The following is a 72,089-nucleotide window of genomic DNA, read 5'->3' as shown; positions in this document are numbered from 1 at the left end:
CTTTCATCAGGCGTGAGAGACACCTCTCCCCACTGCAACTTCAGCTCTCCCAGCCCGTCTGATACCCTGGAATGCGAGCCACCACCCCGACACCCTTAGGAGTCCCACTTAGAAAGCCCCACATCTGAGCTAACTACACTTTGAATCAAAAGCAGATATCTGTTCATGAAAGTGAGGGCATCTTCCAGTCTCCCTACGGCTGGAGAGAAAGTAACAAGCAGAATTGCTCAAGAACAACAAGAGACATTAAAAGATTAAACCAAAAACAACTTTGGCAGAAGTGTCTGCTTAATTAAAACTAAATTCTAGCACTGGTAAAATATGTGTATCCCATTTAAAACAAACCCAACATAAAATACCCCTAATTCACACAAACAGTGAATTAGTAAGCAGTCGTTTGTATCATGCAATTTTTCTTGTCTTTGCAAAACTTTCATTCATTCATTTGTTTAACAAACATTCCTGAACACACACTGGGGTTGAAACAATAAATAAGACAGGCACAATGCCTGTCCGTAAGGAACTCTTGCCAGAGAGGGAGAGGCAGACATGCAAATAAGCAGTGGTGATAGTGTGTGACAAAGCACCCCATGAGAGCTCAACAGTAAGCATGGCTTTGGATTCAAAGTAAGAGCAGGATCCCAAAGGATCAGGGGAAGATCAGCGTGACGGGTGTCAAGGGAAAGAGCATGTCATGGGGGCAGAGATGATAAGTGGTATTCGGAAGAGGGAGCTGTAAGCGTCCAAGGCAGGTGTATTTGTCAGCATACGTGAGGTTAGGCCATAGTAACAAACATCTCCCATAGCTCAGGAGTTTGCAAGCAAAGTTGAATTCCTTGCTCATGCAAAGTCTGATGTGGTTCTGGGAACTCTCCAGGGCAACTTTCCTTCAAGTGGAGACTCAGCAATCAGAGATAAAGACCAGACCCAGAAGCTGCACCACCTGGACGCTCCATCTGTTAGCGCGTCGCATGTTGAAGATTAAAAACTTGGCCTGGTGGTGATGCATAACAATTCTGCCCCCAACTAGTCGTGCAGCCCACCTAACTTTGAGCAGTCATGGAAGGATGCTCCTTGCGTTTATTGGGAAGGAGAAAAGGACTGGGCATGGGTGAAGAGCAGGAATGCCTATCCCAGCAAGAAACACAGAGGCACAAACCACCCTATAGAGCCCAGGCCCTATGAGCAAGTAGTGTTGCTGTCTAGAGGATGTGGTGGAGAGATGTGACCGTTTGTGAGGCTGAGGACTCAGCACTTCCTGGGGGTTCTGGCTTGCCATGCCAAGGACCCCTGCCCCATTATCGGTACAGGGCCATCCTAAACTGTCTCACGGTGCACAACAAGACCTGGCCGGTGCTCAGGTCTGGAGGCAGGATGGGAATTACCTCTTGCCGAAATTAAGGTTCATCGGCATTTGAGAGGAAAAAACGTGCTAACTTATGTAGAAAATATTCCGGCTTCTTCCATCTCATCTTTATGTGTTCAATAATATTCAGACAAGAAGTGGTTCATGGACATTTGGTTCAGCTTCAAAGATGTTCCTGTAGGTAAGAAACGGAATGCTTGAAGGAGGTTCTGCTGTCAAAAGGCAATTACTCGTTAAGAGAGAGATTTCAGAGGTCATTGCGTTCCACAGCCCCACCTCCAAGCTCCCACAGATGAAGTTGGGAGGAGCTTGGTTCCTGAGAACCGCCTCGGCTCTAAACTGAGACACCCCACAGCCAAGGGGTCCCTCGGGGACAACCACTTTGGATACAGAGCTGTCGTTACTGTTGAGCCCCGACTTGCCAGGGGAGGCAGAGCTGTCCTGTCTGCGGGACCCTAGCAGCGTTGGGGGTGAAGTGGGGGTGCCGTCCATTGGGAAGCACGGCAGCTACGTCTGGGGTCCCAAAGGGAATGGCGTCACAGCGTCCTAGACGCAAGATCAACTGCACCCTTGATGTTCACCGGCTCCGGTACCATCGTATAGGGAATACCCTGCATTGCTAATTCCCAGATTGTGAATGCCCTGGGGTAGTGGTCTTGAGAGTTTTAATGGCAATGCTTATTCTCAATTTTCTGCCACAAGAATCAACTGAGCATCTTTCAAACTGAGGATTTAATGGGTGAAGGTTTGTACCAGGCATCAGTTTAAGCCCTTTGACAGAGGCTGTGGCTTACACCTCACTCTTACAGGGAAGGGAGTTCATTCCTGTATTCACTCATTCAAAATATTTTTGAGCCCCTGGACTCCGATCCAGACAGGAAGACATCGTGGAACATTCCACACTTTGCACCTCCAGTGTCCAATTTGTCTAGTGGGGTCCCAGCTGACCTCTGTCCCCAGCGTGAGGACAGGTGTTGGCTTTTCTCCACCCGTTCACTTTGCCTCTCCTGCCTCACCAAGTTCCCCAGCCCTGGATCCTCTCCTCTCTTGGGGCCCAAGTTTTCAGTCTCTTTTCTTCTCCAACCACATCTCAGGACACTACACATGGTCTCTCCCAGCCAGAGCTTTCCCACAGGGTGTTTCTCAAATCCATCCACCTTCTGCCATCTATTCCCTTTTGATATGTCTTTCCCCGAATGACCTCACCTACATGCCACTGAATCTCCAAAATAGAGCTGGTCCTGACGTCTCCCCAGAACTCCAGGCTCTCTGAAGTCCAGCGGCAGCAGCTGACGCCTCCAGATAATGTCCAGAGCACATTATTTTTTTCCCAGACCCCTAAACATCTGTTTCCTCCTGAATTCCTACTTAGCTCGAGATGCCACAGCTTCCCAAATGCCCACTCTAGACATTTCGGCACCGTCTTCTCTACACATGCGCCCACCTCTAGTGCATCTAATTGGTCTCTGGGTCCTGCACTGTCCATCAAAATCTCCTCCGTCCTCTCCATCTCGCTGCCTGTAAGTCCAAGTCAGAGACAACAGGCAAATCCTCCCAGGTCTCCCCTCTGTGGGCTTCTCTCTGCATATCATCTTCCACATGACTTCTAGACTAGAGTCCCTTCTATCAAACCAACACCTGGGGTCACGTCCCAGCTTAACAGTGTCTAGTGCCTTCCTGGTAGCTTTGACATTGCCTGTGCATCTGTCCCGTGTCCCAACTCCCCTCCTGGGTCCTTCCCGGTCCTCCCCACCACATGCCCTGTACTGAACAGCTGTGAGTTTCTCTCTTCTGCCAGCCACGTGCCCCTCCTCCATCATCCACCAGTCTGATTCCTTCCTCAAGATCTAGGTCAGATATACCTTTCTGGTGATGTCTGTCTGAACACCCCAAACAGGGGCTGCCAACGCCCCTGATGTGTCTCACAATCGTAGAACGCGCATGGTAGACGCTGCTTCTTCCTGTTGCTGTGACCAGCATCATTACTAGATGTGTTTAGTCGAGAGACATTGGTTGGCACCTGTTATGTGCCAGACACTGCGCCACATGCAGGGACCCGAAGGTGAGTCAGACGTGGCCCCGCTCTTGAGAACTGACTGCAGGGACGTGTTCTAACAGCGCGGGTCCTCCAATCTCACTTTTCTAGACGCCGAGTCTGTGAGCCGGAATCTGCCTTCTGAACACACTTAACCATAGAACACGGTTTGTAACAGTCCCCAGGTGTCCCTCCCTCTCTGGACAGCCGCCGCCGGGGCAGCTCACCACCAGCGCCACCGCACCCTGCGTGTCTTCCTAGGGGAAGTCAGGGGCCTCGTGGTGACTGTCGCCGCTTCCCTCCCTCCCCTCCCTCCCCCACCACGTGCATGGGGTTCCTGGGACTTTTCCTTTTGGGCTCTGCAGAAGTCGGGGGAGAAACATTTTCTTTACAAAGTTGACATGAATTTTTTTTTTTTTCCTGTATGCGGGCCTCTCACTGTTGTGGCCTCTCCCACTGCAGAGCACAGGCTCCAGACGCGCAGGCTCAGCGACCATGGCTCACGGGCCCAGCCACTCCGCGGCATGTGGGAACTTCGTGGACTGGGGCACGAACCCGTGTCCCCTGCATCGGCAGGCAGACTCTCAACCACCGCGCCACCAGGGAAGCCCGTAGAATGATAATTTGTTTCTAAGGTAAGCTGTCTCATTTACTATAACATTTCTCCTCCCCCTGAGCAGTTAGCTGTGCACTGTGCTATGTACCTTAAAACAGGACTTTGAGAGAATTTGTCACTTAGGACGGCTGTGTGTGTGTTGAGGGGAGAGGCTGAGGTCATGAGAGCACCTCTCATGACATCTGCGATGACAGAGTTCTAGAGTTCTCTCTTTGGTGTGAAGCGGGAGGGCTGCAGTGTAATTAGGCCACCGTCAAGCACTTAGCAACCTTGAGAAAAGCAAAGTGTCCAATTAAGTAGGCAAATTAGGTCTTCTGCTTTGCCAGGTAATTGTAATATTTGAAAAATAAAACCAAAAACCCTTTTTATAAAAACAGCATGAACTAGAGGCAGAAACATGGAGCTTGAGCGTTTGGAATTAGAGTGAGTGGTGTCCAAACTAGCTGCTTCACTTAACAGAGTGACTTAATTGAGTGAGCCCCAACTTCGTCATTTAAAAATTGTCATAGGCAAAACTCTAATTTGAAAAGATACATGCACCCCTATATTCATAGCAGCACTATTCACAGAGCCAGGACATGGAAATAACCTAACTGTCCATTGACAGAGGAATGAACAAAGAAGATGTGCTACATATATACAATGGAATACTACTCAGCCATAAAAAAGAATGAAATAATGCCATCTGCAGCAACATGGATAGACCTAGAGCTGATCATACTAAGTAAAGTAAGTCAGACAGAGAAAGACAAATATCATACAATATCACTTATATGTGGAATCTAAAATATGACACAAATAAACTTATCTACAAAGCAGAAACAGACTCACAGACGTAGAGAGCAGACTGTGGTTGCCAAGGGGGAGGGGGTGGGGAAGGGAAGGATTGGGAGTTAGGGATTAGCAGATGCAAACTATTATATATAGAATGGATAAACAACAAGGTCCTACTGTAGAGCACAGGGAACTATATTCGGTATCCTGGGATAAACCATAATGGAAAAGAATATGAAAATATATACATACATATGTACAGCATACGTGTTAATTTCTGCTGTACAGCAGAGTGATTCAATTATACATATATACATATATGTGTGTAACTGTGTATGTATATATGTATATATATGTATAACTGAAGCACTTTGCTGTACAGCAGAAATTAATACAACATTATAAATCAACTACACATCAGTAAAAAAAAATGTCATAGGATTGAAGATAGATCTCCTATCTTCTCTCTTAGGTGTTTAATCATCAAGAACAGAAATCTGGGGCTTTCCTGGTGGCGCAGTGGTTGAGAGTCCGCCTGCCGATGCAGGGGACGCGGGTTCGTGCCCCGGTCCGGGAAGATCCCACATGCCGCAGAGCGGCTGGGCCCGTGAGCCATGGCCGCTGAGCCTGCGCGTCCGGAGCCTGTGCTCCGCGACGGGAGAGGCCACAACAGTGAGAGGCCCGCGTACCGCAGGGAAAAAAAAAAAAAAGAACAGAAATGTGAAGTTGAGGAAGGAAACTCTCTGTCCAGGGTGCTGCCCGGCCTTTCCCTCCCAGCCACGCCCTTCCGTGCAGCCTGCTGGGTGTAAGCACGCACACTCCGCTTCCCTGGCCCTTCCCTTTGCAGACACTGCAGGGGCAGCACAATCTTACCGCGGCAGCAGGGTTTCCAAGCCTACTTTTATCCCTCCCTTTGACAGAGGTGTGTTTCTTTTCCTTTAATAGTATTCAAGATCACTAATTTTGAATAAATGATATTCTGTATAGAAAAAGTGACAAGTGTGAGCGATGGGCCGAGTGAGCAGGTGTTCCTGTCTGGGACTCAGGTGAGGTGGGTACCTCCTCATGTGCGGCCCCTCCCCCTGGTCCTCTGTTCACCTGTGTGCTGTCATCCCAGCTCACATCTGTATAGACTCACTCCTATTATGTTTGGCCCCTGACTTTCTGTCACATTCTCTAAGTGATGTAAAGAGAGCTACTGATTTTGGGTGATGACATTGTATCCCTTCCCTTTGCTAAACTTATTTCGTTTATTATAAATGCAAAGATAAAACAGCTGGTAAATATCGAATGTGCTAGGGAAAGACCAATAAAATGTGTCTCTCCCCACACAGCCAGTTAGGGTCCTGGGAATACTCACACAGCTTTCAGTGTCAGTCATGGCTTATGTCTGCATATATAAGAGCACACATGCAAACAAACATGCCAGATTGTTCTACAAAAAAAAAAAAAAATCAATGGTCAGATCCATCAAGGGTCTATCATGATCGGGGGCTGTTTTCTGAGTTTCCAGTCACCTTCCAAGTCTCCTGGTACCTTCACACAGACCACAGCACTCTCCTTGTCCGCTTAGGCTAATATATTTTCAGCCCAATTTCTATTTCTTGAATTCCAGTAAAATATTTTAACCATTACTCTATTAGGACCTTTATATATTTGTGTGTTTTTTGTGACATTCTATTGATACATAAATTTTTTATTAAATATATTAACACTCAGAATACTGCACACATCATAAAAGTATGGTGTGATGAATCTTCACAAGACCGACAATCTGTGTAACTTCAGCCAGGTCAAGAAACAGTCATCACCACATTTACAGAAGCCCCCCTCCAACCCGGAGTCCACTTCCTATCCCCACATTCTCCCACCCCAGGGGAACTCAAATCTGCCCTGTGACAGCAGGGTCCGCCTGCTTAGTTTGGGGCTCTGTACCACTAGACTCACACACTGTGTGTGTGTGTGTATGTGTGTGTGTGTGTGTGTGTGTTTGTGTGTGTGTTTGTGTGTGTGTTCGTGTGTGTGTGTGTTTGTCTTACCATCAGAATTAGGTTTGTGATATTTGCCCACGCTACCCACGCAGCTGCTAATTTGTCTGTTTTATTCGCCATACAGTATTCTGTTGTAATCCTTGCGACCACGGATGGGCATCTTGGTTGCCTTCAGTTCGGAGCTGTGGCCAATAATGCTGTCGTGAATACTACAACCCATACACTTTGTTAAACACGTGTATGCGTTTCTGTTGGACTCTTTTCTGGAACTGGAATTGCTCAGGTATATGGGGTTTTCAGCGTAGTAGGACCACCACACAGATTTCTAGAAGAGTCGTTCCAATTCACATTCCTCCCAGAAGCATACAAGGGTTCCAGTTGCTCTAGGTTTCCTCAAACCCTCTACTGTTTTAATTTTAACAATTAAATTTCTATTGAGTGTGCAGTGGTACAATATTGTTTCTTAAGTTTACTGAAGTACAATTTACACATTATAAAACACACTTATTCTAACTGAATAGTTGAATGAGTTTTGACAAATATACATTTCCATCACCTTTAAAAGGCCCAGATGCTCCTTCTGGTCAAGTTTCCCATCGCTGTGCTGAGTCAGGCCCTGACCCACCTCTGTCTCTGTAGCTTGTCTCACTGATCTAGAATTCCGTGTTAATATAAGTGCAGTTATGAAATATGGACTTTCTGTGTCTGGCTTCTTTTCACTGAAAATCATGTTTTGAGATTCACGCATGTTGTCATGTGAATCAGCATTTTATGCACTTTTATTGCTGAATATTATTCCATTGTATTATGAATATTCTGAAAACTGTTTAACCATTTTGTCCTTTTGGAAACATGGAGACTATTTCTGCTTTTATACTATTTGAGCCAGGCTGACATGGACATTAATGAACAGATCTCATTTGAGCTCAAGAGTTCTTTTCTCTCAGATAAATTCCCAGGAGTGGGATTGCTGGGTCAAACGGTGAGTGTTTACTTAACTTCATAAGAAATTACCAAGCTATTTTCCAAGCAGGCTGTAGAGTTGTTACTCTTCCAACCTCGGAAGTATAGATTTCCACTTCTTCCATGTTCGTACTTTACTTGGTATTGTCATTAAAAACATTTTAATTAGCCTTTTTAGTAGATGGATAATGGTAGTTCACTGTGGGTTTTGTTTTTAGTGGAGCTTTTTAAAGAGCAGTTTTAGATTCATAGCAAAAATTGAATGGAAAGTGTTTCTTGTGCTTTAAATTCTCATTTCTGATGACTGATGGTGTTATGTGTCTTCTATGTGTTGACTGGTCATCCAAATACCTTCTTTTGAGGAGTACCTGCATCTGCCTATTTTTAATAAGCTTACTATGGACTGAATATTTGTTTCTCCCCAAAATTTGTATGTTGAAGTCTAAATCCCCGATGTGACAGTGTTTGGAGGGGAGGCCTCAGGGACATGATGGGGTCATGAGTGGGGGGGGCGGCCTTGTGAGGGAGTTAGTGCCTTTATAAGGGGAGGATGGAACAAGAACTCTCTCTCTCCAGCTTGTGAGGTGAAGATGGGAGGATGCCACCTGTAAACCAGGAAGACCAGACCTGCTGACACCTGATTTCTGTCTTCCAGACTCCAGACCTGTGAGGAACGAATGTTCGTTCGTTAAGCCGCCCAGTCTGTGGCATTGTTACGGCTGCCTGAGCTGGCTAAGACATTGGTCTTCTCTTACATCTTTTTTACGTGCTGAACACAAGTTTGTTTCCGGTTACATGTATTGTAAATCTCCTCTCCCAGTCCATGGCTTATTTTTTCTTGTTTTCATGGTATTATTGGACCAAGGGTAGAACTTTTTTATTTTAATGAAGATCAACTTATCAATTCCTTTCACTTATGATTAAGAATGATTCAAGGCTCTCTGCTCTATTTTCTTCTAGGGGTTTTATATTTTTAACCTTTTACACTTTGGTCTACTCTGTTTCAAGCTAAATTTTGTGTTTGCAATGAGATAGGAGTCAGTTATTTATCTGTTATTTGCTTGATTTTATGCTCTTTTGGAGCAGGTCTAGAGTAGTTATTTTTAAGGTATGACTCTTCTCAGTCTCTAATGAGACCAGTAAGCGTTCAGTTCAGCCTCTTGGTCCTCACTTATTGGAGGCTGGATGCCCCTGTGAGCTTAGGACCTGCTCACACGCTGCCCTCAGCCACTGGACTTTGGCCAGGCTCACAGAATCTAACCCTGTGAGCCCTCAGTCTAGTGGTCAGTCAAGGACTCAAGGGGACCCCAGAGTGCATTTCTGGAGCTCTTTCTCTGAGAAACTCCCTCATGTGAGGACTTTGCCCTGTGAGTTCCAGCCACCTCGGCCTCCAGCATCCCTTTCCAAACTCTTGTTTATTGTTCATTGAATTCTGCTTTTTTCCATGTATGCTACCTTCTCATCCTGGAGCTCCAATTGTAGAAATTTGAGAACTTTACAGCATGCCTAATTTTGCTCTTCAACTCTGTATTTTCACTGAATCTTTCTCTCTGTGCTTCAGTTTGGATGTGCCCTGTTGACTTGGCTTCCATATACATTCTTTTGCCCTTTGAAATCTGCAGTTGAGATCTGCAGTTACACTCACCCAACAAATTCTTTATTTTAGTTAATATTTTTTCAGTCCTAGAATCTCTATTTAATTCACCTTTATAAATTCCCACTCTTTGGTGGTAGCATTGCCCAATCTCTCTCTCTCTCTCTCTCTCTCTCTCTCTCTCTCTTTTTGCATTGGAGTTAAAATTAGTATGAAGTTGTATTTTCCAAAATGTGTTTTCCACAAACTGGCCCCAAGAGATGCCTTGAAGGAGAAAAAAAGGTCTGTGGATGTATGAATCTAGGAAGTACTTTATAGGATCTCCCTCTTAGGAATCCAAAATGCCTATTAGCTATGGAAGGTTTTTCCACAGAGAAAACTATGTATTTATTTTTTAACACAGAGTTTCCAAAACTTCAGCACCCAGCATCTGTGGTCCTTCCTCCTGGACTGCGATATCAGGCCCTCCTGGGGAAAACACACCAAGGTTGTCTAGGATTGAAGAGTGAGCTGCGTCAAGGGGAAACCCCAGCACGGGAGTGTGGCTGCCTGGGGGTCCACATCCTCAGCAAGTCCTCCTAACTGTGCGTCTAAGCTGGTGGCAGGTAACCAAAGAGGCCCTCACATCCCTCTCATCTGGATGTCTGTGGGTATCTTTACAGCCGTCCACACCCCCTCCAGCCCCGTCACTGGCACCCCTTTCACTGCAACCCCTGGACGATTGAGGGGGCCTCCCAGTGGGGGCTGGTGAACAGAGGAAGTCCAGGCGGATCTCGGATAGCAGCACTGATGTCCCCCGTTTATCATCCTCCCCTTGCAATGGCCTCGCCCTCCCACGGTGTGGGGACTGGGCTCTAACTCTGTTTCCATTTACGCTCGTGCTCTGCTCCGGTGGTTCTATCCTCCGGCTCCCCGTCAGCGTGACCCAGGCAGCTACTGACCTGCGTTTCCACCAAGCGCCGTGGAACCCTCATCTCAGGCTCCTATTTTGCTCCTCAACAAACATGCAGTAAGATTCCTAAGAAACTTCAGAGTCGCAAATGTCCATGCACAGCAAGGCCTTCCATGGCCATGTGGGAGCTGGCCTGAGCCGAGGTGGACTGGATGCAGGGGTCGTCCAGGCTCGGGAAGGCCCCCTGGCCCCGTGGAACTTCCACAGCCTCTGCGACCAGTGAGGCTGCGACGCTCCAGGGCCCGCCCTCCTGGAGGGGATGTGTGGCCAGAGGCCTGGGGAGACAGGAGGCCTCTCCCGCCCCACCACCTGCTGCCCTCCGCCACCCCTCCCTCCTCCCCTCCTGTGTGCCCTCTGCCCAGCACTCTCCACACACCCCCAGCCCTCCCTCTGGACCCCTCCACCTCCTCTGTCAAGTCCCCGCTCTAGTGTCACCTCCACGAACAGGTCTGTCTCAGCTGCACTTGGAATCCCCCAGGGGCCCTAAAATGCCGCTGCCCGAGGCCCTTCCCCGAGATTCTGATGCAATTGTTCCAGGTGTGACTGAGCATCAGGATTTCCCAGCTTCCCAGGTGATGCTACTGGGTTGCCAAGGTCGAGAGCCACTGTCCCCCGGGAAATCTTCCTCGCTGCACCCTCTGTCCCCAGTAAGGGCTGGGGCCTCAAAGTCCTGTGTGTGCCTCTGGGATGGCCTTGATCAATCAGCCTTAAAGATGGAATCTTACCCAAGTGTGGGTCAGCCCCTCCCCAGCCCAGCCCAGGACCTGCACAAAATGTATGGGGATAGGAGAGGGGGTAGGGGGTACAGGAGAGGAAATAGTGGGGGGGCTTGGGCTTTTTGGGTCTTGGGCTGGGTTGTCTCCATTATACAACGTTTAGAATCCAAACCTCTTAAACCTTTTAAGGTTGAAAGAAACGTGAGCGTATAAGTTTATCTTTCTTTACTATTTTAAATATTACTCACATATTGCAAAAGAGTTAGAGCTTGTGTGTGTGTGTGTGTGTGTGTGTGTGTGTGTGTGACGCTCTGCACAGTGAACTTTCCTCATCTTCCTGTCTTGAAAACTGTCCCCTGACACTCAGGTAGCAAGCACCCCCCAGTTTCCAAAAAGGTGACCTTCTGACTCAAAGGGTGTTTTCCTGGAGTGAGAGGCAGCCTGCACAATGAGGGCAGCTTACAGGGTCTTGAGGTGAAAAGAAATGTCTTTTTTTTAGCCTCTGACAAGCATTTCCCCAAACCATAATAAATGGAGAAAAATGTTTCATCACAAAATAATTTTTAAATATACTAAGCTAGTTGCTAAATATGATTCCTGTAATTATTGGCATGGTCTTATTTGATATTATTAAAGCTGAATATTTTAAATGAGATTTTCTATCCCCTGAGCAGCCCAAAATACAGAGGTTTTTAAATAATTGAATTCCTCTCCATTTTGATTAAACCCTTAACCAAGATCACCGTATATGAATGGCAAAACAAAATTCCTTTTAAAATTATAGGTAACTTCAAAATTTCCGCCGATGACCTGACTTTAAACGTAATTTATTTACTTAAAAATGTAGATGGAGAGATGCTACCACAGTTGTGTAAGTGTCCGGGCGGCGCACCCACCCCTCACCATCATCTCTCGCCAGCTCTCCTGGATCTTGGGCTCCAGCCCACCAGCCTCCTGCAGCCCCTTTGCACGTGCTGTTCTGTCTGCATTTCTGCTCCCCACAAAGCATCCTTCCTACTGTCCCCTGCTCATCACGGGGCCCTCAGCCCACAGAGAGAACTTCCCGAGCCCAGCCCTCCCCCAGCCTCGCTCAGCCCCTGCCCCGTACTGCAAACCTCCCCTCTGAGCACTTACAGCACTGAGCCTCAGGGTGGCAGCTGCTCTGGGAAGTAGAGGTGCCCCACACCCAGGAGCAGGGGTTCCTGAACAGTGGGCAGGGCCCCTCTGCAGACCCAAAGGCTCCACCCATGGGTGGTCTACAGAGGGAGAGCTGGGCAGGCGGGGAGAACCCTGAGGCTGGGGAGAGAAAGGGTGTCAGGAAGGCAGGTGCCCTGCAGCTGGCATTCAGGTAGGAGAAGCGGGAGGGGCTGCTGAGGGGTGGACACTCCCTGCAGACCTGGGCACCGTGTGAACAGCCCTCTCTGCTCTGGCCCTGTCAGGGTGGTGAGGGGCAGGGTCTGAGATCCAGACATTTGAACTTGAACCCGGGCTCTGCCCTTGCCTATCCATGTGACCTCTGTGCCTGAGTGTGCCCTCCACACAGTGGACATGATGGAAACTTCCTGGCTTAGAAGTAATACATGTAATCTCCCCACTTGGTTCTGCTGGGTCACTGTTGGGCACTGCACCAGGGAACAGGGGGTGGTCATAACTGTCCCAGCAGGGTGTCCAGCAGAGGAGGGGTCACAGGGCCACCCTCATCTCCATCTAGGTCTTCGCCTCCCACCCCACCCCGTCCACATACCCTATCTCTTACCTATCTGCCTCCCCTCTGACCTGTCCGGAGGCCGTCAGCCCGCCCACGGCCATAACTCTCCCCATCCCTGCACTGAGTGGACCCTGGCCGCCAGCCCCCAGATCCCCCTTTGCCCACTCCACACCCTCACTAGTGCTTCCCTGTGCTGGAAACCAGCCCCACTAGGACTTTCTCCCTGTGGTCTGGGTGCCACACGTGACAGGCAATGTCACCAGGGACCCTCCAGGAGCAGCTGGCTCCGTGACCACCTGAGCAGCTCCCCGCATGCACAGCTGGGCCACCACGTTACCGTGAACTTGGAGAAGCCGTCCAACCAGCACCCACCTTCAAGAGCTGGCTCTCAGTAACCCAATAGCCCAATATCGGTCCATTTTCTCTATGGACTTTCTGGAAGCAGATAATGCTGTCACCAGCGCCAACTCCTTTTACACTCTCCAAAGTGAATGACTATTGGTAAAGGCAAAAACAAAAACAAAACCAAATTAAGTCTCTTTTACTGCTGTATTAGTTTTCTGTCGCTACTGCAGCAGATCACCACAGACATGGGGGCTTAACTAGCACAGACGCACCTCCCACAGTCTGTAGGTCAGCTGTCCAGCACGGGTCTGGCTGGGCTGAAATCCAGGCTCCAGGGGAGAATCTGTCCCCTTGTCGTTCCACCTTCCAGAGGCACCTGTGTCCCTGGGTTGTGGCCCTCCTCCATCTCCAAAGCTAGCACTGTCACGTCTCCTGACCCTGCTCTGGGGTCACGTCCACCTCCCGCTTTTAAGGACGCTTGTGATGACATTGGGCCCATCTGGATGATCCAGGATAATCTCCGTGTTTCAAGGTCTGCTGATTAGTAGCCTTACTTCCCCTTTGCCAGGTAAGCTAGCATATTCGCAGGTTCCTGGGATTTGGACAGGAACATCTTTGGGCGTATGTGTGGAGGACATATTAGTCTGCCTATCACAACTCTTAACTGCTGAAAAGAAGTGACAAAATAATATGTCTATATGACAGTAGAATGCTTAATATTTCTTTTGCAACCTTTCTAAATAAAAGAAAATAAATAGAAATAGTTAGACAATCATTTTTAAGAATTTTTTTTTTACTGCACGTGAAAAGAAAAGGATAAAAAAAAAAACTCCGTCTAAGACAGGACGAAGTCATCTGTCCAGATCTTCGGTGTCAGTCAGTAGCTCTTTGTTTACTTAGGGTCTAAGAGACTTTGAACAGCCATAAACATTTCATAGGGAATGACCCACGATAGCTCCTGGTCTTAAGCTCATCAATGAAGTGGATCAGACTGTTTCCAAAAGTCTCTGTTCCCAATCGTGTTCTTACCAGTATTACAACGAAATGTCATCCCCAAATTCCAGGAGTGAGGAAGAGTGTGTGTGGGGTTGAGGCGGGGGCAGTCAGGGAGACAGAATGACCAGCCATCCTGGTTTGCTGGGACTGAGGGTTTCCTGGGATGGTCCCAGGAACACTGGGACAATTGCTCACCCTGGCTCGGATGGGAGATGCCTACACAAAGCAGAGAACTAGGTGCCAGGAAGCAGAAGGGGACGCTCTCAACTCCTACAAAGTGGGAACATGAGTTTACCAAATGCTAGCTACTCATCCCACCTCCTAGGGGCCTCACAATAACCCATGAGCGGGGAAACTGAGCTCAGACTCACACATCTGTAACATGGCAAAGCTTAGGGCTCAACCCCAGGCCTGTCTGGCCCCAAAGTCCACACCTTAATCTCCACACCCAGTGGCTCACGTCAAAAACTGTCGGGTACTGATCTCCCGTTCTACCCTCCAACCTCCAGTGAAGTGGCTGTTAACATGGCTATTGACAGGGCTTCCCTGGTGGCGCAGTGGTTGAGAGTCCGCCTGCCGATGCAGGAGACGCGGGTTCGTGCCCCGGTCTGGGAGGATCCCACATGCTGCGGAGCGGCTGGGCCCGTGAGCCATGGTCGCTGAGCCTGTGCGTCCGGAGTCTGTGCTCCGCAACACGAGAGGCCACAGCAATGAGAGGCCCGCGTACCGAAAAAAAAAACAAACATGGCTGTTGGCAACCTGTTTCCTACCAGAAATTATTTGCGTCCTACATTTTTTTTTCCAGATTCAGAGCTGGAGTCTGCAATTACACAGCTCTGCAGACTTGGAGTTGAGCCACCAGAAATCGGGCGCTGGGGAACTTCATCCGGGTCTGCCTCACATTCTAAGACCTTCGCTACAGATATTGGATACCTGAGGCTCAAACGGTATCCTGCTGAAAAATAAGCAAGTTTAGTAAAAGGTGTATTGGATTTAAGGGGAAAGAGTCAGATGTAAATAATCACAAAGGGGAAAGAAAGGCGCATACATTGAAAGTTTAGAATAATGTATAACTATCCAAAGATTTTGAAAAATTCATTTTATCTGTGTAATAATCTCCAAGGTAAAAGGGGCGAAGGATAACAGCCTCCAGTTGAATTACTGCCTTATGTTGTTCATAACCAGCTGCTTTCAGGATCCATCCAGCCCGCATGCTTTTCTATTCTGTGAAATTCTTCTTCTTTTCAAACTTGCGTGGCAGGAAGACTCCTGTCCTACCTCACAGACCACATGGAACAGGTGATCGGAGATTTTTAATTGGTGAGCCTTCGGCTGGGGAACTGCATTATCTCTCTAACTGTGGGACTATCAGTAAGACGTTCAAACTCCTGCTAGAAGTAAGAAGTGAAATACCTCTCAGTGGAAGGTCCTGCCTAACAGCTGTGCTTCAGTGGCTAGTTTCTGGACCAGGTGCTCTGACGGGGGACCTCAGCCAGCGGGGGACCTCACCCAGCGGGGGACCCGGCGTCCTGAGCAGCGGGTGGACAGCTCAGCTTCTCCCCAGCTGTGGCTGCAACACAGCCTATGGTATTAACCTCATCCCAGCAGCTCACGAGTATTTCTCTTTCCTTCTGCTGACAGTTTAAAAAGCCCAGGTGTATATACACAGACACACATACACACCTGGACACACAGAGTGTGTTCTCAAAGACACAAGTCCCAGCAAAACAGATGAATTCGTGTCAAATATGATTTTTGACCCATACATAAAAATAAAGCCTTGTCTTATACTTGTCTTTTTCTTTCAAATTATAAAAAGCGTGTGGCTCTCTTTGCTATGAGCATATTAAAACTTTTTTTTAAAAAAAAGATCCTATTTTACTAGACTCGCAGAAGTCTTAAAAGATTCTTGCCAAGGGGTTTAGATTTGCAGATTAATTTAATCGACGGTGTGTTCCTCCTGGCATGATACAGCTTATTTACGAGTAAAAAAAAGCCAGAAACGTGTCCTTCGTTCCTACCAAAAATGACTGGTTTCATCATTGATTTGTATCAGAGGTCCCCTTTCACTCTGCACATCTGTGGAGCAGACAGAACTTGTGACCTGGGAACAGTTGTCAAAATCTGTTTTTAAACAGTCGAGCACCTAGCCAGAGTGCTGGGAGAGGCCCCCTGCGGGCAGACCCCGTCCGTGGCCCCTGTACCTCAGTCACCCCTTCATCCGCCTGCCCATTTCCGAATCTCTGACACAAGCCCTGAGAACAAACACGGGGGTGTGCCATGTCCCTCTTTAGCTATTTATTTTTACGCCAGCTTCTGTCGACCGTCCTCAGCGGCAGTGAGCCCAGTCCTGGGCGGGCTCCCACTCTGCTGTCTGCCTTTTGTTGATGGAAAGAGCTCCCTGGGGTCAGTGCGGCGACACCCTGTTTCTGGGGCTTCCAACTCCCTCTTCACCTACTTGGTCCCAAGCTCCTCTCATTCCTCCATCAGCGGCCTCTCCCTCCAGGCCTGAGAAAAGGGCCCTAAGACAGTCAGGAGCAAAGACACTCCCCGTGCACCTTCCGCAGCTTATCCCACGGGCCCTCGTCTTCTCAGCCTCCCCTGGACCATCCCTCTTCATCCACTCTGTCCCGAAAAGATGCCGACATCTGTGCCCATCAAAATCAGTGCCGTCTAACCCCCTGAGCTCTGACATTTTCAGCAGCTAGAAACCAGGACCACCACTAACTGAAAGAGCATCGCTGTGTGATTGCGGAAAGGGTCCCTTTCTCAACGCACATGAATGGTGTGTGCTCTGATGTGGCACCGTGACATCACAGGGAGGTCATGGGATGCTCCCCAGGGTCATACACTTTAAAATGATGCTTCTGTACGGGCTTCTCTGCTTAAGCCGCGGCGTCGTAATAGTCTAGCACTAACAGAGCCGGCTGCGTCCGTGAAAAAGAAGGTTTGGAGTACATTTCACGGCATCCACGTTGCCCTATTTCTCACGTGGTTCACACACGAGTTTTCTCAGTAGTTAAAGTGCTTTCTAGAATTAGTTTGGCAGGTTGTCTGATGAATCTGGTCAGGGTGTTGGAGATTCTTCCAGAAGCTACGAGGCCCCATAAAATTGCAGTTTTCTGTGGTTTTGGCAAGCCCCTAACTCCTATCTCCCAAATACTGGCATAAGACGGAGGGCTCGTTTTTGAGAAGGTAGATCTAGCGGGTGTAGACATCCAGTACGTGCTTACTGATCTGGGTGTGAGTCCACTTCTCCATCACCACCAGGGTCCTGTGGCTCTTCTCAGACTCCCAGGGGCTTAGAGACAGACAATGTTCCTGGTCTTTGATTTACAGTCACTCAGCAGCCCCACACATGCCGTGTGCTATGGGCGTAGGTGCACGGCACATGGACACACCATGGTTTGCCAAAAATATTTTCCTTGTTGAAAACTGAGTACAGGCAACGACGCAGCAGAGCCAGGCCACCTGCTCTCCCTCCCCATGTCCCCAAGGTCTCCAGGTGCAGAGCTAGCAGACTGGGATCAATTAGAAATTGTGATTGAAGCTGAATGTAATTAATTATTTAATTTAAGTGATTCGGGTTTTAATTATACTAAAATTGCCTCGTACACCCAGGGCATTTGGAAGGATCCCCAACGAAAGGCATACAGGTAAGAATCAGCCCCTGCACGCACCTGCTTCTCCTTTGCGTTACACCTCTTACTGCATTCGAACGTGGACCACTCAGCTGCACTTAGGAACAAACATGTGACCTGCGCTCATGGCCCCTCACTCCCTGGCTTCTGAGGGAACGTGGGTGCTGGAGCCCGAAGCTCTTCAGCCGTCAGTGAGTGGAACTACGTGAGGCAGAGTCAGTCTGATTGCACTGTCCTTGGTACAGAGACGGCAGAGGCAGCACCCTTTCCATCTGTGCATCTGAGGTTTCAGTTGCTGTAGGTAAACTGCCACTGTGTCCTCTTCAAGCCAAAGCTTAATCCGAGCTCCAAGCGGTCAGTTGTGTGTCCTACACTTACCTGGGCTGCTCTGGGGAAGAGCCATTGATTAGTTGATGTTAATTCCCATGAGATTAATTTCTGGCACATATTTGGAAGTTTCTGGAAAATAGGACATTTGTTCTGTCCTATTTTTAAGAACCAAAAAATTGCTTCTTATTCCTCAGAGGGATCTCAGACATGGTCACATGAATTGGGCCATTGCACAGCCTGGATTTGCTCCAGTGTCATTGGAGAGCAAGTGTCACCAGGAACCAGTGTCCCCCAGGCTCTCCGAGGGTCTCCATGGCTTCGTCACCCACTGCGTGCAATATCAGACCTTCCTCGTGGACGGGGCCCTCTGCGGCATCCTCCCCTCCACATCAGCACTGCCAACTGCCAGGTAACGTTGCTGAGCCATTACTGGTTACAGCAGTCACCTCTCTGGCCATTGGCCTCTCAGGACTTCATTCTGACATAGCAGGGTCAGTAGTAGCCAAGGGGAGAGCAGAGAGGCACCGTGCCCGGAACATGTGCCCACACAAGGGAACTCTGGATGTGGGTCCCAGTGCCTGGCCCTGGGCTGCCTCTTGTCCCCGGAGGTAGCTCAGATGGGCAGCACTCTCTCCGTCTCAGCACACAGAATGCTGACCTTGGTTCCCCCCCACCCCAGCTGGTGCACTCACTCCATCATCCTGCCTGCAGCTTTCCGAAGCATGTGAGACCCGTCGAAGAGCCAGCCTGGCCTCATAACTTCATCTTGGTCCCTTTTAATCCGCTCCTTTCTACCCGCCTGGACTTCGGACCACCTGCTTGTCCTTGGCTCTTCTGGCCTCAACCCCCAGAATCTGTGCTCCAGGGACGATGGTTTGCAGAAGGTGCCCTCCGGGCTCTCAGGAGCACAGGGCCTGTCACCTGGGCTCCGGGGTTAGTAAGTGACTAAACACCCATTTCCCGGGAATGGCGATGCCGTGGCTGCCTCCCCGGTGTGGGAATGGAAGCAGGTGATAGATGCTAATACTCTGAAAAATCCGAGAGTCTTAGTGTTTTGCATTCTGTATCAAATTCCCTACCATCCCCAAAGTACCTTCAAGAGTGTTGTACCAGTAGATGGAAAATCGAATTGCTCGTATGCTAAAATATCAGAACGCTCAGCTGTAAAAACTCGGAGCGTAGTCTGATGCCCAAGTGCCCTCACTCACAGATGCGAGCCTTTAATTCCTCTTAAAGCCACAGAGACATCTATTAGCCGACTGAAGCGTTAACTAGGTGTCCAAACCAGAGGAACCGGGCGACTGTCGTCCAGCTCATGTTTCCAAATTCCTAACATTAGTCAGAGCTTCCTAGGTTAAAAAAAAATTGCTCAAAAACAATGTCGATGCAATGTATTTCTATTCGGGTTTTGTTCTCTCCAGCAGGATGCTTAGCTGTGCAGGGGGGCAAATGGGCATCATCTCAATCGTGTTTGCTGATTCAGCCTTATGGGAAAGCGACCTTCATAAATAATAATTACCAACTTTGGTGATCTTCTTGCATTCTAATAAATTACATGAAACAAGGGACAGGATGCATCGATTTGTATTTCAAGCCGTATCTTAGAACATCGGCCCCCGCTAGCGCTACCCTCAGGCTCCTGAGCTCAGCCCCGTGTCTGTGACACATCTAATTCATGGAGCTCCTTTCACGACGTGAAATGAGACCATTAACGCCGTGACTCACATCTTGCAGACCACTTTCTACAACGTGCAGAAGCATGAATGTGGCTGCCCAAAGGTTTGAGACAATGGCACTGACAGGCATGCGTACCCTTTAAAGTGATCGGAAGATATGTCAGACTCTCTAAATCTCAGGATACTCGCTGAGAAATGAGTTTTGCAGCCCCACAAATAATAGCGCTCACGGAAAATTGTCCGTTCTTTGTCTGAGTTCATTTTCAGGAAGCTGAGATCCCAGACCCGATGCAGTTTCTCTCCTCAATAAAGCAATATGCCAGCAAATTATAGACAATAAGTCTGATTGAACTGGCATTATTCGTAAGCACACTGAGTGGTAAAAAAGGAAATGTTCGGAAGCTGATGGTGCTAACTGTCAGCTTGGGTGTCGTGCCTCGGACGGCCTGCTGAGCTAGTTCCCCGGAAGCCGGCGGCATGGCACTGGGGGATCCATGCCGCGGGGACCCCGGCGCGGCGGCTCTGGCCTCTCAGGGAGGCCTCCTGGCTCGCCGCCTGCGCAGGTCAGCTCTGCAAGCCCGGGTCCTGTCACTGGGGCGTCTCTGTGGATCCGTTTTGATTCCTTTCAAACGCTGCCACACATTTGAGAACTCTGCCGGGCAAAGCACAGATGTGCCTTGGTCCCTGGGTCGTCTCCATTTTGAGGGTCTAAAGTGGGGTGTCTGTGAACCTCTGCTGTGCCCTTGCGTGTGCGTCCCGCCTGCTCTGCCACCCGCGTGAGCTGTCGGACTCCACTATCTGGCCTGTTCCCTTTGGGCGCACGTGAAACCAAGGCTGCGTCTGGGGCTGTCGTGGGGGCATCAAAGCCTGTCCCGCCACGAGGGCAGCGCCGAGCCCCTGGCACCACGGTGTCCGTCTCTGCCTTGTAACCAGTCTGTGCGGAGCTGCTTTGTTACCCCCAAGAGTCACAGCTGCAGGGACAGCCCGTCTTTTCCCTCCGAGGGGACGTCCCCCTGCATCCACCCCGCGCCCCGGCTCTGAGCACCGTGCTCTTCCTGACACAGGGCTCACTGGGCTCTGAGGAGTCGTCAGGAACCAGCTGGAGAACGGAGACCAGCCCAAGCCCGGTACGTCACAGCTTGTTTAGCCAAAAGCCCCCCTTTTAAGCCACTGCTTTCTGCAGAATGGGGGCCGCGTGCACGGGAGCAGCGTGGGAGCTACGACGGAGGCCTGAGGGGAGAGATGAGAGCGATGGGAACAGCAGGGGAAGGCTCTGGGTGTTCGACTTTTTTCACAATGAGCCTTCAGTGCTCTGAAATTGGAGATTTAGTAACTGAACGTTGCACGTGGAAGTGATTTTAGCGTGTGAAAGACAGAAGTGAAGAGTTGACCCCTTTAGGACGTTAGGCTGTGTCCCCTCGGCTGCCCCCTTCCTGCTGGGAGCTGACTGTGGAGCATCTGGTGTCTGTGTGTGGCGGCCCGGAGCTCGAGCTCAGGGGGCATGTCTGCAGGTCCTCGGGGTATTTCTAACCCAGTGCTCTTGGCTTCTGAAGCCAGAGCGGCCCTTTTTGTGAAACACAGACACACACTTGCAGTAACTCTTGGTGCGGCGTGAACCCAGGTCATAGCTCCTCCCCACGGTCCGAGGGCCGCCCCTGCGCATCGGGCCTGGGCCTCCCCGACCCTCTGCTTCCCGGCCCTCCTCAGGTTCTGTCTCAAGATGGGCTGTGCGGGCCCTGACCTCCCGGCCTGGACCCTCCCTCTCCCTACGCCTGCAAACTTCCCATCTCACCCACCACCCACCTTTAAAATCTCAGCTCAGCCACTACTTCTGGAAGTCCTCCCTGGCTCCACCTCTGTGCCAGCCTGGGGAAGTGTCCCTCCATGGAGTACTGACACCCTGTCCCAGCCCACTGCCCTCGCTGTTTTAACCCTGTCTGTGTGCTTGTTTCCTGAGGCTGCTACAACAACCGACCACAAGCTGAGCGGCTGAACACAACAGATCGATCGTGTCACAGCTCTGAGCACCAGAAGCCCAAGGGCAGTTCACGGCAGGGCTGAGCTCTTTCTGGAGGCTTTTTTTTTTCTCTTTTCCAGCTTCCAGAGGCCCCTGCATTCCTTGGCTCGTGGACCCATTCTCCACTTTCAAAGCCAGCTGTGCAGCATCTCCAAAGCCCTCTCTGACCTCGCACGGCATCGCCTTCTCTGACCGCCCCTCCTGCCTCCCTCCTATAAGGACCCTTGTGATGACGATGGACCCTGCAGGTGCTCCTGGATAATCTCTCCGACTCAAGATCTTTAACCGAATCACATCTGCGAAGCCCCCTTCTCTGTGTAAAGGGACATTTTCACAGGTTCCAGGGATGTGGATGTGGACATCTTTGTCGGGGGCAGGGGGCATTAGTCAGCCTACCACAGTGCACCTCATCACCTTGTAAGCTCTGAAGAGCAAGAACTGTGCTATCTCGCATTCACTCTGTTGTGACCCTGGCGTGTGGCACAGGGCCTGGCTGGGGAGGTGCAAAAACGTATGTTGAATTAAGTAAGTTAATGGGTGGATGAATGGTTGGGTGGAGGATTGGGTGGGTGGGTAGATAGGTGGGTAGATGGGTGGATGAATGGTTGGGTGGATGAATGGTTGGGTGGAGGATTGGGTGGGTGGGTACATAGATGGGTGGGTAGATAGATGAGTGGATGAACTTCCATGAGATCCAGAGCTCACCCAGGAGCCTCAAAACCAGCCTTAGTACAAAACAGCTCAGCAGGGACCCATTTTGGTTTGGAGCGGCTCAGTCCAGGTACCTGCTATTTTCGGGCCATATCTAAGTGGACCTGAAATGCTGGCTCCACATCCCCAACTCTCAGCCTTACCCCAGAGAAGTCCCCGTTCTCCATGACCCAATACACTTACAGAGTTAATGCCAGTTTACATGGATTTATATGACCATCCTTCTGGAAGCTGAGCTGGGCAGGGTCCAAGCCAAGGACACCCATCATAGCAAGCGGCAGAAAACCCACTGCTGGACAGACAAAAGCATATGTCACTGCAGATGTTCCCTAACACACACACTAAGCTGTGTGACAGCCATTTAACCTGAAAAAACCCCAAGAGCTTGTACCTAATGCAAGTTTAAATCTCAAACCAGGCTAGTCTAATTCAGTTACTACTATCTAATATTTTTAACATGAAAAGAGGTAACGTTAAAAGGAATGAAAGAAGAAGTTCAGTCCCTGGTATTCCGGAACAGGCAATCTGCTACTCATTCAGTGAGACTCAGTGCACAGAAAGCAGTCTGGTTCTCAAAGTGCTCCCAGCGAAGGTCACAGACCCCAAACTCAGGGTTCCACGTGCAAAGACATTTTGGAGGAAGGAAATCACAACACAGATTCATCAGATAGTCCACTTTGCCGGCACCAGTGCTATAAAATTCCCCCTCCTGGCTGTCTTGACAAAAGCCAAGCAGTTGGGTCTGATGAGAGCCTAACTTGCCTTGTGCCTCGGCGTGCAGCTGAGGTCCAGGGAGGCTCAGCCCCTGTTCCCACGGGAAGGAAGCCAGCAGCCTCAGGGCTATGCCTTTGACACATGTCCCAAGTCATATACAAATTGAACTAATAAATTCCAGGGTGAGATTTTTGAAAGCAGGAGTTTGCCTCTCTGCATCTGAATCACTTAACAATTGTTTGTGACCCAGAATATAACTGACAAATTTCCCCCCAAGAAGTTAAAATTAACTTGAGTTCTGTGTCTGTTGACCTTCTTCTCTTCAAGCTCTCAGTCCTTTAGATGGGTCCTGTCATCTGGCCATATTACCCAGGGGAGGTCTGTTCCCATGAATGTCTAGTGCCCTAAAGATAATATTTGGGTATAAATCCTCCATTCCTACCACTACAGCGGACATGGTTAAAATGTAAACAACATTCTAATAATATGAAAGAGACTACAGAGAGGTCTACCGAGAGAGAGATGCTTCCACAGTGAGCTTGATCTAATTTATTAGACGCTGCTTATCTTTGTCTTCCACAAATAACACAACAAACCAACAGCACAGAGAGATCACCTGCACAGCCCAGGGAGGGGGCTGGAGGGACAACTTGTCACAACCTAAGTCACCAACGCAGTGACCTCATCTTAAATTAACGTTCACATTTAAGAGAAGTCATGTTATCTTAATGATGTTGCTCATTTTTCCTGGATGATAGCTTGGGGAAGGCTGTCCTGAGAGACCTTAGGGATGGCATCCTGGGACACTCTCTGACTATTGAACTGTCTGCTGGGATGTGGCAGGTCGGGAGACGAGCGTGCCTGCGAGATTCTTCATAGCCAGCATTTAAAGGACACCAGCTTGGGTCTAAGCTATGTGTGACCTTGCATGTGGCATCTTAGCCTCTACTAGGGGGAAGGAAGTCAGCCAGCCATGGAAGCAGAAATGCCATTTTCAGAGAATGCCCTGGTTAGTGAGGCCCTGAGCTTTCTGGGGCTTGAACTCCTTGCAAGGCCCTGGGCAAGAATCTGTCCTTACAACCGCTTGACCGCAAGTCTAACTTTTGTAGGATGTGTGCTCACCGAATCCCTGATCTTTTGTGTCTGCATGTATCCTTGCTACATACTTGTAAATCTTTTGCTTTCTTGGGTGCGTTTGCCATGGAAATTTTTTTTTAAAGTTTATCAGGTGTGTTGCACAAGTAGAAAAGACTTAGCACTATAGTGTACTTTTTTTTTTTTTTTCATTTTTGCAACTCTGGTCCATGCCCTGGGGTGCTAAGGTCAGAGTCAAGGAGGTGGGTGGAACTCTCAGAGTTGGATGGTGACGATGGACTTGCTGTGTTGACTCCGTTTTGTGTTTATGTTTTGAATGACTGTGTTTAAAATCTCTGAAAGTGAACCAGGAGATGCAGCTGAAATTAAGAACATAAAGATGCAGTTACAGTTTCCACATATGAAACATTCAATAATATTGTGCAGAATGTCACATATGGTGGATTAAATGAAAATATTTCTGCTGAGCTCATGGTAAGGGTCAGGATAAATGCCAGCTCACCCTTCCCAGCACCCACTCTCCTCATTCTCCACCCATCTCCTGATTATTTATTTGCACTGCTTTTTCTAGGAAAGCGTTAATCCTAAAGTTCCAGGTGAGTTCTAAGTTCACAAGAGTCTTGAGGACAGAGCTAAACAGCTTATCACAGCCCTAAGCCCACCCCTCCACATGCAGCTCTGAATTTCGAACTCAGTGACGCCCCCTTGCTTGAAGGAGGGTGCATTCTGTTAGGGCTCGTGTAGCAAGCAAAGAGTAATAGGCATAAGGGTTCGCTCCCTAAACGTTTCTCATGCATCATGTCATGTAATCCTTACAGTAACCTAAAAGCTAAACTCTGTTATTACCCCCACTTTACAGGTGAGGAACCTAGAGGCAGAGAGGACAGAAGTAACTTGCCCCAGGATATCCTGCTAACACAGGGTGGACCTGAGCTCTACTGTGCATACTCTCAACCACAAGGATATGGTGCTGCCCTCACGAAACGAGTGGCACCCAGTCCCCACTTCCTGCTGTGTCCCTCCTGGTCCGCGACAGGAAGCTGGCACCCCCAGGCACCTGCTCCTGGGTGGGCGTGGCTTCCCATGGGTAACGGGTCGTCTCCAAGCCATGGCGTGGTGACTGCTGAGCCCAGCTTAAGCATATGGCTCAGTGGGAAGCTAAGGTCCAGCTGGTTCTTGAAGCTTCACCAGAAAGAGCAGGATGGCTCCTTGAGGGTCCATATAAGACCAGGGTCCACAGGCTGGTGCCCGCGTTGGTGCCATGACTTCCTCACCACCCGCGGCCATCTCTACCCGCTGCCATCTTCACCCGTAAAGATTCCTCACACAGGTGACCACGTGCACACTACACCTTTGACTGCGTATCTTGCCTAAAGCCCAAACCAAGAGAAGGAAGTGTGTCCTTCACTCAGAAAGGCACATGTAAGCCTCGAACACTCCTCACTTCCTCTCTCAGGCAGGACCATCCTGACGCCACGTCTGCCGCTCTGCCGCTCTGGTAAGCTGACTTTTCTGTTCCTTCTTGGATGCCCAGCACACGCACCACTGCACTGTCTGTTGCATTTGCAAGAAGAATGCAAACAAATGATTAAAAAGTCATCACAGAGGATTTGTTTGCTTAATTATTAATCTTTCAGTACAACAGGCTTGCAGGTGAAATGGGACCAGAGAGGCAAGAAGCATGCCATCCAGATCTGGCCTCCAAACCCTACTTCCCTAATTTCAAGGCCTAAATTGATGGTAAATTGATGAAGTGTAGCTGAAAGAAAAACTCCAATTCCCAATGCAAACATTAACTCTGTTACGGAGTGAAGTTTTCTTCCGTTTCTCGGGCTGCATTGGAGGGCCATCTGCGTAAAAGGCTGCATTGCCTGTGCACTGAGAATTCAGCCAATGCAGACAACGGTCTGAAAACTCTCTCAAGAAAGATGAGGTTTCCGTGGGGAAAGGGTCTACCAAGACCAGACAGTGATCCAGGCACTGAGCACAGGTGTTTTCTGGGGAGGGGACCACCTGCCGTGGGAAAGCCAAGCAGCAGAGCGTGTGAACCCAGCATCAGACAGGGGCCTCGGGTTGATGAGATGCAGAAGCAATGAGGACAGCAAGCCGAAGGGTAAGGAGGACGAAACGATTCCTAAGAAGCACCCACTCCTCCCAGCCCTCGGGGCACACTGAGTTATGGCTCATGGGTCCTCCCGGCACCGGGAGCCATTCAAATGCAGAGGGTACCCTGCGCCCTGGAGCTAAGAGGAAATTCTTGGTGTGTGCTGGGGGGTGGGTAGCAATGGTTATTGGTCGGGTCGGGCTTTGTCTCCATTTCAGACCCCATCCTGAGATCTGAGCTGGATCAGACCTGGACTCTGCCCTTGAGAGCAGCCCCCAGGCTGAGAACAGGGCAAAGGTGGGACAAGTCCCCCAAGCCAGCTGCCAAAGGTGGAGTGGACGCGTGCACAGGGCAGTGCAGAGGAGAACCCGTGGGTGCCAGGGGAGGTGGGGGACAGCGAGCTAATCATCACGCACCTGAAGGTGAGGACGAGACTGACGTGAAACCCACCACGTAGAACACAAAGGGTTCCAGCAGCTCAGGTGACAAACGCAGGTCATGCGTCACGGGAGCGAGTCCTGGTGCCCACGGAGCCTGTGGTGGTTAATTTTGTGTGTCCGCTTGGCTGGGCCATAGGGTGCCCTGTATTTGATCAAACATTATTCCAGGCGTTTGTGCAGGAGATGAACATTTGAATCAGTAGACAGAGTAAAGCAGATTCTCCTCCCCAGTGGGGGTGGGCCTCATCCAATCAGTGGATGGCCTGAATAGAACAGACAGTCTGACCCTCCTCTGAGTAAGAGAATTCTTCCTGCTTGACTCCTTTCAGACTGGGACCTTGGTTTTTTCCTGCCTCCAGATTCAAACTGAAACCTCGGCTCCCCTGGGTCCCCAGCTCATCAACTTGTCCTGCAGACGTTGGGACTTGCTGGCCTCCAGAATTCCCTGCACCAGTTCCTTATAATAGGTCTCCTTATGTGTATACATCCTGTCGGTTCTGTTTCTCAGGAGAGCCCTGACTAATACCCTGGGGACATTTGTATTCAACCCGCATCAACAGCATATCCATGTGGTCCTTGAAAGATGGCCCAGGGATGATTTAAATGCTTTACTCTGTGTTACTAGGAAGAGGTAATAAATGATTGATTTTTCCTAAAAATAGGGCTTGAAAAACTAAGGAAGCTATCTTCTTGTAGCAAAGCTAGCATGATATGGCAATGGGACAGCACCAAAAGGCACCAGGGAGGCTCGGGGTAAGTGTAGGCTGAGACCCTGGGAAAGGACCTGGGTTATGGGGACGGGGCCGTGACTGAAGCAGCCGGCGAGCTCGTGACCCTATAGCCTCCACGGCAGTTCACTCCTCAGCATTTCCCTGTGCCCTGAACCCTATCCTCTTACACCATCTCATTTCCTATCATTTTCTGTCACACACTCGGTCATTTACTCGCCCTGCAAAGCAGTGTGGACTCAGACGCCGTGTCCTGACATGTCTTCACCACGCTCCTGCCCTCCTGTGAAAACCCTTCAAAGCTCCCAGGACCAAGTGCGGTGCTTCCTGCTCTCATGAGTCTGGGGACGGCCCAGCCCAGACGATTCCTGCATCTTGAATCTTCTTAATATTGATCCCAGCCAGTTAAATTTCCCCTAAATCCGTATCCAACTCTTCTGCTGAAAATGGGCAGATTTGCAAGATGATGGGCTCATTCCCAATTCTAAATGGTGCCAGCGAGGTGGAGTAGTCATTTTTAATCTAACTAACATGCACAGATGTGACAAGAGCGGCTGATTATTTTGTTGTCATAAACAGGAGCGCTGGCAACCTTTCTGTTGATGAAACAGTGACATTAGTTTAGATCAGGTCTTGGTAAACATGTCACTGACTGCCAGAGGAAAGAGTTCAGCATTAGTTACATTAAAACTGAAGTTATTTGCAATTGGGTAATGTTCTGTTACATTTAGAGAGGGGGTCTTCAGCAGCTTGCTTTGTTTAGCTCCTGTGCAGCTAAGTTATCCCAGTGGGTTTCCAAAGGCATGAAAGTAGAGATGGGTATTTTTATGGATGGAGGAAGAAGTCGACCAGAAAAGTCCTGAGCATTTTGTAAGATTGTCCCTTCCGGGCACATTCCAGGCAATGTTTTGACTGGATGCGGGGAGGGGGTGGCATGATACCCACACACACAAGAGGACGTTTTTAACGAGCCCATCTGAGCCTAACATGCTAACGTTACTGAAAGTTGGGTACGGGTGCTCGCCGCTCGAAAGCCAGTACTCGAGAGGCAAGGTTGGTGGAAAGGAAAGTTTGTTTTATTTCAGAGGCTGGTAGCCTCGGGGGCAGGGAGGACAGACTCCTGTCCAAAGGCCAATTCCCGCCACTGACAGTCGGTGGGCAAGAGTCTTTTAGGCAGAGGGAGGGGGCTACATGCAGAAACAGCCCAGTCACCTCTGACAGCCATCTTGAAATTGGTCATTGGTGGTCTGACCAGCATCATCTTGATTGTTTTAAGTACAGTGAATCTTCAGTTCCAGGGTCGTTTGTTCCCGTTTCCTTGAGGCCAAGTGTCGGAATTGTGGCAGCTTATGTCATGGCTCCAGCCTGGTCATCATGGAGTTAACTTCTTCCACCCGGCAGGGGTTTCAGTATCTACAAGACAGCTCACAGCATACAGCTCAGAATATTACCTATAGCCCTTGAGGAGGAACGGAAGGTCCTTGACTTTGCTTACTGACTGAACTATTATTATTTTGTCCTATTTGACTGTTGTTGTTTGCTTCTGCGTTTTCTCACTTCTCTGATTAAGCTTATTCCTCGGCTAAAGTTTTTCTACAGACAAAAAGCAGGCGGAGGACATGGGGGAGAAGACCCATAGGTCCTGCTCCGTTTCACTGAAACCTGGAGAGGCCAGGATTGCTCAAGCCAGCTCCACTGTGAGTGTGGAAGAGCTGGGTGGCCTTCCAGTCTCGAGGATGGTGCCGGGCTGGCCTCGTGTCCTGCAGGAACCCCAGTGTGGGAGGCCCTAGGAACAGCACACACATCCAGCTCGGGCCCAACCTTGAGAAGCGGACGGCAACTTCACTGCAGCAAGGACCTCAGGGGCGAAAGTGACTCCTGGGCCCCTCCTGCCAGACCGTGAGACTCCGTCCCATCTTCAAAGCAGGGGTCTGGTAGTTCCCTAAAGAGAAGAACAAGGGAACATGCAGAAGCAATTGGCACTGTGGTCACGTCCCATCTGCCACTTTGAATGATGGGCTTCTTTCTCACCAAAGATGAATTTTATGAAGTCCTTAATCAGACAAACAGGGAGACTTGACCATCCCCCAGTCCAGAGCAGGCTGTAGGCGGGCGTCAGCTGCCCTGTGATTCTTTCCAGAAGCTTCACCGAGTCAGGACGGATGGCTCTCCTCCACAGCCTGGTCCACAGCCTTGAAATCACTTGACCGGGGATTACCTGTGAGACTGACCCTGAAAATCTTCTGGCATTTTCCATTTTTAGATCAAAAGTTGTGCAGTGTTTGATGCACAGAGGAAACCAGATGGGTCCCCAGACTCGGGACAGAAAACCCCAACTATCTGGAGAGCAGCTTATGAGTCTGAGGGTGGAAAGTTGCTCATTTAAAGTGAAATCTTCCTCCTAAGCGGACCCTTTCTGGCTCTAGGGCCGTTACGCTGCCGCAGTCACCATAGAAGGTAGGAAGCTGCCAGTTCTGATTCCTTCGGGTCCCATAGAGCAGGGTCTGCCTACTGACTCACAGCTCCGCTCCAGGGAGCAGTTCCTACCTGCTCCAGCCGACGACTCGAGGAGGGAGGAAGGAAGCCACGCCGTGAACTTCACCCCCAGATTCCCCTCCAGGAACCAAAGCAGCATCACGGAAAAGTGAGCTCCCAAGACAGCCTGGAGGGAAAGGAATGCAAGGAGAGTTCAGTCTTCCGGGATGAGCAGAAGGGAAGGGGGTCCTTCCCCGCTGTGCCCTGGGGCCGGGGACGCAGGCAGAGGTCAGGAAAGTGAGACAGCCGAGCCCCTGCCCCCTGGCCTTCCTGACCTGAGGCTTTGTCTGGGCAGCTCTGGCCTGGCCAAGCCAGGCACAGGGGAAGACGGACCGCCATGCCCACCCACGCCAGGCTCCCGGGCTGACTCTGACCTCCAAAAGCTGGACCTGAGGGGAGCTGCAGTCACCTAAACAGCACAGCCAGGCATCCAGTGTCCTCCAGGGAGGCCCCGGCCCCACTGGAGAGGCTCCAAAGCCCCGAGCCTGAGCCTGGCGTCTCTCCAGCGACAGGTCTGGGGAGGGTCCCCCGCACAGGGAGGCTTGGTCCCTCAGCGAGGCACTTGGAGTCATCACATCGTCATCCAGGAACCACCTCTGGCTGTGGATGCAGCCATTTGGCACCAGGTTACAGGGTGCTCTGTCTCAGCTCCAGCTGGGCCTCGCTGTCAGTCACAGGGAAATTGTCTGCGTCACAGAGGGCCTTTTGTGGGGGACATCTGTACCACACCCTGTTATCCAACCCATGTAACTGGTCAGATGCCATAAAGAAGGTGGAACTCACTCACCACCGCATCAGATGGTAATTCACCCAGAAACACAGGTTCCGTTCCCCGGGATGCAGAAGTGGGGCAGATAAATGGAGATGATTACCTCGGAATTTCCCACTAATGTGTGGGGCTGTAAGTACTAAACAGTATTGATGTCTCAGATCTAAATTCAGATTTTCTTCCTGGAAACAGCGATAGATAACATGAAAACGTTTTATACATCAGAAGCCTTATTTGTAAGGAGCATCTAAACAGGTACAAATGTCATTTCTTTAAGGAGCAGAGAACAGTTAAATCTCCCCACATGAGAGTTCTGGGTGCGATGCTGGCAGGATACAGAGGAGGGGGCTTGGGGTGGTCGGGGGGAGACCCTTGGATTATGGGTGGGGAGACGCAGGCACGTGACAAGTCCCCAGCCCCTCTGTGGACTGACCCACGGGGTGGGATGGGGGTCTCCAGGATTCAGAGTAGCAGGCGTGCCCCAAGCAGAGCTGGATGGAGGAAAGAGGTCACGGAGGGATGCAGGGGAGCTAAACAGGCAGGGCCAAGAGGACGTGCCTTTACAACAAGGGAAATGGGAACCTGCATCGCACGTAGGGAGCACCCTCCGTGCAGGTCCTGTTGTGCATGTGTACCTGCACCGTCACACTTAACCTTCCCCTCCTTGTGGAACGAGGGGCACCGTCCGCTCTGTGCAGGCTGGGGGCGGGGGCAGAGCAGGTAAGGAACAGGTGAGCCCCAGTCTGCATGCCGTAAGAGGACAGTGGGGAAAGCACGTCCCTCCCACCTGGACCCCACGCTCCCGCCACAGCTCGCCCTCTCCCCAGGCCAGGCCTCCAGGAAGCACGTCCTCGTCGTGCTGAGGGCCCATGGGAGAAGCCGGTGGACCGCGGGCAGGACCTGGAAGCAGGGTGGGTTTGGCGGCGGCGTCTTCGGTGGACGCTTACGAGAGTCGTGGTGTTTGGAGCACAGAGCAGAGAGTCGATGCTTGTTTCAGCGAATCCTGCTGTGCGGATTCACCTACTCACCGTGATTTATTTGTAACCCCAAACAATACCCCAGTGCTTTCACAGTCTCTTGGGGATGCGTGGGGGGTGAACGCTTTGATTAGTCCTTTGGGCTCACGAAGGTCAAAGCAGGCGACACTCTGCCTCCTGGTTTCGGCTCTCAGACTAAAAACAAAGGCCCGTCTCACGGTCTGTTTAGTACCAAATGTTTGTGGGGTTTGTTGGTGATTTTTCTGTTTCAGCGGCCCCCAAGGGCAGTGTGGAAGTGGCGTCTGGTGTCCTGTGCCCGAGAAGGCTGGGACGTGCCTTGTGCGGAAGCCCGGGGCCAGATCGCCAGGCAGGAGCCGGCACTGTCGGCCGCGGGTCCAGAGAGAATGAACTGATGCTGTGTGTTAAGTGAAGCGTCTTGGAACAAGCACACACACAAGTGTGCGTACTGCTAGGTGGTGAGAATGTGCGATCAGAGGCTGGCGGGAGCCTAGCCCTGTTGCTCCCCAGGGACAATGGGTCGGTGCTTGCTAATTCAGGACTCCAGGGAATTTGGCAGAATTTAACCACCTGGAATGACGTGAATCAGCATAGTGGCAAAGGGGCTTTTGCCCCGAGGGACGTTCACTCTGCAGTGGAACAAAGGGCTGGGGTCAAGCAGCTGGGGAGAGAGCCAGGCCCTCTTCTTGTATCGCCTCATCAACCATCACAACAACCCCAAACGCTGTGTCATTTCTCTCGTTTAAACATGAGGGGACTGAGTCCAGAAATCCAGTGACTGGACAAGAACGCACAGCTAACGTATGATGGATGGAAAGGCTCAAACCCAGGCCAGACGCAGGACTCAAAGGTACATTGACCTGAGCACTCACTGCACTGCCCGCACCTCCTGGGAGCTCCGGGGGGTCAGGCACAGGCGGCAGGAGGACCCCGGGAGGTGCAGAGACCTTCCCGAATGAGGCCATGGCTGTGCACGTACCTCGGGAACAGAGCAGACACGGGGTGGGGGTGAAAGCGCTGGGTGGGCCCCCGCCTGGAGATGAGGCCCGACTGGCACCTTCCGGGCCGGTTATCTGGAGGCGTCCTCTGAGTCCCACCACCTATGCATGGCAGCATCCCGACTGGCATTTTAAGGTCAGCCCTAGGAGAGGCATTGTGAGGGGGACACCTTCCAGGATGCCATGCTCCTTGCCCCTGTTGGGACATCCCAGCAAATAAACACCTGGTGGGGCTAACAGGGAGGTATTATCTCCAAGCGCAGGGAGGCGATGCCCAGGCAGCCAAGGGGGCTCCATAGGGGCAGGAAGAATGTGTTGGCGGACGGACGATGGAGATGATGTACTTGTGTGTCCACTGAAGGCAGGGCCGTGCTCTCCCGTGAGCACACTGGGAGCACGGGATGAGCAGGGCTGAGCAGGGCTGAGCAGGGCTGAGCAGGGCTGAGCGGGCTAAGCTTTGAGGAGGCGGCGGGAAGATGGGGCTTCGGGGTCCCAGGTCTGAGAAGTCCAGGACCAAGGTACCAGCATCAAGTGCGGCAGTGAGCGGTCCCATCACCTGCAGGGCAGGTTTATAGACCCTTTGCCCCTGGATCTTCCTTCTGAGGAATAAGGACAGACAGGAGTGAGCCTGTGGGGCAGCTGTGGGATTCAAAAGACACAACAGGTTCAAAGAAACTAAAAGTGACAGGCATTACCTGGATGCAATGCTCTTTGGGTGCCTCCTTTTAAGGTACATGCTCACTTCATCTCCGTGTTTTCTCAAATGCAGAGTTGTTGTTACCAAATTCACCCTAAACGTTGTAAGCATTCAGACCGAAGCAGCATTACAGCTACGGAAAATAGACATCCCCTTAGGAATCTCCAGATGTAACCTCATCTAACTCCTGCCTCTAGGTAGGGATTCGGGCCAGATGATCTATCTCTGTAAACCCATTACCCTTCCCTCACCTAAGGGGATGACTGCCTGGTGAGGAGCTGGACTGTTCATACTTACATCTCATTTTAATGGTAAACATTAAATCAAGTAGAGTCATTATGGAAACACGTACATACAGGTGACAAACACATCAAGAAGAGATACATTTGTGGTAGGAGCTACCCAGCCTTATTTAAAATTAAGCCACAGCGATGGAACACTTTAAACATATTGAACTCAGTAACACGCAGAATTGCTGCACTAATTACCCAAACAGTCACGGAAGCCTCAGCTGGTGACCTGCTGCTGAAGACCAGGTGCCTAAAGTCGGAAAGAGGCCCCACCTGAGGGTGACATTCTTCTAGGGACGTCAGGGCACAGCCTGTGAAGGGGCAGACACTGAGGGGCTCCCAGAGCCCCCAGGATAGCCCACCAGGATTGACTGCAGGGCTCCAGGACTCCCTTCTGGAGACGGACATCCTTGGCCTTTTATGTCCTGTGGTCCACAGACTGATTCTTTGCAAAGTTGATTCAAGCTTAGAGCAGTAGCTTTAAGAGAGGATGTTTCTCTGTTACTTGCTAAGATTGTCCCCATCATGTAGATATTTGAATCAGACCCAAAACTTCAGGGCAATTACAAAATAAAGACGCAGCCAGTTTTCCCAAGTGGGAATCAGGCTTATTACATTCCCTGTTTACGACCACGTCTGGAGAGAAAACTCAGGACCGACAGTCAGCAGGAGAAGGAAAGTCGGAGGAACGTCTCTTGGGACTACCAGCTGTGGTGGGAAGGAGTCTCGAAATTCCCCGTTCCAGCGCCAGGCCTGCCCACACAGGGTGCAGAGCAATTTGGTGGTGACCCAGCGCCTGAAGCCCAGAGGGCGGTGACCCTCCCCAGGGGGTCCTCATCCCTGTCAGGTCCTCCCCACTCAGCTGCAGTGAGTGTCAAAGGCGATCAAGAGACTGTCGGTGACATTCAATACCATCACCAGGAAAATCTGTCCTCTTACCAAACCTGCAGGGAGGAGAGACGTACAACTAATAGAGCTTTATTCACACCATCTCTGTCCGGTGGTCACAAATGGAGAGGAGATCCTCCATGTAGATGGTGTAAGATAGTGACCTGAGGGTTGAATTGTGTCCCTAAAAGGACAGACTGAAGTCCTAACCCAGGTGCCTGGGAACGTGACCTTATTTGCAAATAGTCTTGCAGAGATAATTAAGTTCAAATGAGGTCACACTTGATTAGAGTGGCCCTGCCTCCAATGACCAGGGTCCTTATAAGAAGAGGAGAGACACAGACACGCAGGGGATAAGGTCACACGTGAGGAGGGGGCATACCCAGGGACACCAGGGGATGCCAGCAGTCCCTGGGTGCCGGGAGGGGGGCATCACACCCTCAGATTCTCCCCCGAGATTCTAGTGGGAACCAACCCCGCCGACACCTCGACTTTGAGCTTCTGGCCTCCAGCCTGTGAGACGATACATTTCTGTTGTTTGAAGCCCCCAGTCATGGTACTTGGTTGAGGCTGCCCCAGGGATCCAATACCAGCTGCACCCAGAGAGCCCCCCAGCGAGAACCAGCACGTTTACCCCACGTATCTGGTGTGGCAGGAGCGGTTGCCTCCTCAGAACCGAGACACAGCGATGCACCGTCCTGGGGGACGTGATGGTTGAAACCACCACACTGCCGAGGGCTGCCGAGGACGACGGTTGTAACCTAGATCGTAACGTGCGTCTCAGTTAACAACTAACGCAGCCCTGAACTCGACGTGATGATGCAAAGGTGGCGTTCCGACAGCGCGTTGTAAGGGAAAGCTGCGTGCCTGTCACAGGGGAGCTGGCGTCCAGCAGAGTATCCCTGAGTATATGAGAAAACACCCTCACGTTCAGCTCCCCGGTCTAGCTGCACCAAGAGAGCTTCCCCCGGCGCCCGACCCCAGCCTTTCCAAGCACACCAAGAAAAGGGCCAAGTTTTCTCTTCATTGTTCGTAAGATAGTCACGTTGCTTCAAGTGTTAACTTTGCAGAGAAATATAATTTCTGTAAGATGCCCTGAAGTAAGGCACGGCTGCTTTGGGTAGGTTCTGAGGTAGGACGGACACAGAAGTCTCATTCAGATCAGGAAAGGCAGAAGCTATAACTGAATTTTATAAAAATTAATACTTTTACAAGGAAACCTCAACACATGCCCAGCAGGAGGGAAAAGTGTGTCCAATATCGAGGAGGAAGCTGACCTCAAAATTTAAAAGGGCGTGAGTACCGGGTACATCGCGAGTTGACCCAGCCAACGGCGTGGAGCTTTGAGACGGTCCACCCTGCCTTTAGGTCCAGGGCCAGGCAGCTGTCAAGCTGGTAGACCACCCACAGGAGGAAGCAAGGACGTTTGCTGCTTTTCTGATGTAGCCTCCTTCTGGAATCTTCCACTACCTGATTCCATCAGAAATGGCAGCGGTGGGACTCTGCTCTTCCAGAGTGAAAGCTGATACTCTAGCTATTCAGACAGGCTGTCTACAGGTCAGCAGGTTGAACCAAGAATTTTCTCTACCCCTGTGAGCTTGCGGAGGCCAAACTACCTCTGTCTTGGGGGAGTGTTGCTGTCTAACTCTCTAAATCAGCAGTCACAAATTTCACAGACATCACCATCTCGGGGCACTTATTCAAATGCCTGTTCCGGGTCCTGCCCTCAGACACTCTAGTTCAGTTGGTCTGTGCGTGTCTGTCTCCTACACAGGGGTCGGCAAAGCTTTTCTGTCGATCACCAGATAGTAAATGTTTTCAGTTTTGTGGGGTAAAGGGTCTGTGTCAGCGCAAAGGCAAAGACAGAAAACAGGGAAACACACAGGGGGGCTGGTCCCAGTGTCACTTGTCTACGGAGCTGCCATTTCATGTCATACAATTTTCACATCAAATATCATTCTTTAGAAATTTTCAATGATTTAAAGCATAAAGACTGTTCTTACCTTGTGGGTCAAACAAAACCGCCTTTGGCACATGGGTCTTGAGCGTCAAGGACCCAGGACATCCTTTGCAGGGGAGCCTGACTTCTGCTGACTCCTATGGGATCTCTGCCGCCTTTCATAACCCACACTAAGGTGTAGATGGACACACAGACACACACCCAGGGACTCCATGTTGGAACAAACACCAGACAGGCATGAAATCACACCTACTTTCATCTTTTTCCACATTTCCTGGTGATCTGAGAACAGAAGTCCCAACAGCACGCTGCATTGAGAGACATTTTTGGAAAAGCCTAGCCCAGCCAGGGCCCCCCCTGGGAATTCTGCCAGGAAGAGCCTCTTCAGCCTGGTGGTCCTTCATCCAGTGAAGCATTGATTCGACCGTCGTCTGCTAAGCCAGGACGCCTCCGCAGCCGCTGGTCCCTGCCCAGCTGCCCTGCCCCGCCACACCTCACCACACGGAGTCCCTTGCACCTTCCCTTTGGCCCTGGTCGCCAGTCCATCCTCAGCTGGCTCCTGGGTACAGGATTTGGAGAGATGCTAACTGCTCAGGGACTTGCTGCTGGGCCCTCTGTTCCCCACTCTCTGTGTCCCTCCTCTCAGTACGTCAACACAGGCCTATTGAGAAACGTCTCTAGGTCTGGGACGGTCAGGTACCTCATTTCGTGGCCCTGGGAAGCTTATCCAATTGTGTACAGACTGGGAGTGGGAGACAGAGTTAGCGTGGGGCACAGGAAGAGTTGAGGTCACTCACACGGCAGGCGTCTGGCTCAGGACAGAGGGTGTGGGTAAGAGGGAGCCAGGTCATCGAGGACCTGGACAGCCTTGGGGTCTAAGGACTTCATCTGTGGACAATGGAGAGACCTCAAGGGCTTTAAGCAGGGTGATAATGTCCAATTTGCAACTAAGAAAGATTCCAGACCCTTCAGAGGAGAATTGACTGAGGAGAATTCGGAGGAGAATATTGAGGAGATTGGTGCAGAGATCTGATTCTTATTTGGTGGGATTGTTAGGAAGGAAACACACCAGGGCTAGGATGGAGAATAACCTGCAGGGGCGAGCAGGGTGGAAGCGGGGAGAGAGCCTCTGGCTGATGGTCACAAGGGCCCCAGAACCTCCCCAGGAACAAGAAACAGTACTGTCAGTGTTGATAGGAAGTGAAGGGATTGAAATCCATTAACTCTCCAGATACAGAGTAGCCGGTAGTTGAAGCCCATCCTGTTCCACGTGGCTTTCGGGGCCATTTGCAAGGAGCAAAGGGCGTTAACTGGAGTTTTGTCTCCGGAGCCCTGGAGTGTGTGTCATCCAAGCAGAAGTGCAGACAGAGAAGACAGACGGCACAGCGGAGGGAGTGGCAGGAAGCAGGTGATGCCCAGCCGGCAGGAAGCAGCAGGGCCTCATCACAGAGACCCAGGGGGGCCTAAAGAATCCTGTGGAATCCTGAAGAACCTCGGAGAGCCCTGGAGAACCCTGGAGAATCCCAGAGACAGGCAACTACAAAGGTCTACAGGACACCTGTTCCCCCTTCGAATATACTCTATAACTATGTTCCTTCCATTTGCAAACCAATTCCTCTGTTCACCTTTCCAGAAGAACTAAGATTCTATGGTGCCCAGCTGTAAAAAGCCACTCGGCAAAGCTGCACTCCAACCATTCAGAAAGGAGAGCGTCTATCAGAGTGTAAGTAGTAATGCTGAGATTATTCTAGAAATGCACTTCAAAACATGAATAACATGGTTACCCATGGCCTTTCTCTTCTAAAGGTACAGCTGGGCTTGCACAGTCCTCATGGTGAGCTGGAGAGGAAGGAGGGATCAAAGTGTCAGGGGCTGAATGATGTGCGTGTGCATCTCTGGCAGGAGAGAGAATTTCATTTCTTCACCTATTATTCCCTACGACGTGTCACCAATGGTCTGTGAAGGGAAAAACGGAGAGGACCACAGTGAACGTTCTCACTATGCTGAAAAGATCAGGGGAGAGGCAACGTGAGCGCTCAGATGGCATTTTTCTCTAGGAGCTAAAAAATTAGTTTACTAAGCAAATCTTTTAATATTCCCATCGGCCAAGAAAGTGAAGAAAAGAAAGAAAAGCCGATGAATAGGTCTGACAGCGAGAAAAGTTGTCTCAATAACCTCGTTTGGGTAAATGTCCTTAGAATGCTTTTTAAAAACTATAAACATGATGTATGTTTCTACTCAGACCCATTTTATAAATGTTACATCGCTGCTGCTGCTGAAATGACTTCCTGCTCGTGCATTTGGGGGGATGGAGCAGAGTGCAGATTAGAAGCTGGGTTTTTCTTCTCTGTCTGCAGTTAGTGTGTGTGACCTTGGAGGAAAGTCTGTCCTTCGTCATCTGTAAAACAAGGACCACGTCTGCCTGTCATTCCCCAGACAGCCAGGGTGGGTTTCTCAGTAAGTGAGCATCTTTGAGGACAGCAAAGCAAGACCGAACTGTTCTCAGCTCTTTCCTGCCCTGGCACCCAGGCTAGGGTCTGAGGGGAAGCCAGCTGGAACTGTGATGTCCACGGAGCCTCCGCCTCCTTTCTGTGCTGGATTCTGCCTCATGCATGAACTCATGTAACCTGCAGACCCCCCTTCAGTGCTGGTGCTAGAAACAGCCCCATTTCAGAAATGAGGCCACTGGCCACTGGCGTGGGATTTGAACTTGGGTCTTAGACAGGCTAAAAATGTCACTTCCCTGTGGGTTCAACCAACAAGCTCAGACATGTCACTACTCAGAGCTGGGGTGTGGTGAATGCCATCTCTGTGTTTGTAATTGACACTGAGGCATCTGGGCTGATATTACACATTTTTATGTCATTAACTGGTCTAGGACTCACGGGAACCATGGAGCCGCTTGTGTTTGCAACAGTCAGAGAGGAATAGGTCCCACCAGTGTTCACTTTAAAAGTGTACAGTAATACTTATGCTCTGAGGACGGTCTGTCAGATCCCATTTTTTCCAGATCCTGTTTTCTGAGACATCTAAAGGATGTTGAGTTCTGCTGAGGGCTGTTTCACTGCTGAAAGCAATAGCTGTGCTCACGGCTCATCTGAACACACTTCTGCCCATGGAGGTTCTAACCCCTTCTCCTCCCCACGGGCACCTCGAGTGGAGCCAGTTTCCTCCCCTCCCTGTATTGCAGTTTCCTTGTCAGTAACATGCCTCACGTGCATCTGTACAGCACCGCATGTGTCACCCCCCCAGCCTCACTCTCTGCGAACCGTGACCATTGAGGGAGCTTACTGAGCTGTTTATAAGAAAAGATGTGTGCAAAGCTGTGTGCCTTTCACATGCTATATGTGTAAACTCATGGGGCTGGGGACAAAAACAGCTGCGCACCCGAGGACCCAGAGGAGAGGGGAGTGACCTCCCTTCTCGGGTGACGGCGCAGCACGTGATGTCTGTGTGATGCCTGCTTGCCCATCTCTCATTCCTTCTCCCCTTTCCTCCCTTCCTCTTATTTCTTATTTCCTTTATTCACCGCCCCCACCCCTGCCAGCCTTGGGGAAAGACTCTGACATAGTATAGATCCTTGGATGAATTCACTGATTCTTACCCTTATAAAATGTGGTCATATTACATCTGTATTTATTTTTCAACAATTTCATCGAAAACAACGCACAGACCATAAATGTCCAGCTCAGTGAGTTATCACAAGGTAAAACCGACGTGAACATCTTCCAGGTCGGGACACAGAACCTCGCCAGTGCCCAGAAGCGCCACATGCCTCCTTGGGGTAACTCCACCCCTCCTTCTGAAGGTCACCACTATGAGGAGTTCTAAAGCCATAAACTCTGTATGAACGGGACTGTGAGCACATATTCTGCTGTGACCAGTTTGTCACTCACCTTTACGTCTGTGAGATCCAGCCATGGTGTATGGGTGGTTTCATTGGCTGATATCAGAACGTGGTATTTCATTGCATGAATATTCAAAAACGTGTTGATCCATTACAATGCTGGTAGTCATTCAGATTGTTTCTAATTTGCATAATGCTGCTGTGGTCATTCTTATGCATGCATTTTGGAGCACATATACACACATTTCCATTGGGTATAGACTTAAGAAAGGAATCACCAGGTCATAGGGTATGAGTATCTTCAACTTCAGTCGATAATCCCGAATAGCTTTACAAGTCATTATACCAATTTTCACACTCCTGATAGTACATTTAATTCATATTTTTGCAAATCCTGGTATCTTTTTTTAACCTTTTAGCCATTGTAGTAGAATATGTTTCTACATATTTTAATTTAATTTGTATTTCACAATTTAATTTGTAATTCCCTGATGATTAATGAAGCAAAGCAGCTTCTCATGTGTTTATTGCCATTTGAATAGTATTTTCATATTTTCATATATTTTGAAGCTATGTTGATGGGTGCTTACAGATTTACAGATAGTGTTTGCGTCATACATCCCTTTATGTTTTTTTTTTGCTTTCAATCTTTCTGTACTTTTATATGAAATATAACATCTTTTATAAAAAGCATGGAGTTAAATTTTGTTACTTTTACCCAGTCTGATGATCCCACCTTTAGTGAAATTACCATCCCCATCCCCATTACCATTACCATCCCCATTACCATCTCGAGTATATGTGCCACTCCAGCTTTTCAGTTGGACCCACCTCTTTTATGTCTCTTCTTTTGATTTTTGTCTTTTTCAAGGATAATCAAATATGTTTAATGATTTGATTTTTCCCTCCATTAAATAGTTATACAGTCTTTCATTGCTCTGTTAGTGGTTGCCAGGGAAATCAAAATACACATCATTTACTTAATACAACCTAATAAAATTTGCTTTTCTCGCTTTTTTGATAATAACAGAACCTTGGACCACGTTCTCTCCATTTACCGTCTTCCTGCTTATGTTACAGGTAGTCAGTCTTTTAATTTTTAAAAATGAAATTAAAATTTTAATTCAAACACTGAAAATCACACAAGACAATATTAATTTTGTTTTGCAGTCAATGCTCGATTTATATTTACACATGTATTCACTCTTTCCGTCTACCTGTCAAGGTTTCATGACATTCCCTGGTTTCCATTGTAGTTTTGCATTTCTATTGGGGTCATTTTCTTCCTGCCTGAAGAATTTTTTTTCAGTATTTCTTTTCATGAAGCTCTGCTGGTGATGAATTTTCTTTGCTTCCACCAAATATCTTTATTTTGTACTCACTATTCTGGGAAGATTTTCTGGGTACAGGATCCTGGGCTGGTGGGATTTGCTCCCATCACTGTGATGATGCTAATCCCATTCTCTTCAGCCTGCTTCCCCTGTTTCTGCTGAAACGTCAGCTGTCAGTCTCATGGCCGTTCCTTCAAAGGTAGTGTTTCTTACTTTCCTTTAAGATTTTCCTCGTTTTCAGCATTTCTATCATAAAGAGCCTGGATTATTTATTCCCTCTCAGGATTCACAAGTCATTTTGAATCTATGCTATTATTTTTTTACAGCAATTTTGTAATATTTGTAATTTCAAATTTTGTAAATTTAAATATTTCTTCAAACATAGCTTCTTAAGAACAAAGCAGTCTATGCCCTGCCTGGAACTCCGATTACAAAGACTTCAGGCCTTTTCGCTCGTTTCCGGTTGTTTCTGTGACATTTCTATATTCCCCAGGCTTGATATCTACATGTGCTTCAGTTAGGAAATCTTCTGTTAGTTTCCAGTTCACATATTCTGCCTTTTGTCATGTCTAACTCTGTTAAACCCATCCTTACTTTTTCATATTTTATCTTTCAGCTCTCGAATTTCCACTTGATGGGTGAATCTGTCTGTTCACCTATTTTGTCCACCTGTTAATTTATTTTTTGCAGCTCTTAGTCACTGGCGTTTTAAAGTTCTTATCTGCTAATGCCAACATCAGCACCACTGCTGAGTCTCTTTCCATTGTCTTTTTTTCACTCCATTTTTATCATATGACCGTATCTCCTCACATGCCCCGTAATTTTTTATTCAGTGCCAGGCACTGTGTATACAGAATTGTGTAGACAACATCCAAAGGGTGTTACCTAATCCAGAGAGTGTGCACCTTATCTCCGCTGGATGAATAAAGTTGGGACTGATCACCTCAAACTAAACCAGGGATTGGGACCTGCTGTCCCCGGGCAGGCCTGGCCAGGCCTGCACCTGACTGCACATGGCATGGTGCCAACAACAGCTTCCAAATTCTAAATGGATTTGAAAACGTCTGAAGAAGACATGACGTGAAAATTATACAAAACTCAAATTTCCCTGTTTGTAAATGGTCTTACTGGAGCACAGCCACATTCGAGTCTATGGCGGTGTTTGCCCTCAGTGACAGAGACCTCAGGGCCTGAAAGCTGAACATATTTACTATCTGGACATGTATACACTACCAAACGTAAGGTAGCTAGCTAGTGGGAAGCAGCCGCATGGCACAGGGAGATCAGCTCGGTGCTTTGTGACCACCTAGAGGGGTGGGATAGGGAGGGTGGGAGGGGAGACGTAAGAGGGAGGGGATATGGGGATATATGTATATGTATAGCTGATTCACTTTGTTATAAAGCAGAAACTAACACACCATTGTAAAGCAATTATACTCCAACAAAGATGTAAAAAAAAAAAGTTTACCAGCCCCTGGTCTAAGCAAGACCTAGGCTACATCAAGGCACCATCTACCTCCTGTTCACCTTCTTCTAAGGTAGAGACCTCCAGGGCATCTGGCCGAGAGCCTGGCAGGCTCGCTTGCACATCTTCCCCCGGTGGGTCCTGACTTCTGTGCTGTCCTCTCAACACTGTGACTCTGCCTGAGACCCTTTCTGCCCTTCAGAGGCTTTGTGAGTCAGTGTGTCAGCCGGGTGTGAGGATCCAGGTCTGCGTTCCAGGTCTGCAGCCTGAGACTCTGCCAGTGCCTTGTGTATTTTCTGCCTAAGCAAAGCCCAAATGCTCAGCCTGCTTCCGTGTGTCCAGAACCGGCAAGCAGCCCAAGCGAAAACATGCCTCTGCTGTCTCAGTGTTCTCTGGCTCTCACGGCTACAACAGCCTCTGAGCCTATAAACTATTGTTTTTCTTACTGTTCTCAGTAAGAGTCTTGATGCTACAGCTGACTGCTTAATTCTACCCTGAAATGGAAATTCCCCTAAAATTTTAACCTTACCTTTCACATTTAGAACTATTACCCACCTGGAATTACTTTTTGTGTTTAGACGTAAATAGGAGAAAAGTTCCTTTTCTTCCCCAGGTGGATACTCAGTAGACCAACCCCATTTATTTACCTGTGTCCTGTGGTGTCACCTTTGCCATAAATCAAGTGTCCACATACACGCAAGTTCGTATCTGGACTGCATTCTCTTACCTCAGTCTATCTTTGTTTCGACAGCAAACTTTCTTAAATCCCATCGAACATAAATATTAATATGAGGGAAATTCTCTCACGTTTTGCTTTTTCTTCAATACGGCCTTGACTGGGGGCCTTTGCATGTAAGGCCCATATAAATTTTGGGATTTGCACGTTAATTTATTTTAAAAATTAGCAAAAAACCACAAACAAACAAACAAAACCTGTTGGTGTTTGGATTGGCATTGCATTACCTCTATGGATAAATTCGGGGGCCTGACCGCTTTACAGTAGTAAATTTTCCAATTCATGCACATCACAGATCCCTCCATTTAATCAGGCCTTTCTTCATTTCCTCAGCATAGTTTTCCCAGCTCTTGTAATTGTTCTCAGCGGTAGTGTTGATCTACACTAACTTGCCCACCATTTCCAGAAGAACCCACCCATGTGCTGTCTTAATTGCATAGAATGTAATGCTATCAGCATGGTTATGTTTTACTTATTCAACTCTATAATCTATGTTGATTTATGAATACCTACTTTACTGTTTCTAATTGCTGTATACTAATCCAACAATATCCTTCATATATAAGATCTTACAAAATAATAAAATTAAAAATCAGTATAAAAGGGGTAAGGATAAAAAAAAATCCCAGAGAAAGGCAGGTGAATTGTCAATATGTATATGAAGAGACACTCACCTTGCTAAGAATCAAAGGAATGCAAAGAAACACGACACTAGCCGCCACGTTTTCTATCAGATTGGCAAAGACTGAAGAAAAAAACCTATGCTGCCCGAATGTAGTGAGGGTGTGGGGAAACAGCCACTCCCATTCACTATCGTTGGGAGCTAAAAGTCAATTTGTCAATATCTAACAAAATTAAAAGTGTGTATGTTCTTTGATGTGGCAGGTTTTCTCCTTGACATTCATCCAAAAGACACCATCACAGGTTCACACACAAGAATGTAACATGATAGTCATCGTGGCACTGGGTGTAGTAGGAAGAATGTGGTTCAAACAACTTACATGTCCATGAACAGAAGACTGAGTACATAACTTCTTGGTCATCCATACAAGTGATGTATTTTGCAGCCATTAAGACATAATCTAAAAATATGACACCTAAAGTTGCTTCAGTTATATGGTGAAGTTAAAACAAATCCAGAAATAGTGAAATGTGTATTATAGTTGTGTAAATAGTGTATTATAGTTGATAGTGTATTATAGTTGATATCAAATTGATATAATTAGACACATCCTAATGAAAAGTGCCTATATTATTCATGTGAAAAAGCAATTTTATTTATTAAATGCTATATACAAATGCTTATCAAATAAGACTTCATAAGTGTTTCACTAATTATCAAAGCTTTGCCAGATAACAACTGATAAAGAAGCCATTGTACCAGATACACACATACATACGCATGTCTGTAGATGTACAGTTATGACTTCCTGCATCTCTTATTTCAAGTGGCTGTTCAGTGGCTACTATGAGCCAACATTGTTCAAACATCGTGCTGACAGTTCAACCATTGAAAAAACGGTAAGACAAGTACTTCATTTACAGTCAAGTTTCCACTCTATTAACATGGAGACAAAATACCAAAACTAAAGTGAAATAAAGTGTATCAGGTGACATAATTAATTCCTTCAGACAAGAGTTATTGGGGGTCTATTCCAGATCAGGTACAGACGTGGTGCTGAAAAAATATGCATGTGTGTATGTGTGTGTGTCTAGTTCTAATTTAAATTTTGAAAATAATAGACAAGGTACCTGAACGGATGGAGCATTTTGCATCATTGCCATTTGGAGTGGGATTAATCAAAACAACCGTATAGAATACGAGGGCAGCACAAATAGAAAAAGAAATGCTATTAACGTTTCCACTGAAATCACCGGGCTTGTGGAGGAATGGACGGAGGAGAGCGTGCTGCAGGGGAACCCAGTTGCACACGGCCACGGGGGTCCTCGCCAACCTTGCACTCACTGGGGAATGGACATTAGTGACCAGTCCACACTGGACAGCTTCTTGGAGCTAACGGAGACTTCAGGCTGTGCTTAGTTTATATCATCCGCACATTATAAAGGATCCTCTTCATCTCCAAAACATTGCAGCCGCTCACAATATCATTCTTCAGAGAAGGAACAACTGTAGAATTTCATAACTGCCCCTCTGCTGTCTCTCCAAGGACGGCAGGTGGAGGGAAGGTTACCTTGGGCGCTCCACAGATGTTGACAGAGACGGGAAAGGCGGAGTCAGCACCCGCTCGTCGCCCCCAAGAGCTGACACTGATCCTGGCTCAGCCAACAGCTGTTTCTTACTAATGAGCCTTAAGTGTAAAGAAATCTGTCTTCACAGATGCCACTGGCCACTGGGCTGAGTGCCTGCAGCCAACGCGAGGAGAAGCCAGGCCCCATGAGGAAGGAAGACCCTGAAGACACGGCCTGCTTCCTGGTGCAGCCTGGTCACCGCCTGTGTCATAAGGACCTCTTGAAACTAGAGAAGGACTAACCGTACATAAATGTAAATGCCCTTCCTTTTAATGGCTAGAATTGATTTTTTTTTAATGCTCTCTAATAAACAGATTTGGAAACTCTGTGGCATTAATTATGTTGAAGAACTTTTTTCTCATCAGATCTGACTTTTAAAATGTCCTTAACCAAATACAGAGTCCAGATAACCCAAAGGAAAGAGTTAAATGGACCATGATTTCGCCTCAAAGACAGTTTCCTGAGGGAACACCCAGCATTGCTGCTTGAGAAGTTCTTGGAAAGATTGAAGCCACTCTGGCGTAAAGGGACCGATTCATCCCCCCAAGTTTCACTGGGCACTGACTGTGCCTCAGCCCTGTGCAGGGGACACTGAATATTCCACTGCTGACCAAGGGCAATGACGAACAGGTGCTAGAGCGGACGCAGAGCCAGCCCCCCGAGGCAGCGTGGGCGGGCTTACTTTAACCAGGGTGGACAGGAGAGACCTCGCTGTGGAAGTGACAGAAAGCTGACCCCTGGACCAGGGCACGACCTTCCACTAAAAGACGAGGGTAAATCTGACAAAGAATGGAGATGCCTATATATATGTACATATCTGATTCACTTTACTGTATACCTGAACCTGATGCAACATTGTAAGTCAATTATACTCCAATAAAAATTAGAAACAAACAAGCCAACAGAAGAGTTTCCAGGCAGAGGGAAGAGCAGGGACAGCAACCCAGAGGCACAGAGAGTTTGGGAATCTCTCAGGATAAAGAAGGCCCGTGTGGCAGGGGTACAGGGAGGAGTGAGGCAGGGGCATGGGGTGGGTTTAGGAAGGTAGGCTGGACCCCAGTGCCACACAGCCCTGTCTGCTGGCTGCAGCTCAAACCTGGGGTCAGCCAAAGGGTGGAGTTACCTCATTGGCTCGTGTACTTAGAGAACAGCTCTGGCTCTAGTGTGGAGCATGGATGGACGGGAAGAAGCACAGAGCTGCAGCCTGCTGGAGCATCACATCCAGGTGAGGGATGAGAACCGCGTGGTGGAGACCCGCTCGCCTGGGATATCTGCAGAGAAAGTCAGCAGCGGTGCTCTTGCCTCTGTTTAGGGGGCATGGGGCGAGGAGGAATCCAGGGCAGCCCTGCTGGCACAGGGTAAGCCGGGTGTCTGGGAGGCGTCCCAGGGGAGGTGGCAATTAGGTGCAGGGACGCCCGGCCGCGGGTCTCCCAGGACAGGCTGCGCGGAGAGCTGGGATTCCAGATGGTAAGTGTTCAAGGCCGAGGGTGATCTGCAGGCTGAGGGCAGAGAAGGCTGCAGACCGTGGCCTGAATGCGTGTCCTCGGAGTCTAGAGAGCTCTCAGGAGAGGAGGGGAGTGCCCTGCTGTGGGGAGACGCCTGGAGAGGCGGGCTCTCGGGACACCCTTCCCGAACGGAGAGGGGGGTGGGAAGTGGGTCAGGCGCTGCCAGAGCACATGACAGCGGCGCGGCCCGTGTGCGCACGTGCTCCACGTGGCCTGGACATCAGCCCTGACTCCCCCAGACCGGTAACCGGGCCAGACAGCTTCCCTGGTTTCCTGACACATTTAAATGGGAGGCTGGTATTGGCCAAAGTTCCGCCATTTAGATAAATACACTGAGATAAGATAAAGATGTAAAAGTGCTTTGGAAAGGGAAGCGGTTCTGTCCATGGGTGATTTTATCAAACTAAGCATTTGCATGTGAATTTGTATATGGAATGCACAGTTTGATTAAGGTTATTGATTACCAGAAATTATCCAATCTGATTAAAAAATAAAACCAAGACTTTAAAAGCGTGTTTCTCCAGAAAAACTTGCCCACCAGCAATAAGACCCTCAGGACCCAGAACGGGCTGGGTCGGTTCAATGTTTATTGGGAATCAGCCAGCTCACTGGCTCCTGCCCCAAAGCTGCCGGCTGGGCAGTGTGACCACCTGAACGTGGACCGTTGAGCCCGCGGCTGAGTAGGGAGGCTCCCTGCCCAGGCAGCTCCCAGTTCCAAGGACACTGACACCCGCTGGCTCTGCTGGGAGCGCCACCCTCCGAGGAAGCTCTGACACTTTGGCGCCGACAGAGGCCGTAAGGAAAGGAGACTGAGCAGGTGAGGACCAATCGGTGGGACGATGGCACACGGACGGGTGGGAACATGGTCGGGACAGACCAGCACGGCGTGCGGGGGCAGGGCCAGTGTGGGCTGCTTGTCAACCAGGACTTGGAACCAGGGACTTGGGGACCCACACAGACTGGAGGCCGTGAGCGCGTGCCAATCCTGCTCCGGTCCCCAGGTGCAGTGGGCACTCAGCAGATAATCACTGAGGGCGTAAATCATGTCATTCTTCTGGGATCAGAGAAGAGCGTTATGCACAGAATTAGCCTAGAAGTCTTAGAGTTTCTTACAATTATGTAACTCAGAGCCCCCGGCTTGGAGGACTCAGCCAGCTCTGGGCCATGTGCTGGACACTCAGTTCTAGCAGAAACTTGCTGGACCCCATTTTCCATCTGGGGAACTGAGGTTGAGAGAGGCTGAGTCTTCCTGGTCACACACCTGGTAGCTGGCGGAGCTGATTTAGGTCTGGTTAATCCCACAAGCTGTCGGGGAAGTGTGAGATACGTTCAATTTAGAAAGACAGGAACTACCACAAATTTACTCCTTGAATGAGAAAATCCAAGGGACTGGTGGACCACCAGTCTGTCCCAACCCGAATGCCGGGGACGATATTTGAAAAATGGGCAAAGTCACCTCCTTAGCCATGGGCCATGCCTCTATGTGCAGACCCCAAGAGCTTGCCCAGGCTGTGTTCACATCCTTCTCCCAGGGCCCAAAGAGATCCGGCTGCACAGCCAGCCCTGCACGTGTCTGAGAACCCAACGCTCTGAGTGGGGCTGCGTGCTGACCAAGCTCAACTTCTCCCTGGTCCCACAGCCTGTCCTCCCACCTCACTGAGTGTTACCCCCAGGACAGCCAGGCTGAGGAAACTCTAGTGGAAGTGGGGTTGATGGTTCTTTGAGGGGAAGTATTTTCAGAAACCAGAGTTCCGTGAGTGCACACATGTTCAAAGCATCCCTGGGCCCCTCTCTGTACTGCCATCTTCAAGGGAGGGCACCTAGGCCAAGGTTTCCTGACCAACCTACAGATGGAAAACATCATCTTTGGGAGGGCAGCACATATGCACATATGCACAACAGGACCTGTTTCCTGGGGGACTAGTAAGGACTCTGAAATGCGATGATCATGGAAAGAAAAATCTCCCCTACCTGGGAAACTGAATGTGGACCATTCAACCCAATAAGTCTATTTAGAGTAAAGGCAGTCATAGGAGCTTGGAAACTTAGTATGAAATCACAGTTTAATTGTTCAATTTTGATCACAGTGAAAAAAAAATGTGTATTTTAATTTCTAAGGACGGAGGGGTCTGGATCTGCTGAGCAAATATTTTGACAATCATTTGATTCAGTGATCTTGTCAACAGCGTTGTGAAATCCAATTTTTTTTAGTTTACTTATTTTTGGCTGCGTTGGGTCTTCGTTGCTGTGCGTGGGCTTTCTCTTGTTGCGGCGAGCAGGGGCTACTCTTCGTTGTGGTGCCCGGGCTTCTCATTGTAGTGGCTTCTTTTGTTGTGGAGCACAGGCTTCTAGGTGTGTGGGCTTCAGTAGTTGTGGCTCACGGGCTCTAGAGAGCAGGCTTAGTAGTTGTGGCATACGGGCTTCGTTGCTCCACGGCATGTGGGATCTTCCTGGATCAGGGCTAGAACCCGTGTCCCTTGCATTGGCAGGCAGATTCTTAACAACTGCACCACCAGGGAAGTCCCTGAAATCCAATTTTAAGTAAGACTCTCCACCATTGTACAAGGTTTTGTTGCAAACTGTCTGACCTCAGTTTTTAATTTCATATATATTACAAGGGATTTCAAGGAGATTGTTAAAAGCAGATTTTCTAGTAAGAAAAGAGAAGGTGGCTGGCCTTATTAAAGGATCTAGACTATACACTGCTTGAAGATTAATTATTAAATGCTGCTGGGTTGGTGCTGAAGGTTGGGTGGAGCGTCCTGACAGATATGAGAAGTCATTAAGACTCCAGCATCATGAGACAGGGGCTGGAGCCTGAAGGGCTGGGGTAGACCCAGCAACCACGGAATATTACTTTTTCACATCAGTTAGCAAGATCAGAAGAAAACCAGCCAACTGTTCCCTCTTTCAAGAACATGACTATAAAGAGGGTGACAGGGGAGTCTATTTTTGCAGGTCTAAGGTTTCTCTTTAAATATATTTATATATATATTTAAGAGTCTTTAGTCCATCTCCTATACAAGATAAACCATAAATGTCACCTAAAACTGGGCATTGGACTAAATGTAATGGATTACATTGCTAGCTGCTGTTGTTTTACTGTGATTATTACCTTTTTAAAGGAAAAGACACTTTACTTAGGGGGGCAGTGTGAGAGCTACCATTGTCACTGAACCAAACTTAGCTCCGCTTGCCTATGCGCAGTAAAGCCAATCTACTGACCCTGGGTGGTGGGGAAGGAAAGCGCAGCGATTATTGCAGGTGCCAAGCAAGGAGTCCGGGCAGCTAGTGCTCAGAAGACCCAAGCTCCCTAATGGATTTCAGGGAAGGGTTTTTAAAGGCAGAGTGAGGGACGGAGGCTGTAGAGTGCATGGTCAGCTCGTGGACGCTCTTCTGATTGGTGGGTAGTGAGGTCATTGGGAGTCAACATCATCAACCTTCTGTTTCCAGTGGGTCTGTGGTCTGTGTGCTTGTGGGCAGCGTGTGCAGTTAACTTCTGCCTGGTGGGGGTTTCAGTATCTGCAAAAGAGCTCAAGGACGTAGCTCAGAATAGTATCTATAGCCCTTGAGGAGAAACTAAGGGTCCTTGAGTTGGTTTAATGGCTACACTGATATTATTTGGTCTTGCTTGACTGTTTTCCTTTGTTTCTGCATTTTCTCACTTCTCTGATTAAATTTACTCTTTCAGGGAAGGCTTAGGAGGCTGAAGTTTTTCTGTAAACAAGAGGCAGGCAGAGGACATGATGGGGGTGTCTGTCACAGGAAGGGCCCCCCAGGGTCCTGCTCGGTTCCACCATCACAGAGCAGCCCTTGCTCTACCAGACATGCTCCCATGTGTTCGTCTGCAGTATAACATGGATAATGGGTCAGATGTACTTTGAGGCCCCAAAGGATGAGAATTCCTTGGTCCCAGGACTAAGGTGTCCACCTATCAGGCTGTCCTCTCTCCATCTTTCCTCACTTTGCTCACTTTGGCCAAGTGTGCACTGCTGAAGGAAAGTCTCTGGAGCTGCACAGGGAGTGGCCAACCCTGCCTGGAAGTAGCAGTTCTGCCTGGGCTCCTTTAAAGCCTCCTCATTGGGACCAAAGACTGTCTCACACTTGCCCGGCAGAACGTTCTGGCAGCCTTGGACCTGGGGTTCAGGCTCAGAAGTTGCTGATTCTGAACCCAAGCTCTGCACCTTTGGAGGTTGCTGAGCACCTGTGTCTTAATCAACAACAAAAATGTTAGTAATGATGCGTTTCTTCCAGAAGCCGCTTTTCCTGAAAAAGCCGTGCATCTGCTAGCAGGGCAACAGTGCATGAACTAAAACCTTTATTTAAAAAAAACAAAAATCAAAGCAGAGGGCTCAGAGGCAGCTGCTCTGGGGGCGAGGACCCCACCTTGTGCCTGCCCGGATCCGTACAGGAGGCTAATGAGAAAGGGCTCATTAATAAAAGAAGGAGCTGACTTCCCAGGCGTGCAAGGGGCATGCCAACTCTCTCCAGAATCTTAGCAGCCTTTAAAGCAAGTCACGGCCCTTAATGACTGTAATGATTTTTTCCTCCTCTGCCATGTGAGATCCTTTTTAGTTTTAGGAAACTATCGGGGCGTGCTTGTTAGGGAGAGATGTCTTTGAAATCCATCCAGCTCTGCTCCACATCTGAGTCATTTATAATGGAAGACTGATTAATGTTTGAGGCAAACCCAGTAAAAAGAGTTTTGGCTGAAATGCCTACCCAACTTCTAATTTTGAACACTCCACATCTGACTGATTATGCTAATTTTGAATATGTGGATAAGGAAGAGGAGGCAGCCCTGGGGGTAGAAGGAAGGAAGAGTGATACATCAGACGGCACCCTCGCATCACATGGGGGCCCCGGAAACGCCTGTCATCTGAGGCTTACTTCTAACTGTTTGAATGATTTCCATTGTGAAGAGGAATTTTGCAGAACACTAAAATTGCCATCGCTTTTAAGTTGTGGTATTACAGCTCTCTCCATCGGAAAACGATTGTAGGTATTATACACCTACCAGTGATATAAATTTGAAAATTTCTCAGAGGAAGAATGACTGGGCATTTGGAGAGCCAGTGGGTTCGGGGAAACAGAGAAAACCTGGGGTGTCCCATCCTCCACCTCCGCCCCAGCTCCCTCCTGTTTGCCCTGATCCCTCCCGTCCTGGCCCTACTGCTGTCTCACCCCTCCGCATGTACAAAACAGGAAAAGAGAAAATTATTAGAACCACCAGCTGAGCAGGCCCCAGCTTCCCCCAGGGCCTCCCCACGTGGGACGGGCAGAAGGGGACTGGGGCTCCAGCGGCAGGTGAGCCTGGCTGCCTCGTGGCCCGCGGCCACCCTCTGCCTGCCCACGGCCGGCTGAGACCCGGCCTCCTTCCAGGGCCGCTCTGGCCAGCGACCCTGCGCTCGACTCCAGGCACGTCGAGAGCTCCACGCGAACAGCCAGTGTTCAGGCTCAAGCTCTCCCTTCTCATCTCTGACTCATCCCTGATGAGTGACGTGGACTCATCCCTTTGCCTCCCAAAGCGCAGCCTCCTGGCAGGTCAGCTGGTCCTCGTGCTGCTCACAGCCCTAGTCCTTCGGGGGGAAGCAGCCGGCCCATTAGCCAGGGACACCCTGGAAGCGAGGGGTTCAGAGCCACGTGGGTCTGAGCCCCTCGGCCATGCCGGGGCCCCCGCTCCCCATGTGGTGCATCCCCTCCGTGTGAAGGCCGTGAGCAGAGCCTCCCTGTCTGCTAATGGGCAGTGCCGATGAATTAGCTAATGAATCCGCCCCCAGGAACTTGTTTGGATCCTGCTTGGCGGGGAAAGTGGAGGGGTCTGTGAGGACGGTGGGGGGACTCTTCCCCAGGGACCCGCCAGAAACGCAGCGGCAGCGGCAGTGCCAGGCCGGCTGCCGTCTCTGCTCAAGGGAGACGGCTGCACTCGCTGTCCGTGCTTGGACCCTCGGTTGCTGCAGGGAACCACTGGCAGGAAAGGAGGAGGGTGGTTTCTCCTGCAGGGCTCCATGGAAAAGCAGGAGGTCGCGGGGTAGGGCCCACGATGCAGACCCCAGGCCGCACCGGCCCGCTCCATCTGTCCTCCTGCTCTCTCCTGCCTTCTCCCCTCTCGGTTTCCCTTTGTCCTTCCCTCCTCTGCCCTTTCTTCTGTTCCTTCTCACTTCCTTGCTCTCTCTGTCCCTTTCTCTTTTGCATTCATTGATGCCTCTAGTCACTCACTGAGTCAATCAGCCTTTTAGTCATTCATTCATTCATTCATTCATTCATTCTTCTACCTGTTTGTTATTCATCAAAATACTCAACCTCTTATTTATTAACCAATACAGGACCGAGCACACACCTGGGAGTGCCTGGCGGGCTCCTAGCCTGTCACCCCCATGGCAGTGACCCCGTGCTGGGCCACATGGGGACACAGTGCACCTCCCAGGCCCCCTGGCTCACTGCCACCTGTGGGCAGCTTCCCGGGGCTCACTTGTCCTCAGTGACTTAGGTGGTTGAAATGGATGTTTCCAGATGAACCCCTTTCCCAGCTAGGTCGGAAGCTCTCCTCCCTCTCATTGAGGTCTGCTGGTTTTGAAGCCTTTTTGCAGCCTGAGGTCCTCAGCCAGCCTAGGCCCTGGACTCTGCCCCACCTGGACCTCCTGCCTTGCGCCCAGCCCCAGCCCAGGCTCCGGGTCCGGCTCAGCCCTTCAGGTGCCGCCAGATACTTTCCCGCAGCAGCTTCCTCGGGTTTGACGTGGGGCGCAGCAAAGCCCAGCTCGGTGGGAAGGACACGAACCCTCCTGGCTGCGAGACCCTGGCGCATCTCCTGCCCCTCACTCAGCCCCGTGGGCCCTTGTGAGGACTGAAACAGACCCTGGGAAACTTTCTTCCCACACTCGGCACCTACGTGCGTTTTTAACTGCAAATCCAAATGAAGGACACTTCAATTACTTAATGCCTCTAAATTTGGATTTTGCTAAGTATTCGTACAAAGCTTTCAACTGCAAGGCCTCGCGACCCAGCCCCTTTTTTAGTTAACTTGAAAATACACGTTTCTTTGATGGTTGACACAGCCCTCTGGGCCAGCAAGTACCCGAGTCCAGGTGGCTTCTCAGGTGTCTGGTGCAGGGCAGCGGGATGCAGCTCTCTGGAACCTTCACCAGGTGAACACGGGCACCGTTGCCATCTACTTGCACCCGCCTCCTTTCTTTATATGTGTCACCCCCAAATTACAGCGTAAAACAGCACGAAATTACAAACTGGGAAACATTTGGTCTAAGGGAAAGATCCGGATGTTCCCCTCTGTCCCACGGGTGTGATCATCAACCCCCAAATGGCCAAAACCCTCCTTTTCTTTAGAATCATGTCTTATGTATAAGGGTAGCAGGCAAGCGGCCCCATATTTTATGCTGTTATATAGGAAGTAGGCAAAGCTCTTCCTTCTTATTATCTGAGCTATTGAAGTCACCAACAGTGTTTTCTCTAGGACCTTAAAAATACGTTGCAACTCTCTTGATCTATGACTTCACCAGAGTGAAATGCTAACAAGATGTGTTTAATCAAAAGTCAGCTTGAAAATGCAGTAAATTTCAAAATGGAAAAGCGACATTTCCTGTAGAATTGCTTTCAGAGAATGCTGGGGACATAAACTAAGTGTGAATTACACGCACGTGTTCATGTTGCTTTACCCTAAAACTTCAGCCCCTAAAGGCAGAGCTTTGCAGAACTCTGTGGGCAGAAGCGTAAGTGGCTTTGGAGGCCGGGGGTCGGCGTGTGTCCCAAGACCCAGAGGAGGATCTGGGAGGAGCCCCTCCAGGTCAGCTGCCACCTCCAATGAGCGATGCTGGCAACAGGAGCAAGAGACCTGCGCCAGGAGTCTGGATGCGGAGGTGACGCTGCCCGAGGTGCTGGTGCCCCGAGTCTGCAGGTGGGCGCCTGAGGCAGGCTCACCTCTTCTGAGCCATAACGACGGTTCAGTGGTTAATGTTCCCCTGTTTGAGGGGTGACCCTGACTTGGATCCTTCCCCTGGCATCCTTGGTCACTCAGTCTAATCCCCAACCTCAGACGAGATTAGCTACTAATTCTGTGCATGGCCGGCTTCCTGGCATGTGACACGCACCGGGGACAGGCCCGGTGCTCTAAGGGCCCTCGACTGGTCTCATGCTCTGTCGCCACCATCTTAAAAGTCTTAATAATTTTTGAACAAGGGACCCACGTTATCATTTTTCACCAGGCCCCCAAATTATGTAGCTGTTTTCTCCCCACCCTCACTGGGCGCGAACATAAGCCCTGGACCGGCCTTCTGCTGTGCTTGCAACCTGGTTCTTATGTCAGAAATACTCTTTCCTTGAGTGCCCGGTGTCACCTAATCAGCTAAATCTCCTCTGGTGGCGGAGAGCAGTGTGGACCCCCACGTGACAGATGGAAGGTTGACGCAGAGAGGAAGGGGGGAGATGACGCGGGTTTCTGGTTTCCGTAACCGGGTGAATAGTGACGGAGGGAGGAAGCAGAGGGAGGGGCTGGATCTCATGGAAGCAGAAGATGGGTTGGATCTGAAATCAAGCTCACACTGGCCTGCAGGTGGAGCCGCCTGACAAACTGGACAACTCTCCTAAGAAGACAGGGGAGCCTGCCAGATTTCTTTTTAGATTTGTAACATGAAAAATGAAACAATGATTCTTAAATGAATAAGCTTGAGTTACAAGGAAAGAGCTTTAAGTCTAGAAAATTCACTTGTGTGGACTAGTTTATTCTTTACTTGGTGCAGTCATTCAAGCAGCACTCAACCAGGGCTCAGTGTCCGCCCGGCACAGAGCAAAGTGATGGGGATACAGAGGTGCACCCGTGGTCCAGGGGCGGGGCCAACAGAGCCCTGCAGAGCCGAGGTCAGCAGCGCTGCCCAGGCTGCAGCAGAGGCAGGAACCAGGCTGGAGAGCGGGGTGCGGGCAGCGGCAGAAATACTCCTGGGTTTATGCCCCAACTGGTGAGCTGGCTAGGTTCGCGTGGACGGCTCCCCTGTTGCTTATGGGGATGAGAAACAAAAATGAGAAACAAAATGTTAAATCACACATTTTAAACTATAAATCCCTTCTTGAACATTTAGCTGTATTTTATATTTTCAAGTTAAAATTTATTGATTCCCTGATTTCCTTTATGCATGCATGGGTGAACGTGCCTGTGTGTACAAGAGAGAGAGGGAGAGAGAGAGGTTTATGATACACCTCCCCGAACACAGTGGCAGCCTGCAGTGATGGTAGAAAGTGTCTGGTTCTGTCTTTGGGACCCAGGATTGGAAAGCAACTCAGGATAGGCATGGCCCCTCTTTCTAGAGTCTGCTGTGAGTGCTGCTAGAGGATGGTGTTCACAAGATCAGCTTTTCCTTGTAAGCTAGAGATGCAGGCTAAGGATGCTAAGGCTAGGGATGTAGGCTAGGGATGAAGGGTAGGGATGCAGGCTAGGTAGCAGGCTAGGGATACTAAGCCTAGGGATGAAGGGTAGGGATGCTAAGGCATAAGATGGTGGGGCCCCACATCATAAAACGTTTTCTTCTGCCTCCGTTTTTTGGCTTTCCTTTCCGGAAAGTGACTGTTGAATTCTTTACCTATTAGAAACAGCTACAGTTGAGTCAAGTGTGTGTCCTAAGCAGCCTTGTTCCTTCCTACCACACTCCATCTGCTTTGCCTTTTTCCTGTGGAACTTTTCCCAGGATCTGCCCATGGAGTCCGTGACTCCCATAACTAATTATCAGAGCCTGAGTCTGCTCTGCAATCGTCAGGCTCTAATTCCTCATATTAAAAATAAACGTAGCCAATTTTATTACTTGAAGTTCAACTTTAAATTGGAAAAAGTATAATGGCTACAGTTGATCAGACTCAGTGCAGGAGAAAAAAGAAAAATCATTTACAAGTTCCAGGTGCAGCCTCACGTTGTGCTAAGGACACACACCTGCGGCCCCATGTGAACTAATTAAACACTTAATCATGATTTTTAGTGCAAACTGGAAGATTTTAGGAGTTGGATTCTGTGTTGTTTGCATTTCTAAACAAAAGTCCCTGGACTGAGGCAGAGCTGGCCTGTCTGGGACGAAGCCAGGGGGGGCAGTGTCTTGTCAGACCAGGAGCTGAGTTTTCATCCTTACTCCTTTAGGGCTGCGATTGCAGTCACCTCTGCCATAGACATGTCTGTAACTTTGCACACCCCAGACGTGCACCATTTGATTTCTCCTTGAAGCCAGGAAGCATGGGGGTACGGGGCAGAGACCTCAGGGTCCAAATGCCCATATGCTCAGTTCCCGGGACAGCCATGGCTCCGGCTGCACTGGGGTGGTCAGCTCCTGCAACCTTCATTAACTATGTCCTCCTCCACCCCCTTCCCCTCCCCCTCTTACCCTCCCCCTCCCCCGTTCCTACCCTTTGGGGGACCCCCCACCCTTGTATACTGCCAGCTGCTCGTGACATGGTCACATCTCCCCTCACCACCTGGACACCTGCCACAGGTCTTTGGAATGGAGAAAATGCTCATTATTTCACAGAAAGAATGAATCAGAAGTGACTTTTGGGGAGGTGGTAAATCTTGTCTCTGACGTGTTTAGTTTGGTGACACCCGCAGGGAGGAGTGGAAGGGGCGTGCAGGCTCTGGGAGGGGTGCACTGAGAGGCCAGGGTGAGCACGGGGCCTAGAGACACAGGCTGAGCCCACCTGGAAGCACGACCAGAGGGCTCGAGGTCGGGGGGAGCCCTGGGGGAAGGACACAGGGTGAGACAAGCCTGGGCTGTCAGGCTGCACACGATGTCACTGGGTCCTCTGTGCCTCTGGGTGCTGGGCTAGAGCAGAAGGAAGAACTAGGGCCACCAGTCTGCCTGGCCAAGCTCACCTCTAAGTGGGCATGAATACCTGTGTCCTTTCAGCACTGATTCAGGGTTTCCCTCTCACTGGCCCAGTGCTGGAGACCACTAAGGAAGTGACAAAAGAGGCCAGGAAGCCCCTGTGGAGGCCCGATCAGGATACTCCTCATTACCACATGCACCAGTGAGTGATGGAGAGGGGCCCTCAGGTGAGCACACAGAGGGCTATAATGGAGACGGACCTTCAGGTGAGCACACAGAGGGCTATAATGGAGACGGTCCCTCAGGTGAGCACAGGGAGAACAATCATCCTTTGTGGGGCACATGAGTGAGAGGCCAAACCATGGCACAAATGCCATTAGGATTCAGGAATCAGTGCTGGCAGAGTGAAGGCTGGCAGCCAGGTCCCAAGAGTGACCTGGGCAGAGCAGAAATAGGGACATGAATTATATCTCTCAGCTGAGAACTTTTAGAAGTGAGAGTAGAAAAGCTACCCCATGGAAGGAACAAAATTGAGAGCTGCTTGTATTGAAACAAGAGAAGAGGTATAATATCTTGAGAGAGAGGGATTCAGCCATTGGGAGGAAGGGGTAACGTTGAGGTTTTCCTGGTCTTTGGTTGACATCGGGGGAGCCAAGCTCCTGGCTAAGGGTGGAGCCTCTAGACGCTGGACACTGAGGAAGGGTGCGCCGAAGCTGGGGAGTGGGGAGCCCTGCGGGGCGGGGCGGTTGGGGTGGCGGGGTGTGGGGAGCCTGTATAACAAGGCACCCAGAGGGGAATGGCTGGGACCGGCAGGCAGCTCGGATGTGTGTTCCCTTTTTCATGTTTCATAATCTCCACTGTCACAGCAGCAACCAGATGGACAAACAGACACAGTGAAGCCAACATAGCTCATATGTGACGAAAGACAAGCGCTGAATGGGGAGGAGCCCGGGGATTCTCTCTTTAATCTGTGGAGACTTCCGGAGTCCTCCAGAGGCAACAAGTAAAACGGGTTTCATTTTCGAAAACTGGTTACCATACATTGTTCAATCAATAAATATTTCGAAGGAGAACAAATAATGGCATCATCGTTCAATGTATTGCTCCAACCTGTGAGATTTGCTGTTAACATGGGTTAGGCTCAAACACCCAGGGAGATGAATGCTCGGGGGATATAGTTGGGTCAGTCCCCAGAGCTAGAGTTTAGCTTGAGAAAGAAGGTCTAGGAAACAGTACGAGGCAGGGAGGCAAGGCCAGCCTGCTCCCCGGGGCAGGACTGGGCATGTCGGCTGTAAGAAACCCTTCAACGAAACAACAGCCTTCACTGCCCCAGCCTCACCCTTCCTGGCGGATTCCAGGATGGACTTCCCATGGCAGCCCCAGCAGGGCAGGGAGGATGAACAAGCGTAGCTCTCTCCCCTTAGTCGCATATCTAGACAGACGTGGCTGGGCTGCAAAGTGCTGGAAATTATTTTTAATAATTACCTGAGTGAAGTCCCAAGGACCTACTGGAAGTGATCTATTTAAATGTCAATGCCATTCATCTTTAATGAGAAAACAAAACCTTTTGGCACTATTAGTCTCTGGAATTATAGAACACATTGGTTGATATTCTGTCATTTTCCAAACCAAATGAGGAAAGACCTTTAAAAAACTGAATTTGCTATAATTTGCCTGGCCGGGGTCTCCGAGAATGCATTGCCACCGTCTGTAACTGCTGCTGGTTAGTTAACGGCAATGTCACCGTCGTGAGGTATAGCTCAGTAAAGCCAGGCCAGCTGGCAAAACACATCTTGGGGACTCAGGCCGTGTAAGTGAGACCAAAAGTTATCGAGATAGATAGCATGATAGGAAACTAGAAGAGGTTTTGATTCGATGCTAAGAATTCAGTGTTTTGTATTTTTTTTCCCAAGTGGTGGGAAACAAGGTGTCAGCACATAGGAATGGCAGCGAGCACGCAGGCGAGGCCACTGCTGGGTTGGAGACCCCAGCCTGGCCGCCACGCCCCTGTGACAGGTTCCGGGCCCTCCTCTGTGTCTCCCCAAACCACAACCCCAATTTCCTCATCTGACATGGGGACTGGCTCATCCCCGGAACCCCGGGGGTTTGCTGGGCTGTCAGGATAATTGGAACACTGTTGGCAGAATGTGTATGTCCATTCCTTCGTCTTCTTGATGTCATAAATCTATCACGAATATGGAGTAACTGGATTCCAAATAGAGATTCAAATACATCCTGAGGTTGGCTAAGTATCACCAAATCTCTAGGAAGGTTTTTATTAACAGGCACCGAGTTAATAAACTTGACGTCATTGTACGTCATTATAGGAGTTTTTGGTGAGATGTGTTTGTATGGAACTAGCAACCTATTCAGAGGCCGTTGAGTGTGGACAGACAGACAAGACAGCTGTTTCAGGATGGAGACGTTCATTCAATGTTCTACAAGAGGAAGGGAAACTAATATTCCTCGTCTCAACATTTCTAAATTTTCTGGAATATGATAGTTTCCTAAAAAAATAAAGTGAAAGTGAAAAATGCATAAAACAGTGTACAGACGTGGGTGGATACACAGACCATAACACACACTAGGAGATGACAACTCACTATAAACGCTGGAGCCAGTGTGACCTTTTTGAGCAACTGTCAGGTACCATTTTAGCATCGGGAATACTGCCCTCAGTCAGGGAGAAAAAAGGAAAACATCCCCAATCACTGGGGAGAAACCACACTGCACTTTTTATATAATTTATAATAAGACATATATAGTTATTTCATATATCATTATAAATGTATAATTTAAAATATAAATTTCTACAATTACAACTCTATAAATAATTATATGGTATTACATAAAATGTATATTGAATTTCTATGATTTGCTAGTGAATTTTGTGTTCCGAGGAGAAGCTGTTTCTGGGTCTGCTGGGATGTGTCCTCCGTCCCTAATTCTGAGGCTTCCCAGCCTGGACTCTTGTATGAAGTATGTAAGTAACCTCCATACCAAGATCAGGGAGACATGTTGCACCCTTCAGTTAATGTGTCCAAAATGCTTTTCATGGCAAATCTAGTTCATTGCTTGAGTTGGAACATGAACTTCAGTTTTCTTTCCAAAATTCCGTCCTGCTTGTTTTGTCACTTGGAGAAGAGCAGGCAACGTGTCCTGCAGAAACAGCACTGAGGTTTCATCATCACCGCACAAAGCGGGATCTCAATGCCTAACTCTTTAACATACATTCACACCTTACCAAGTACATTTAAAAAAACCTATATTTCAGCGCTGGCACTAAGCATTGAGATCCTTGAAAACAATGTTAGCTGCATGCAGCCTGAAGAATTCAGTTAATTATTTTAATATTTTATTTCTTAATATGGAATATGATTATAAGGAAAAATATGCCTCATAAGTCAACATTTATAAATCCTCCAGAGTACGACACTATCCTAAAAAAATATAGTGAAAGTGAAAATGCATAAAACAGCGTATAGACGCGTGTGGATGCACAGACCGTGACACAAACTAGGAGATGACAAGTCATCGTAAACTTTGGTGCCACTGTGACCTTTCAAACTAGCAAATAAAATGTCTCTCATAGAAAATATATTTTGTGTTGCATTCGTAGTTGTCCCTTAGGAGCTACAGACCCCGATTTCAGGAACAGCAAGATCCTCGGGGGTCAGATCTGGGACTGCCGTGTCCAGGAGCTGGGAGTTCTGATGGGCGCCTCCTGCCCAGAGGTTCCCAGCAGACACACAACATTTGTTTTTTCTGCCCAAGTTTAGAAATGAAGTAGGAAAGGAGAAAACCAGGTCAAGCAAAGCACAACGTGGTTCTCCCCAAAGGTCAAGTTCTGTGGGAACAGCAGGCGTGGTCACCAAGGGTCCCAGGGGAGGGCGGTGGGCACTACTCCACCCAGGGGTGCCCACGAGGAGGACACAGGCTGGGTCCACCTGCACGTGCAGCTGCAGCTTTGCTCACAGACTTGGGCCCGGCTGGGCACTGGGCTCTGCCACCCTCCTCTCTGCCCCAGGAGTGCGGGAGGGTTCTGACACCCACGGGGTCCACTCTCCCAGGCCTCTTCTGCCTTCTCCACCGTCTCCACCAGCGCCCCCCACCACTTCACCAGCTGCAGGAAAACATTTGATGGCAGTGGACCTCAGGGCAGAGGCCAGCATCGCACACACCCTTGGCCTCAGCCTGGCTGGGGAAGAGGTGCTTCGGGAGGTCGGCCATGACCACCCCACACAGTCCGCCTCCTTCTCGGGGTCCCTAGAGGGGTTCCTGCCTCCAGGACATGAGGATAAGGGCAAGGTGGGGATCTTGTGGTGTTTGCTGTATTATGGCTGTTCTTCAGGGTTCCAGATGATTGATTCAAACACCATAAAGTAGGGTCCCAGCTCCCCTCACTCAACTTCCCTGTGCAGAGGACATGCTGTTTCTTTGTTTTGAGATTCTTAAGGACATGATAAAGTCAGGTGCCCCCACCTTGGTGGGACCACATCCAGCTCTTGTAAAATCAGCGACAGGCAGAGGAGTCTGGACACCGGAGACAGCCAGTCCTCAGCAGTTCATGCCATGAGCTAATTAATCTCTACCCCAAACTGCACTCCCTGACATGCAGTCCAAGCGGGTGTTCAGCCTTCAGCTATGGGAGCACCTTCTGTGAATCTGTGAGCCGCTCCCCTCCCCCAGGGACTGGCCCGTGGACTGCAGGACGTGGGAGATTTTGCCAGAAACAGGCTTCTGCTTCCAGCCCTGGAGACTCTCCCCAGAGGCAGAAATAATTGTCAGCCCAGGGAGCCGATCACACTCCTTGCATCATGTGAGGCGGTCCGTGGACGGCCAGCACCTCCCGGTCCTTCAGCTCTAACAAAGGCGTGTGCGTGGTGCCCACTCACACGTGCGCTCGCCGGTACATACACACGTGTACACATGCGCACAGAGGGTCTCTGAAGAGGGAAACAGCAGATCAGGATGCCCGTGAGCACAGGTGCTGGTCCAAGGGCCCGGGAAAGGATTGCCCCATCATGTCTGTGGACGGAGCTCTTTCCAGAATTGGCACATAGATCCAGAGTAAGTCGAGTTGCCTGGGAAGCATCCAGAGATAGAGACGATTCTGCTCCTGGGGCACCCGGAGAAGTAGGAGTGCGATGAGGGGCTGGAGGGAGGTGGGCTGGGCCGATGACGAGAACAGCGAGGACGCCCCGGCAATGCCCAGCGCCGCCGACGGAAGCCTGTTCCCTCAGGGCAGCCCGCTTAGCCATGCACTTTGCTTTCCTGGGAGCCCTGCCAGTGCAGACCCAGGACCAGGGGGCAGGGGGCTCGGCCAGGGCTCCTGCCCAGCCTGCATCCGCCCTTGGGCTGGCTGTTACTCTCAGCCCCGCTAGTTTGCCCTGCAGAGACGCGGCTGCTGACTGCTGAAGAATTGCGGTCATGCTCACGGGACCCTCCCCACAGGTTGGCCGGGCTCCCAGGTCCTGAGACCAGCAGACCCTCCAGCTCTGCTGTGTTCTGTGGTCCAGGCTCTCCTGGAGCTTCCCACCAGGCCCCACCCTAAACCTGCAACGACACAGCCTCCTGGTCTTCACTCTCTCCTTCCTCCCCCCGTTAACCCCTGCGTGGGGTCCTGCTGAGCGTGTCTGCCTGGGGGTGCTTACCCCTGCCATGTTCTATCCCCACCTAGAATTCCTTCCGCCTTCACAGCTGGGGCTGCCCCAGCGCATCTGGTGCCCAAGCCCTCCAGACTCATTTCATATTTGGACAGGAACTAAGATGGGAGAACTCGATCCCAGCTGGATGTTAGCTGCCGGAGACAGCTTGCTCTGAACCGCTGGGCTGCACGTGTCTGCAGACTTACTAGAGCCTGGTGGTCGACAAGCTCAAAATGCCCCCCACCCCAGGTCACAGTGGAACCCCAGACCATCACAGAATATCTGTGTAGGCTTGGCCCTGTTTCTCGGCCCCCGAGTCTGTAGGTGTGGACTGTATGACCAACATCATGGGGTGTTAGAGATACTAAAACATTTAAAATTCGATCTGGGTGTCTGGCTCATAATAAGTACTCCAAAAAGGCAGATTCCCTGCCAGGGGTCTAAACCTCACCCCTGGGGAGAGATGCCCCCACCTGGCTTGTTCAGTTACTCAGATACAGCATCCTCAGGTCCTAACCTGAGAACGGTCTCCTGAAAGCAAAGAGCGGCCTTCACTCTTAAGGGTCACTGAGAAGGAGGAGATGGACGCCCCTCGTATTCTCTAACCCAAAGTGGGACTTTTGAGAAAACCAAGACCGTGAGTTAATAATCTGTATGAACCGAATTATTATATGTTCAAATCTGCATTTGTTGGGATCTGGGGTAAAAACGGTCTTTCTTCAGATTTCGTAAAAGCATCTAGTAAGAGCCACCCGGTCTCCCTCCCGGCCCCACCTCCCCTACCATTTGTCTACGCCACCTTCCAAAATCACACGTTTCTGCCACCGTGGTGATGGCCGTCAGCAGGGACAGCCTTCAATGACCATTCTTTCCCATATGCTGAAGACTCTTTGATCATCCAAAGCTCCCTAGTAAATACGGCTGCTTTTCCCGTGGTCCAGATGGTACCCAGAGTACTTCTTACTCTGATTCAAATACCTGCACTTGTTCTTGGCTACAGAAAAGATTTTTTTCTTTTATGTTCATTTCTGTGTGGTGTTCTGGACTACGAATATGCATCCCATTTTCATAATTGTTTGGCTTTTAACATGCTTTAGCCAACGTGCAAGTTACTTATTCTAAAATCTTTAACAAACGGTCAGCAGCCCGTGGTTGGCCATCCTCTCTCAGTGTAAGTTCCTCTGCTGCGAGCAATGGCGGAAATGCATAGGCAGCTAAACACTGCACTTCGGGTCACAACTGGGTCCAAATAACTTCGGTAACACAAATTCTTGGCAGTAAATTTGCTTTTGCTTTGCAATAAGATGCCTGTAATTAGCCAGATTACTGAAACCGGGGATGGGGTTTATGAAAATTATGTTGTAGAACCGATAGTTTCATTTCACATGTTAATTGCCCACCTGGAAGCAAGTGATGGTTGGGCAGGACAGAGAAATTAGGGAGGGTCTTGGGGTGCAGATGGCGGACCAGGGAGGGAAGGGCCACTGCACCACAAGCCCCTGACCCTCAGCTCCAGTACATTCTTTATGGAGAGAAAATATGCTGCTGTGTTGGCCACAGTCTCCGAAGACTGTTTTGTCCTGTTTCATCCCACGAAGCTGTCCCAGCGGTGTGCACGGCCTGACAAGTTCCCTCATTACCGAGCGTTATTTGTAACTTCTGAGTGGCTGCCTCTTCATCTCTTTCCAAAACTCATAACAAGGGCTTCTTACGTTCTGGTGTTATGTCCACCCTCATTGTTGTCAACGGGTTAAAATTTGTTAACCAGCTGCGTTGCCCCATTAGGGTTACTTCTATTGGAAGGTATTCCAATTAAACCAGAGTGTTTATATAAAGCAAAACATAACCCTTCCTAATTGTGAATTTGGATCGCTGAATATTAAACTTTCCTAAATCAGGGCATATATTTTTTATACATTTAAATTTTTTATTTAAAAAATTCTGACAAAATGTACTTGGATCATTTTCCTTACTCAAATATGAACATGGACGAGCAACCCAACCTCATAAAACCTCATATTTTTAACATAAAAGTGATTAGCTTGTGCCAGCGGCTCAGTTCCTTTTGTGACGTGTCATTCCTTGGAGGAAGGAGCCAGCGCTTCAGATGACTGGATCCGTTTTGCGGCAGTACGTGTGTCCTACATCTGGTGGGGATGTTTCAGAGACAGTGTACGAGAAAGCATCACTAAAGGTAATTAAAACGCCCTCAGGTGCTGAGAGGTTAATAATCTCACAGGGCAGGACCCATGGGAGGAGTGCATCCGTGTATCACCTGGGGCTTGGAGGTGACAGGTGCTTCACGTGTCAGCTCCCCCTAGAGCACAGACGGGCACCTGGCGGGTCTGCGGCGGTTTCCAAGCCTCCGCATCAAATGACTTTCTCTATAATGTGCTTCAGAAAGAAAAACGAGCCAACTCAGACATACAACCACATGTGAACGCTTCTCTGTCAAACTGTTGCTGTCTAGACTTAGCCGAATCCTGGGCTTTGAAAAATCCATCTCCTCCAAATCTGTATTCTGTAAATGCAGCTTTTATAAAATGTATTACCTTTGAAGGGAAAGCCAATAATTGCCATGTTTGAAGATTCAATTTAAATCCTAAAAGTGGTCAGGAGCACCCCCAGGGGAACCCAGGTGAGGAATTTGAGCTCTGATGGAGTCTGAGTCTTCAGCATGTTTTCCATATTTAAAAACAAAAAGCATCTCCCCTTTTTCTAAAGGTTTCCATGTGCCCGGATAGCCTGCAGTGATGATTCTGGGGAGAAGGGTGTGCGGGGAGCTTAAATTGGGCTCTGGGGATGACTGCTGTGTTTACCTGAGGCTTTGCAGCCCCGATGTGCTGCGTGAACACATGTGTACTGCTCTCTGGGTATGTTCTAGGGGAGGGGGTGTATCGGCCACAGGGGGAATGGACTCCTTTTCCTTCTGAAATATCGAGTGTTTCTCAAGAACGCTCCCAGAAAAGCTCATGGCTGTTGGTGTGCAGTTTGCTGTTTCTGTGATGTCTTTATCTGGCTTTGGTATCACAGCGATCCCGGACCCATCAGGCCATAGACTGTAGAGAATCCAGCTTCTGCTCTTCCCTCCGGAGGCTGCTGGTTTGCCTGCTTGTTCAGTGTCTTCCAGGATGATGGTGGCGTCTGTTTCCCCAGAGCTGCAGCCAATGACGTCTTGTTTGCCTTGTTCTGGGTTATTTGCTGGTGGTTTCTTTTTCAGCCTAGCTTCCCAGAGGTCGCCCCTGCGTCTGCATAGCTTATGGTCAACCAGTGACCGGTCAGCATCTGTGCTCAAAAGCGTCGCCCAGTGAAGCTCCCACCTCTGCCAATGGGTTTGTCTCTGGGTTCGGGAGTGCATTCAAAAACCATGTGATTTGAAGCCTGCTCCCCCTTTCCAATCCATCGAGCCCTTGTGGGTCTCCTCTGGGCTTCTCAGGGAGACTGGGGATGGTGGAGAAGTCTGAGCGTGTCTTTTCTGGGTCTCTCTGGTGAGTTTCTGGCTAGTCTGTGGCTGGGCCCATCAAGACTGTCCATTGCAGACGAGGGGGCAGCTGGCCATCCCAGTTCACTCACCACGGAGATTGTTACTGATTTCGGACAACGCCAATGGGCAGGGATTTTTTTGCCTCTTCTGGCCCAGATCGAGTACCCCTCCAGCCGTGAAGCTGTTAGTAATTCCGGGCCTGCCTGTACCTCTTAGAACTACCAGACAGACAGTCGTGCGGGGAGGTACAGGAGTAGGACCACCTTGGAGGACCAGTGCTCCTACCCAGAGCAGCAGTGTCTCACGAATAAGTGCAGCACGTCAGGAGAGTTTGGTCAGCTCCCAGGGCAGAGGAATGGCTGTTTTGATCTTTGTGTCTGGCTACGGTTCCTTCTGGGGAGAGGGTGTGAAGACCCCACACCGGAAGCCCCGTATCTGACCCCCGTTTCCACTTCACTTCCTGTCCCTCTGGCTGCGAGTCAGGACATCTGGATTCATGTCTGTGCTCTGCTCTGGACCAGCTGCGTGGCCGCAGGCACGCGAAGTGCACTTCCACTAATGCACAAAGAAGAAGCCTGACGAGGGGCGTTTCTACCTTCACTCCCAGCTCTAAAGTTCTATTACCTCAGAGAGCTAAAAATGCATGTTATCCATCAATGAAACTCAACTCCATGAAATAGTTCAGAATCACTCGGTTCTCACTCGTGTTAGAACACATATCCTTTCTTCCAGATGAACGTCTGGACTGACATTTCTCTCTGCTTCTCTCTCAGAATAGTCATGAGTCTCCGTTGGGTGTGCAGCCCCTGCAGCGTTTAGAGCACCGTTTAACAGATGCCGGGCAGAACGGCTTTTACCCAGAGTCATTAGAAAACCCCGTATTTCTAAGATGCACCTCTAACTTCCAGGATCACGGATGGAACTCTCCTGGACACACCTACCTTTCCTCGGTGGCTGCCCGTCTTTGCTGTGAAAGCGTTACTGCACCCATAGCAACACATATGTCCTTGGTACCCAAGGGGCTGTGATTATCTGTCTTGACGTGGTGGCACTAGTTTTCGAGTTCTTATTCCAGTTTCTAACAATTGTATCTCTCTCTCCCTCTCCAGCCCACCAGCCCTCACACCCCACTCCCCTCTCCCCACTCCCCCCATCACTTCTTGCTCTGGCCGTGGTCTGTTTCTTCCATTTGTCACCAGTTCCATCCTTCCACCACACGCCCCGCCCACTCACAATGGATGAACACTAAGGAGTCATGATTCTGTGTTCACTTTGAAGTCACCAGGACACGGTGTGATTCAAAGGAAGTCCCTTAGTGTCACCTCCAACTACACTGTACTATGTCCCACTGAGGAATTATCTTAGCAATCGTAGATTACTACAGTAAACTGACGATTGTTTGCATGAATAACTGAGCAGCTCACTAATTACGGGCACGCTCCATCAGGAGTGTTTGAAGCTGCCTTTTGTTGTTCTGTACGGCCTGTGTCTGTATCTATCTTTCAACCTATCTGTTGCTCATAATATCATTGATTTCATTTAAACTTTATGCTCTTGTATTTTACGTCAAGTTTTTCTGCTGGAACGTATGTGCATTGTGTTAAATCACCAGATGTTATTTATTAAAACTATTAATTAGGCCGACCATGGTAAATACAAGATGCCTTAAACTTAGGACGGAAATAGAGCTATTTCTCTAGAATTTTCTACTTTTATTTTTTTCTAATTTTTGTTTCTCACTGTCCTGTGATTCAAATACCTTTATGTATTTAATGGTGCACACTCCTGATTTTTTTAAAAGAATTTTAAGAGGTTTTTTTTTTTCATGTTTAGAATAAGAGCAGTGAATGCTGATACTCTAGTCACGATAAAGCCCTAGTTTTGCAGGTTGTCGCCATTGGGGGAAACTGGATAAAGAAATGTGGACTCTCTCCATAGTATGTCTTACAACTGATGTACATCTACAATTATCTAATAATGCAAAGTTTAATGAAGATATATGTTCAGGAGGGAAAAACCACAGCCAACGACCACTTAGGTTTTCAAATGCCTGATGCTCTTAGCACGATGGGCTGCAACAGAGGCACCTGGCTTTCCCTCATCTCCAGCTCTCACCCCTCAGGGTGGAGGTGGTCTCATCTCATCACCAAACACCCAGGAGGATTGGAGCTGGAGGCTGTCGGGGCTTGGGGAGGCGAGTCCACCTTCTCTGGGAGGCGCTGGTGGGAGAGATGCGGGACCGAGGTGGATGGGGCCCCGGGCAGGGGGCTTGGATTAGGCACTGCTGGGCGTGGCTGGGGGGGTCTCAGTGACCTGCAGGTGCTTCTGCACTACATGCTGTCACCCCACGAGGAGGGGAGGGGAGATGCTGCTATGAGGCGGGACTCCCTGAAATCTATGGAACAGCGGCCGTTCATTGCTCACATCTTCAATGCACGAGGAGTTACAGACTCCTCAGGATGCTGCAAAAACACTTGGGAGAGGAAGTTGCTCCTGGGAGGAGACTCCACAGATGCTGGTGGAGGGACATGTCTCGATCTCGCTCACAGTGCATTCCCTGGGAGCATCCCCGGAACTCCTGCCTCAATCGTCAGAAGGTCCTGTGAATTCTAACCCTAAAGCTACCTCGACCCCCGAGCGTCCCCTGCCTGCGCCCGCAGACAGCTTCTCCCTGTGCTCAGGTACCACACTCAGCTGCTCGCCCTTTGTCCCCTGAACTGCAGCTCGGGGGGTTTTCTTACAACATAAATCAGACCAATAGCTTCTCAAGTCTCTTCAAATGAGTCAAACTCCTCCTCATAATCTAGGAGGCCCCGTGTGGCCCAGCCCAGCGCCATGGCTCTGCCACCCACTGGCTCTTCCCAGCTCAGAGTCTCTGCTCAAGGCAACCCCACCGCCACCTGGGAGCCTGGCGGGTCCTGCCCCCCAGAGCCCTCTGCAAACCCACTTCTCCAGCAGGCTTCTCCCACCCTGTCTGTATCAGCACCGTATTTGCTTTCTGTCCCACGATGTACAACATGGATTCGACTGTTTTGTCCATCTCTCTTTTTCCACGTCCTCCCTGACCAGGTTAGAGCAGAAGCTCCCAGCACGATATCCAGACAAAGTACTCACGGCTGTGGTGTGATTAACGTTACGATTTGGGGGAAAAGTGCAAGGGTCAGCTCCGCTCTTTCTTAGGAGGAAACTAACTTACCTTTTTCACTTGGCATTGCGTTTTTGGAGCTCATCTCTCCTGACTCACACAGTTCCCGGTTCCTCTGCCTTTTCTTTGTGTTCTGCATATCGCCTGCATTCCCCTGCAGGATGCAGCCACCCCTTACCCACCACTCCCACTGCAGGGTCATTTTGTGAATTCCCCTTCCTTCTGCTGGAAACAGCCCCGCAGTGAACAGCCCCCTGGAGCCACGCGTAGACTCTCTTCGTGGTGGGAAAGAAACACAGACGTATAAAGTGCAAGCGTCTTGACCAACCGGGCAAGTCTTCACACCCCCAAGAGCTCCCACATCTTCTTTAACATTTCACATCATCGATTGTAAATGTTTCCTTCTCTTAGGGTGTGAGATGGCGTCTCCTGGTTCACTGATACGGTCTCCAAGCCGTGTTTTGTCTCTTTAACAGTCTAACCCAGTGGTTTCATAACTCTGTCTGTTTTTCCCATTGTTGGACATCCCTGCGCCTCCGACCGTGGACTCCGCGGGGCGTGGACGCCCCAGCTCAGCCCTGCCGCCTGCAAGTGTGTCCTCACCTCCCCCGAGCCTCCATTTCTTCAAATGCAGAAAGAACGCTCTCCGCTACAGTGAAGTGAGTTCATCCTTCACCGAAATGGGCGCTCGCTCCTCCACAGGCAGAGCTGTCCTTAGGAGGGATCGGCCCAGCCAGGGGACGCACTTCCCTGTCCCCTTGCACCCAGGGGAGCCCCGTCCCTGCCCCACCACCGCTGGTCCAGCCTAGGAATGTGGGCAGAAATGGTGTGTCACCTCATCTCTTCCCCAGTCTCTCAGCTGCAGTCAGGTGTCACCAAGGCCGAAGCAGGGCACAGGCAGGGATGGGAGAGTCCAGGCCCCAGGGTCACCACGAGAAGGAGAGCTGCCCCCCTCCTGGGGACCACCCACGTCTTTCATGAGCATGAAAGAAATGTCTGGGGCGTCGAGCCACTCGACTTCAAGAGCTGTTTGTACAGCAGCTCACGTTGCCTGAATCAGCGCTGGTCGCGGGTATCACCCAGGGAAACACACGGAAGGCGGGGCCAGACTAGAGCTCGTGGCAGCCTCAGCCCATCCTAGAGCCATCGGTGAGCTCAGAAATCTTTGCTCAACGAGCTACCTACTATTTCTGAAAATTGTTAGCGCTGGTAAAACAAAAGTGCCA

This window comes from Globicephala melas, chromosome 16 (genome assembly GCF_963455315.2).
Source record: "Globicephala melas chromosome 16, mGloMel1.2, whole genome shotgun sequence".
In the NCBI taxonomy this organism is placed as follows: Eukaryota; Metazoa; Chordata; class Mammalia; order Artiodactyla; family Delphinidae; genus Globicephala; species Globicephala melas.
The sequence above is the reverse complement of the archived record's forward strand: the minus strand, read 5'-3'. Positions refer to the sequence as shown.